The sequence below is a fragment of the Simochromis diagramma genome, unplaced genomic scaffold (genome assembly GCF_900408965.1).
Source record: "Simochromis diagramma unplaced genomic scaffold, fSimDia1.1 OVJJ01000497.1, whole genome shotgun sequence".
Classification (NCBI taxonomy): Eukaryota; Metazoa; Chordata; class Actinopteri; order Cichliformes; family Cichlidae; genus Simochromis; species Simochromis diagramma.
The window spans coordinates 272,256-336,778 of NW_024386912.1; the positions used below are offsets into that span (position 1 = coordinate 272,256).

Consider the following 64,523-nt stretch of genomic DNA (forward strand, 5'->3'; position numbering starts at 1 on the left):
ACAGTAATCAGCAAAGTTTGAGAACAAGTTCCCATGAAGTTCTGAATACTGATTAGATCGTGGCAGTGAGAAACAGCCGAGCTGCAAAGAGTTAAGGACAGAATGAGCGAAGAGACCAAACTGAAATGAGGAGTGCAAAGTGGTTGAAAGTGGAGATGAGCTCAGACATACCAGAGACATTTCTTCTATCTTAGTTTGGCCCGTGGTTGTCGCTGCAGTGACCCATTTATACCTCAACTGTTAATTTTCTTATTCCCGTATTGTAATGAAAAAAACCCTCAACTCAGTTCAGTTTTATTTATATTGCACTGAATCACAACAACAGCTGCCTCGATGCGTTTCAGTTATAAGACTGGAAAACACGCGTTGGACACTTCTTCCACAGAATGAGGCAGAGAGCACATACCGATCCAACAGGTCTTGGTAAAGAAAAAAAAAGGTGTTATTGGAGGTGTTGGGCAGGGAATAGCAGTGAATTAGAGAGGTGACAGTTAATACACTTCTTCTGCTCATTAATCACCCAGATATGACATTCCCCAGCTGGATTGATTTTCCTCTATGAATTTAGTCCAGTGCCAAATTCATCCCAAGCTCTTTCCATGTAAGGACTGTCTAAAGAAGGAAATCGGTTTCCATGATACAGTTACTGAAGGGGAGTGGTGCATGTGTATGTGGGTGTACGAGCGAAAGCTAAAATATTCAACTTAACACTTTAAAGCCTGAACTGTGAAATTAATTGACAGAACATTAAAATGTTTTGGAGAGGGAGTAATTATGGATCCTCGCATTGAAATGACGTATCAGTGTCATCATTTATTCATTTATAGATTACATTTTTGCCAGTCATCTTTATAATTCTTGACCAATAGAAGGAAAATAGGAAAAAAGTGATATTTTTGAAGCAACTGGTATATAATGCGTGTATCTGAAGACCAGCATAGGACACTTCCCTGCAACTGTGCAACTGTCAAAAAATGAGCATTGATTAAAGGAGTGAATAAGTCTGGAGAAATGTGATGTTTATAGACTGCTATCCTCAGAGACTGGCTGAGACATTTTCTTCTCAAAGGTAAAAAACGCCTTAGATGAGACCACCTGCTACGACAAATCTGTGACGGCCCTAGGAAGCCAGGTTCCTCCCTGACATGGCATTTTGTTTAGTTTTGCTGAGTTCATTCTTTGTTTAAGCCATGTGTAGTTTAAAGTTACACATCTACACAGAGAGAAAAGAGAAAGCACAAAGCAGACGATGACGACCCCAGTGTAAACTACATACGTTTCCAGCCCGTTCTCACTCCCGAGGCGTAATATAATGACGATTTGTCACCTAGCTAAAAATGTTACGCTTTGGGAGTGAGAACGTGTTGAGGTTTCTGTTTTGCATTTGTGCACAGAAACATTTCCATTTTCATTCTTGGAGGCACAATGTTGTTTTCTCGCCGGAGAATATGCCGTGTGCTTTTTATTGAATGTTACTTCAAATGCTTCAGAATTCATTAAGTAAACACCTCATTGTGGTATTTGTTTTAAAGTGGGTCTCATCTCAAATTACTCAATGTGTTTTGATACTAAAAGCAATATTTTCAGTCACGTGCTACATGTTTTAAAAGTTTCTCCTTAGCTAGCTAAGAATAGACCTAATGCTAAATCTTTATTTAATGTGCAAGTCTCTTAACATGATGTTGTTCTGTTTTGTTTGGTGTCTTTCTTACTAGTCATTAACTTCACTTTGGTTACTTTTGAACGCAGCACTAGTAAATACATTTTAATTCATGACTGGGTGCTTCACTGAAGTTTTAGCTTCACATTCACTTCTATTTCAGCAGCTTAAAAAATCCCTTAACACATCATTCACTATGGCTTGTAAAACAGCAGGGCTGCTCGTTAACCCAAAAGGCGCTACCAAGTACTTGAAGTGACCAAGAGGCGTGTCGTATGCAGTTTAACACTTGTCCTCTTCGTGAATGTGGACGAGGTGGTAAGCAATGTGAAGATCAAGTTTGTGAACATGGTGGCGTAGTGGATGGGTTCAAAAGCTGAGTTTATTAGTGTCAAAGGATATATATGTTTTTACAGTGATGTCGTTTAGGCCTAGATAATCAATACATCCTTCTTCCCTAAGAAGACGAATTCAGCCTCAACTGGAGAAGAAGATAGCCAAATGATTCCTGCCACGAGAGACTCCCAAATGTAATCTCCAGTGCGGCCAGCATTCAGGTGAGCAAAAGGCAAACTGCAAACGTTGAGTATGATGAATCCGACGAGATACTAGGAGCACAAGGAAAACAAGGTGAGGAAAAAGAAACAAAGCATGGAGAGTTAAGGCGGCCTATACTAACAGAGGTTATTGGACGAACTGGTGAAGAATAGTTGACAACCCTGGCCTTAAATACCGCTGGTTGATTACCAGCGGTATTTAAGGTTACCCACTCACCCAGCCCATGACAGGTGGTGGTGGTGAAGATGAAGCCTGAACCTTGAACAGAGCTCTAGCTAAGGTGCCTGAGGTGGAGATGGGGAGGAGGTAGGTTACATGAAGGACGGAGAGCACAGATTTAAACCATGCAAAGCTGAGGCTGATTGGCTAGAAGAAGCCAAGCAAAAAGATGACTGGACAAGAGTAATGAAGTCAGTACTGAGACTTACAGCGTGGGTAGACATGTGGTAGACATGTTAAACAAAAAAGCAGATGAACACCAAAGAAAGCAGGCAGATGAGTGATTACCGATCTTCCTTACTGAACTTAGGCATAAGCTAAATAGCCCATGCAACAGCTTGGCCTTCCATGACGTTTCCTCTTCCTCATCATCATCTGTCTTCCACTTCTTGAGGCCCTCTTGGAGGAGATCATCTCTGAGATGCCATCTTCCTGATGTTTTCATGGGTGCTACTTCTTTCCTCCTAGATGGGGCCCCAAATGGCTGCCTCAGTACTTCGCTCTCCTCCACACACAGACCATCAGCATCAGCCTACCACAGGGATGTGTTCTCTCCCCACTGCTTTTCTTCCTCTACACTTCCTCCCCACGTCAGGGGAACCATCTATAGAACTCCTGAAGTTCGCAGATGACATCACAGTCATTGGTCTGATCCACGAATAACGACGAGTCCGCACACAGAAACTTTGGATGTAAGGCTCTGTGCTCTGTGAGTAGTTTTCATGTTGTTGCATCACTGGCATCTACACTACCACTTAAAAGTTTAGAACACCCCAGTCAAGTCCAATGAATAGCTGGAAATGGTCCAAAAGTAAGGGAAAAAAAAGGCACATTTCAGAATTATACAAATTTCAGAATTCTGAATTTTGCGAAAGTGTTTGGCATCAACTGTCAAACATGGAGGAGGAAGTGTGATGGTCTGGGGCTGTTTGCTGGATCCAGGGTCGATGACTCGTACACAGAGAGGTAACCTGAACTAAAACAACTATGACAGCATTCTGCAGCACCATGCAGTGCCCTCTGCTTGGTCAGGGGTTCATCCTACAGCAAGATAATGACCCCAAACATAAGTCAGAGTTATGCCAGAACTACCTTGGGAAAAAAGAACAAATGGTGAGCTTGAAAACATGGAGTGTCCAGCACAGTCTCCAGACTTAAACCCCATCGAGCTGGTTTGGGATAAACTGGACAGAAGAGTGAAAGCAAAGCAACCTACTGTTATGTGACGGCTGTGTGCAGGCAGGGAAAGGACCCAAGGTGCAGACTCCGGAGACAAAACTTGAACTCAAAACAGCTTTAATGCTGAACTCAAAAAGGGTAACAAAACTGAGACTACAAAATAACCTTACACAGAACACACAGCAAGATAAGGGTAGATCGCGACAATGACAAACTGAAACACAGGGCTTAAATACATAGAGGGAGCAATCAGGGAATGGACAACAGGAGGGAAACACAGCTGGGGCAAATCAGAACTGACGAGACAAGGAAGCGTAAACTGAACACACTGAGATAAGACAGAGACCTTCAAAGTAAAACAGGAAACACATAACACAGACTGAACAAAGACAGACTCACATGCAGGCACTACAACAGAGGGAACAGAGACGTGGGACCAGGGCAGACACAGACACTGACTGGACACGGGGATATAGCGGACAGGGAAGACAGTAACTAAGGATTACACAGAGACAAACCATAAGACATCACTCTAACAAAAACCCAAAGACTAGAAATTATAAATAATATAATAAACTCAAAAACCCTGGGTCAACGACCCAGGCATCCTAACAGTATCCCCCCCTAAAGGGCTGGCTCCCAGACAGCCCAAACCGACACCAAAACAAAAAACAACCCAACCAGGGTGGGCGGTGGGGGAAACAGGAAGGAGGGCTCGAAACAAACCAAACACAAGGAGCCAGAAACAAAAAAAAGGTGCAAACACTAGAGCCGGGAAAGCAACAGAACAAAAACAGGCTCACGACAGGAGCAGGCGGCCAGGAAAAAACAGGTCACAAAAAGTTCAGGGGGCCGGCCCGGAGGCTGACGGCACAACAGTCCAAACCCGGGCAGTTCAGGGGGGCGGCCCGGAGGCTGACTGCCCAAGAGCCCAGAAAAGAGTTCAGGGGGCCTGCCGGGCGGGAGGCACCGGCGGCGTCGGAGCAGATCAGGAGGCCGGCCGGGCGGAAGGCACCGGTGGCGACCGAGCAGGTCAGGAGGCTGTCCATGACGGCGGCGTAGTCCAGGGGGCCGTCCATGACGGCAACGACGTCCAGTCATCGGCCTGGAAAGCAGACGAGCAGGATGGGCAGGACGAGCAGGACGGGCAGAACGAGCAGGATGAGCAGGCCGGGCAGGACGCGCAGGACCAGACGGCATGGGGACCTCAGGCGCAGACGAAGCTAGACGGAGCGAGGCAGGACCAGGCGACACCGAAGGCGAAGACATGGAGGCTGGACCAGGCAACGCCGAAGGCAAAGACATGGAGGCTGGACCAGGCGACGCCGAAGGCGAAGACATGGAGGCTGGGCCAGGCGAGGGTGAAGACTCGGAGGCTAGACCAGGCGAGGGTGGAGCTGCAGGCAACGGCGTGGGTTGCTGGACGGGCCCCTCGGACCCTCCAGCGGAGACAAACAAAGGCTGGTGCGGTTCTCCAGAACCCCCAGCGGGAACAGAAGGCTGGACGGGCCCCTCGGACCCTCCAGCGGAGGCGCACAAAGGCTGGTGCGGTTCTCCAGAACCCCCAGCGGGAACAGAAGGCTGGACGGGCCCCTCGGACCCTCCAGCAGAGGCAGAAGGCTGAGTAAACGACTGAGGTGAGAACTGAGCAGGTGACTGAGCCGAAAGGTGAGCTAATGTTTGAGCTATGGATAGAAGTTTAAGATGTATTGACTCTTGTAAGAATGGTAGTAATGGTGCGTGAGGTGGTGAATTAGCAGATGGCTGGGCTAGGTGGTCTGAGCCTACAGAGCCTAAAGAAAGCTGCTGGACGGGCTCACCTGAGCCTCCAGCGAGGTCAGAAACAGGTGCAGGTACCTGCCGGACACCAGCCACTCCCACCCGAGGAGAAGGTACGGGTGCACGGTCATCCTCACCCTGGGAGCCGGGACAGGCACCGTCAACGGCTGGGCAGCTGCTGTCCCCACCCGAGGAGCTGGTACGGGTGCAGCGACAGGCAGAGGCTCAGCCAGCCTAGACACCAGAGCAGGGACCAGCTGGACCTCAGCCTCCCTCACCTGAAGCACTGAAACAGGTGCAGGGGAATGCTGGGCCCGAGCTGCCCTGGGAGTAGGAACACAACGGGGTGAAGGAGCAGGCTCAGCAAACACAGACTCCTCTAAAATGTTTTTTAGCTTCCTACCACCACCACGTCTAACAGTCTTAGTCTTAGCAGTGTTCATATGATTGTTTTTTTCCTGCTCAGAGGAACAAAAGCAATCATAACTCACCACTGGGAGTTGCTCCGCAGAAAAAGAGTGGTGACGGTGTGAGCGTCGCCTCCTCCGGGAAGTGGGGGGTGGCAAACTGGGCTGCAAATCCTCCAACAGACCGGGCTGCGATGAGGAATCAGAGAGTTTATGAAGCTCAGAACATTGCAGTCCCAAAAACAGAGCGAAGGACTGCAGTGGAGTGAGTCTAACGTCCGGCGTCACGTAATCTTTCTTCCTCCGCCGCTTAATCTGTCACGGTCTGGCTGGCAGACCGTGGGGATGTGGGGAAAGGAGGACCCAAAACGCAGACTCTGCGATGCAAACAGTGCTCTTTATTTACAGTGAAAAGCTGTAAATACAATAACTCCCCGTTGCTCCCTCGAACCCCGTGTGCGTGCTTCCCTCCGACGTCTGTGCTCGTGCTCCCCGCTGTTGTGTTTCCGCACACCCCGTGCGTGCTGCCTTTCTGGATTCTGGATCACTCTTCCTCCTGCAGGGAAACCATAGAAGCAGCCGTCAACACTAACCCTCGGCGGGCATATACGAACAACACAGACATAAGCTGACACACACTGACTTGGTACGATAACTCAATGATCCCGCGCCGGTGGGAGCTCCAACACTCCTAAGTAGCTCCCCCGACGAGCCCTGATCACCAACAGGTGTGGCAGGAACTTCAGGTGTGGCCAGTCCTCCCGCAGGGCCACACCCATCAGGCCTGCAGGTGGCTGTGCTCCATCCTCCAGCCACACCCACAGACATACACACGTACGCACCCACACCCTGCCTATACATACGAGTGGGACACAGACTAACACAGCATTGTGGAGAAAAACACACATCACCAAATAATAATAATACCAACAACAACAACAGTCAAAACTGCTCACGGACCCCCGAGTCCTCCAGAGCCGGGTCCGTGACATAACCCTCTTGTCGGACTGGTAATCCAGGGGTGGAGGCAGAGGTGTAGCGACTGGAGAGAATGAACACGTGCTCAACCTGATCGCCCGAGGCATAGGCGCTGGCTCGGCCGTAGCCATGGTAGTTTGGAGGCTGCGGGGCCCTCCCCAAGCCAAACGTGACCCATAGAAGGGTGACTCGAGCTCCCGGGCATGCTTAGCCTCCTGCCTCATGCTCTCCTTGAGGAAGGCAGAAACTGCGGGTCGCCGATACCACACGGAGTCTGCTGGGTCCATGTTCTGGTCGCGATCTTCTGTTATGTGACGGCTGTGTGCAGGCAGGAAAAGGACCCAAGGTGCAGACTCCGGAGACAAAACTTGAACTCAAAACAGCTTTAATGCTGAACTCAAAAAGGGTAACAAAACTGAGACTACAAAATAACCTTACACAGAACACACAGCAAGATAAGGGTAGATCGTAGAGCTGGGCGATAGAACGATAACGATATGTATCGCGATATAACTTTTTCTCGATAGAAAAATTAAACTATTGCGATAGACCTCGCCGCTCTTGTCCTCTTAAAAAAAAAAAAGAAAAGAAAAAAAAGAACAGCCAATCCAAATTATGTAGTGCAGAGCCGAACCAATCACAGCCGCAGCGTCACGTCACGTGACTTGTTACGTACAGCACAAGTGCCAAGCCGCACATGTGTATTTGTTTGGGAAGCAGCCAGCCACCGTACCGCCCGGGTAATGGAGGAAATGAGTGTGCCGACTAGAAAAATCAACCGAGCGTGACCGAAGGTTACCGAAGAGAAAACAGATGATGGTTCCAATGCCGGAGAGATTGTCAAACGGAAGAGCCATAGAAGTTCCGTAGTGTGAAGGTATTTCGGCTATTTCAAGTCTGACAAAAAACAGAATAGTGTTCACTGTAAATTGTGCCGAAAGCAAGTCTGGAAATACAATAAACTGGTGCATGCTCAGGCTACGTCCACACGTACCCGGGTATTTTTGAAAACGCAGATTTTTCTATGCGTTTGCACCTTTCGTCCACATGTAAACGACGTTTTTGGTCACTGAAAACAAAGATTTTTAAAAACTCCGGCCAGGGTGGATATTTTTGAAAACTCTGTTTTTGCATTCACGTGTGGACGAGAAAAACGGAGAAAACGCAGCGTCAAAGGTGTGCGCATTTTTTGACGTCACACTGTGCGCCACGTTATTGTTTCGGTGAAATGAATTTCTACAATACTGTTACTGTTAATTCTACTCTCTGCAGTGTTTAAATGCTTACATATACACACAGTTACTGTCCCGTCCACACATACGACTCCGTTCTGCTTCTATGCCCCAGCTTTGTTTACTTTTTCCCACCGAGGCTTCTAGACTTCTGATTGGCCAACATTTCTGCACGGTTAGGAATCTAGCGCCACCTGCTGCTTTGGCATGTTCATAGCAGCGTTTTCCTTCATTTCTGCCTTTATGTGTGGACGGGATTATTTTTTAAAACGAAAACGGAAAATCTCCGTTTTCAAAAATACCCGTGTACGTGTGGACGTAGCGTCAGTCTCTGACTGGAAGCGCTAATTCGTCATTCGGCTTTTGTCAGACTAAAGTAACTGTTAAAACTGTTTGAAAAGCTAAGCTATACAACAAGGAGAGATTGAGAATTTCCTTTTAGTTCTCAGTTTATTTGATATTGACAAAAGTTAGTCAACTTTGTCTGTTCTTCTGTAAAACAAACTAAGATTTATTTTTAGAATTAATACTTTGTTTCCAAGTGGAATTGACAATTTAGTCTGTTTCGTTTGTTCTATTTTGAAACTTAAACGCTTTAGCGGCTGCCTTTTGTGTAGTTTGCAATATTTGCCTTTATTTATCTGAAAAAGTCTCATGTTCCTTAAGTACATCTACCCTGTTGAACTTATTATGGGAAATAAATATTTAAATAAAAACAAGCTGCTGATTATTTCACATTTCACTTGTGAGCAACGGCACATTTAAATCTTACAAATATAGTTATTTGGCTTATATCGTGATAGATATCGTTATCACCTGAAATGAAAAAAACATATCGTGATATGAAAAAATCTTATATCGCCCAGCTCTAGTAGATCACGACAATGACAAACTGAAACACAGGGCTTAAATACATAGAGGGAGCAATCAGGGAATGGACAACAGGAGGGAAACACAGCTGGGGCAAATTAGAACTGACGAGACAAGGAAGCGTAAACTGAACACACTGAGATAAGACAGAGACCTTCAAAGTAAAACAGGAAACACATAACACAGACTGAACAAAGACACAGACTCACATGCAGGCACTACAACAGAGGGAACAGAGACGTGGGACCAGGGCCATAAGACATCACTCTAACAAAAACCCAAAGACTAGAAATTATAAATAATATAATAAACTCAAAAACCCTGGGTCAACGACCCAGGCATCCTAACACCTGCAAGGTCCACATTTATGGAACTTCTGCTACAGATATGGGAGAATATTTGATTTCTATTTTAGAAAGAATGCCACGGGTGTGTTCAGCTGTTATATCTGCCAAAGGGGGCGACTTTGATGGGTCAAAGTTTAGAATACATTTTGGTCCATGATTCCATTAATTCTTTTTTAACTCGAGTTTGTTATTTGTACTATGCTTTCATTTCAGATTGCAATAAAACATTAAACTGCATAGTTTTCAATAAAAAACTGGAAAATTGGGGTGTTCTAAAACTTTTGACCGGTATTGTATGTCCTTCTGTGGCCATTTTATTATCTGTATCTGTATATGACCAGGAGGGCAGATGTATTGATAGCTCATTCCTACTGTTGAGCTGAGTTCTCAGCACCTGTCTTGCCTTCTGGTTATGTGGCTGTGGCTAATGCTTGTGGCCTATGAGAATACCCAGGTAATGGTAGCTATTCTGAGTGGCACCAGATCACCTCCTGGATCACCTTCTCTCACTTTGCAACCAATTGGCTGCATTTTCCAGTCCAAAACTGGAGATAATATCTGAAATTCAGGAAGGAGACCACACCTTCATACACACCCCTTCAAGTTCTCTGTCCATCCCGTCTCTATAGTCTGTTCGTTCTCATCTGTTCGGTCAGGACTTCTGTAAATATTTTTTCCGTTAAGGATTCAGATTGGACTGTAGCCCTCCTACAAAGGGGCACGTAAAAGAGAGTCATTTTATTTCACAGCTATTCTAACTGTATTTAGCTTCTTAAAACTCACATATTCAAACATCGTGCAGAAGCAAAGATAGCACCTGAAACAGCAAAGCTACTGCCTACCTTGGAGGTCCACACACCCACCAGCACCAGGTAGAAGAGCCTCACTCAGGGCAACATAATAAGAAACCTGCCTTCACCCCACAGAGGGTGTGTGTGTGTGTGTGTGTGTGTGTGTGTGTGTGTGTGTGTGTGTGTGTGTGTGTGTGTGTGTGTGTGTGTGTGTGGGCTAGGCCTGGGTCTGGGGCTTACCGGGCCTTGATCCCTCCGGGACATTGTTATTAAGGGGGATTCTTCTCCCTGCTACTCCCCAGTGGTTGTACAGCACAATCCAGTTCGTGTGCTAGTGGGGTTGGGGCAGTCAGTGAAAAGGCAATGGTGGCGGTTCAGAGTTTTGTATGATTGGGGGTGGGGGGTTCAGAGGGTAGAGATGAATACAGGTCTGGAGTTGGTGTGTGTGAGAGCAGGGAGTGAATTCAGCATCCTGACAGCCTGATGGATAAAGCTGTCTCTCAGCCTGCTGGTTCTGGCCCAGGGGCTCGTCAGTCTCCTTCCTGATAGCAGCAAACTGAAGAAGCTGTTGGACGGATGAGTGGAGTCACCTGTAATGCAGAGGGCTTTGGTTAGTGGGGTTTGCAGGGTGTGAGTTCTCCTGAAGTCTGTGATGATCTCCTTTGTCTTCTCTACATTCAGGAACAGGTGGTTGTTGCTGCACTACTTGGTCAGATGTTTAGTCTGAGTCTGCAGAGGGTCCCAGTGCTGTGGAAGACGTCATGCGTCATACCTGTACCAAAGACGCCACGTCCCACGGCCCCCTAGATTACAGGCCTGTGGGACTGATATCCCACGTCATGAAGACTCAGGAAAGACTCATCCTGGACTAGCTCCAACCCATAGTTAGACCACATCAGGTTCTCCTTCAGTTTGCTTACCAGCTCTGCCTCGGAGCTGAGGATGCCACCTGCTCAATCGTGTCTACACCCATCTGGACCAGCCGGCGAGCACTGTGAGGGTCATGTTCTCTTACTTTTCCACTGTATTAAACACCATCAGGCCGACCTTCCTGGGTGATAAGCTAACAGTGATGCAGGTGGATGCGTCTCTGGTGTCCTGGATTGTTGATTACCTGACAGGAAGACCACAATATGTGCATCTTCCACAGTGTGTGTCTGAAAAGGTAATCAGCAACACAGGGGCACCACAAGGGACTGTCCTCTCCCCCTTCCTCTTCACTGTCTACACCACAGACTTCAGCCACCGCACAGAGACCTCCATCTTCAGAAGTTTTCTGTTAACTCTCCGGCATAGCCTTAAAACACAAACACTTAATTTGAAATAACAACTCTCCCTGAGCACAATAAATACAAGAAAACGTTACTATGATGAGGGTAATGAACACGAATAGGGTGAACCACACTACGAGGACAAGATCCTGCACGTTGCGAGCAAAACACACTAAAACTTAACAGTCTGAAACAAGTGAAACAACCAGTTTTACTGAGTACTGGAAGGGGTCCGAGAGGGAGCCTTGGGGCTGTCGCAGTCGGGGAGGAGAACCCGACACTGGGTATGTTCCAGTGCAGGAACTCCGGGGACGAGGGAAAGAGGTAAGGAAGTGTCACTGTGAAGAGCAGGGAGAGAGTACTGATTAGCGGATTGTCCAAGTAAATGTCTACAAACTCACAGGATAATGCCACAGTCTTACTTTAGCATGAGCGGGGCTAAGCCAGAGGGGGGCAGTGGAGTAGCTGGACAGGGAGGCAGGCAGGTGAGCGTGGAAGTGGCAGAAGCGATCCAGCCTAATAATCCAAAAGGTCCTCAGAGAACAAATCCTGCCAGAGAGCTGAGCCAAACCGGCTTCACCTGAGACACATGGGACACCGGATGGACACGTAAGGCAGGCAGCAATGAAAGTTTGAGAGCAGTAGAACTGAGTACCTATGCGATCTTGAATGGCCCGATGTAACGAGGAGATAACTTATGAGAAACCGCCTGAAGGGGAATGTCCTTGGCAGTAAGCCAAGCCTCCTGACCAGCGGTGTACACCGGGGCCGGAGTCCGTCGCTGATTGGCGTGGTACTGCTGGTGAACAGACGTCCTCGTCAATGCCTCCCGAGTCCTACTCCAAGTCCACCGGCAACGTTGGAGATGGTGTTGCACCGAAGGCACCGCCAGCTCTGCCTCCTGCTCAGGGAACAACGGAGGCTGATATCCCAGTGAGGCTTCAAATGGAGACAAACCAGTGGCAGAGGAAGTCAAGGTGTTATGTGCGTACTCAAACCAAGGTAAGTAGGAGGCCCAGGTGGATGGAATGTGGGAGGTAACGCAGCGAAGTGTGGATTCTAACTCTTGGTTTAAACACTCAGTCTGTCCATCAGATTGAGGGTGGTAGCCTGAACTCAATGATGGTTTAGCCCCAAGGGCAGTACAAAAAGCCCTCCAAACTTGTGAAGTAAACTGAGGACCTCTGTCTGACATTATATCCGTGGGAATTCCGTGAAGTCTAAAAACATGTTCCACCAAAAGTTTAAAGGTCTCTGACACTGTGGGAAGCTTTTTCAGTGCCACAAAATGGGATATCTTAGAGAATCTGTCTATAATAGTGAGAATTACCGTGTTCCCCGAGGAATCAGGGAGCCCAGTGACAAAGTCCAAAGCGATGTGGGACCATGGACAGTGAGGTGTTAGTAAAGGATGTAGATACCCTGAAGGTCGCTGATTGCGGGGTTTTTTTTGTGCACAAACTGTGCAGGCTGCCATATACTCCCTCACATTCTTTTCTAAAGTGTCCCACCAAAAATGTCTCTTAAGGAAAGCAGCTGTCCTACTTTGACCCGAGTGGCAAGTGAATCTTGCTGTATGGACACACTCTAAAACCTTGGCCCGGGCAGATTTAATTAAATTCAATTAAATTTTATTTATATAGCGCCTAATCACAACAAAAGTCGCCTTAAGGCGCTTCATAGATACAGAGAAAAACCCAACAATCATATGACCCCCTATGAGCAAGCACTTTGGCGACAGTGGGAAGGAAAAACTCCCTTTTAACAGGAAGAAACCTCCAGCAGAACCAGGATCAGGGAGGGGCGGGGCCATCTGCTGTGATTGGTTGGGGTGAGAGAAGGAAGACAGGATAAAAGACATGCTGTGGAAGAGAGACAGATTAATAACAAGTATGATTCAGTGCAGAGAGGTCTGTTAACACATAGTGAGTGAGAAAGGTGACTGGAAAGGAAAAACTCAATGCATCATGGGAATCCCCCGGCAGCCTACGTCTATTGCAGCATAACTAAGGGAGGATCCAGGGTCACCTGGTCCAGCCCTAACTATATGCTTTAGCAAAAAGGAAAGTTTGAAGCCTAATCTTGAAAGAAGAGATAGTGTCTGTCTCCTGAATCCAAACTGGAAGCTGGTTCCACAGAAGAGGGGCCTGAAAACTGAAGGCTCTCCCTCCCATTCTACTTTTAAATACTCTAGGAACAACAAGTAGGCCTGCAGAGCGAGAGCGAAGTGCTCTAATAGGGTGATATGGTACTACAAGGTCATTAAGATAAGATGGGGCCTGATTATTTAAGACCTTGTATGTGAGGAGCAGGATATTATGGTCGACAGTATCGAACGCTGCACTGAGGTCTAGCAGGACAAGCACAGAGATGAGTCCACTGTCAGAGGCCATAAGAAGATCATTTGTAACCTTCACTAAAGCTGTTTCTGTTCTAGGCATAAAGCGACAACCTGCCGGCCCAGTGCCCGAGTCAGGCTCCTTCCGAAGAGCCCGCTCGATGATGTTTTGTACCTCCCAGTGACTGCTCCAACCTTGCAGGAAGCCGGCAGGATGGCGGGTTTAGCGGATGATTCCTCCTCTATCTCAAACTGTCGAGAAACCACTTGGTAACTGCCTTTACCTTTGCCGGGTCCGTCTTCACCTGCCCCCCTGCCAGCACATATCCCAAGAAGGAAATAGAGGACACGTGAAGCTCACATTTCTCAGCTTTGACATCGGTTTTCCAATAGTCTCTGGAGCACTGCTTGCACTTGCAGCACATGTTCACGAATGTCCTTAGAATAAACCAAAATGTCATCTAAATAAACAAAAACAAAACCATCCAAAAAGTCTTGTAGGTCATCATTTACAAGAGCCTGGAAGACCGTGGGTGCATTTTTCAACCCAAAAGGCATTACCAAATATTCAAAGTGCCCTAAAGGCATGTTAAAGGCGGTCTTCCATTCATTCCCTTCCTTAATGCACACCAAGTGATAGGCATTACGTAAGTCTAATTTAGAAAAGACTGTGGCACCCTGCAGACATTCAAAAGCCGAGCTGATTAGGGGCAAGGGATATTTGTTTTTGACTGTTATTTCATTTAAACCATGAAAAACAATGCAGGGTCGGAGCCCCCCATCCTTTTTCCCCCACAAAGAAAAACCCAGCCCCCACAGGTGACGACGAAGGACGTATTATGCCTGCTGCGAGAGATTCTTGTATGTACCTCTCCATGGATTCACGTTCAGGTTTGGAGAGGTTATGAAGACGGTTTTTAGGGAGGGGAGCTCAAGGAAGCAGATCAACACTACAGTCATAGGGTCTATAGGGAGGTAATGAACAGGCTCTATCCTTTCTAAACACCTCCCGGAGGTCATGATACTCGGCTGGGACCCCAGTAAGGTCCGGAGAAGACTCCTCCTGGCTCTCTGATGATTCTGGGCCAGGAGCAGGGGCGGAAGTGAGGCAGTTAGAGTGGCAAAACAAACTCCAGCTAAGTACCCTTTGGCCCTCCCAATCTAGCCGGGGATTATGGAGTCTTAGCCAGGAATAACCACAAGTTAATGGTGTATCTGGAGAGTGAAGGGCGTAAAAAACAAGACGTTGATGATTACCAGAGGTAATTACTGTGACGGGTTTAGCGTGGTAAAGGATTTGGACAAAAATGTGGTTGTCCACTGTTCAGTTATTTATTTGTAAAAAATGTTTGGAATCATGTATGATTTTCGTTCCAGTTCTCACGTGTGCACTACTTTGTGTTGGTCTTTCATGTGGGATTCCAATAAAATTGATTCATGTTTGTGGCTGTAATGTGACAAAATGTGGGAAAGTTCAAGGGGCCGAATACTTTTGCAAGCCACTGTAAATTGGAAATATTTCCTCTCTTTGTTGTGATCAGTGTTGGGCCATTACTCAAAAAAAAAGTACTGTTACATATTACACAGAACACTTTTATTAAAAGTAATGCAGTGTGTTTCTTAATTACTCACATTACACATGGTTTTTCTCTTAGTATTTAAGTATGAACATGAAGCCAACTGCACAAAACAAAGATGAAAACCAGCACAAAGACAATTCAAAGTGATCGCATCATTGCACACCTGCCTACCGGTTATATATTTACAACAATCTTTAACAGTTATTACTGCTTCTAAGGGGTGCCTTCTTTGTTTATCTGCCCGAGAGCCGCCACCAGTCCCCTCTGAAGCCTTCCCCACACCGTAGTCTCAATTCATGCTCAAACCACCTGACATTATTTACTAGAAATGCTGTCAAACCTAAAATGAAGATGTGGTCCCAGTCTTAGTTATGAGCTGGCTTAGGGGCCTATACAGAGCAGCAATGGACACAGTGCATCACCTTGGTACATACTTGATGGTGACTTGTGTGATTGGCTTGGAGTTGGCCTCCATTGTTGTAATCCACAGTCCCTTTGAGTTCCTGATAAATGCTATTAACATGCTTTTAGCCGTGTACAGTGGACAAGCACTCCACTATCTGTGTCAGGGACATTCAGTCATAGTGGGTTTCTGAGGATGGTCTGCCTGATCTTGGAGTCCCAAACAACATCAGATTTGAATTGATGGTTGCACCAAATGATATACATCAGAGTAACATATGGTTAGATAATATAGGCTTAGGGTATAGGTAAATGACACATCGCCCAATTACCATCCCGGGCTGAAAAGAAGAACACGACTGTGTCACTGCTTACTCACAGCATGCTTGAGCTCGCCCTCAGCCTCCCCCACAGCCCAGACATGTTCCAGGGTAAGCAGGCTCTTTCATTGCTGCTTGGAGCTGTAATTTCTCTTATAATGGATTCCTTGGTTTTTCTCTCAGTTTAGTCTTTGTCCCTTGTGTCTACTCTAACCTCCCTATGTCAAGTGTTCCTGTTATCTTACTTTCTGTTTTATTTCCAGTTTTATCGCTTCTTTGTGTATAGTGATGTATATAACTAACTTCTTTTTGTTATCTCATCTTATTTAAGTCTCCTTTTGAGGATACAACCCTGCATTCAGCTGTTACACCTCCATGCTGTGGAGGAGAAGGGTCTGGCTGCAGCCAGCTGCTCTTGTTGTGGAGAGCCATTTTGGTGTCCTCCGTCATCTGGATTGCTCTTACCTGTGTTAGCCAGTCTGGATGAGTATCTGCTGTTAGCAGCTCACTTATTGTACTGCCTGGCATTCCTGCAATGCCTTATTCAGGAGGTAGAGTAAGTCATCTACTAATCAGGAGGTTGGAGATTCAATCCCTGGCTGCTCCAGTCTCCGGGTTGCATGCCCAAGTATACTTAGGTATGTTCATTGAAGTATGACTCTGGAGCACTTTGCTTTCTTTCACTTTGAAGATGAATCTAATTCAGGAGTCGGATAAATCGGGTGAAATATATCTAAATATAAAGGTGAAATATAAAGTAGTGAAAAACAGTCAATGAAACCCTGGACCCCACAGGGTCAATGCACATATTTGTAATTCATCCATTCATTCTGTACTATATAAACAAATTTAGAAGTGCTCAATAAAGCATTACATGTAAAGACCACAAAGGACCTAACAAAGAGGTTTACACTAGCTCATTTATTTGTTAAACATATTTACCTTAATCAAAAGTCCAAACAAAACAGGGGATAAAAAGTTACAGTTATTTGATACACCAGAGGTCACTAACAGGCGGACTGCGGTCCGGATCCAGACCCACAAGCTGTCCCATATGGACCTGGACCTGCAGCCAAAACACAAGGTTATGGTCTAAGAGCTGAGGGGAGCTTTTAAAGCTGAAATCGATGAATGTGTACGTAAATGATGCCTATTTATTCATAATTGGACATATGGATTTAAAATAGCTTTACTCGTGGTCAGATTTATAATAATGGCAGGATATAAAAATAACATTGAAAGTTTTCATTCAGTTTCATCCCCCAAAAATCTAAGTAAGTCCCAAAGAATGAGTGAAGTAGATGTTTTTGTATGAAGCATTTAGTCAAACTGCTGATCACCAGCCTGTGCTGAGAGCGAATTGGAGACATTTGCTCCCAGCAAACTTCTGAGCAGGCAAGCTTGCTCAACAGCTATCAGTAGACACACCTACCGTTCTTTCACTCCCTTCAACAATAACACAGTCATATTCTTCACCAGGACACAGTGCACAGCTCCTGTCGTGCAGACAGTCTCACGAGTACAACTCTGAACCCTCTTCTACTACCTGACCACACAGACACAGGGTAAGTAATAATATCAGCCCTAATTATTTTGTATCAAATCTAAGCAACTTGTTAAGTTTCAGATTGTTTAAACAGAACAAAAGTAGAAGCTGGAATTTAGGTGATATGTTATTGGGCTTAAAGCCTTTTCAGTGTAGTCTGTTGTTGTGTTTTCAGAAACAAACGCTGACAAGTTTGTCGTTCACCTCCAGATTTGTCTGCATTAGATCTGATAAAGTTGTTATCTCCCAGTCGTTATTCATTCAACTAACTATTAATTACACTAAAGCTATTCAAGTCCCTTCTTGAAACCTGATTTCTAATAAAACCCTCAAACAGAGAAAAGTATAAACAACAAACCATTTCTGCTTTATTTAAGAAAACTGTTCTCTCAAACCAAGTGTACCCTGTTTTTTCTCTCCCTTTCATCCTGGAACATGCAGCAGCCCATCTTTACAACAACTGTGACAGCAGCAGCATTCCAGCAGTCTGTCTTACCTCTGTTCAGACATGTCGCTGTACAGTTTTGGACTGGAGCCGCTGTCCTGCCATACCTGGAACAAAGATAGGACCCGTAGGTGAAATACCAGAAAAAATAGTCATGCTCCATTTCCATATATAGAGTAGCTCACACATAAATGCACATATATGGATTGCATTAATGTGGTTCAGAGAAACGTTGGCAATCTTATTATCAGTACAGGAAATTGACTCAGAGAGCTTTAATGCATACATGTATGTATACACCTGGAGGTGATCTGGGCCTTTGAATAACATTGCACTTCACTACCTTTTTTTTAATGTTATATAGAAAGCACTTGGGTGTAGAAGAAATTGCTTGTATGAATGGGTGTGAACAGGTGAATGAGGCATGTTATACAACCATCAAGTACCTGCAGAGGGTCAGGCAAGTCCTGAAGAGTCAGCTGAACGGCAAGTACAAGATCCAGGCTATCAACACCTACGCCCTGCCCGTGATCAGGTACCCTGCTGGGGTAATAAGCTGGCCAAAGGGGGAGACAGAAACCACTGACATCAAGACCAGGAAGCACCTGACCATGCATGGAGGGTTTCACCCCAAGTCCAGCACCCTGAGGCTGTACGCTAAGCGGAAGGAAGGGGGCCGGGGACTGGTGAGTGTCAGCACCACAGTCCAGAATGAGACAACAAACATCCATGAATACATTGGGAAGATGGCCCCAACTGACCGCGTGCTCAGTGAATACCTCAGGCAGCAGAAACCCAAGAAAGAGGAGGGAGAGGAGGAACCATCATGGAAGGACAGGCCCCTGCACGGTATGTACCACCGGCAGATAGAGGAGGTGGCTGATATCCTGAAATCCTACCAGTGGCTGGACAAAGCTGGACTGAAAGACAGCACAGAGGCACTAATCATGGCAGCACAAGAACAAGCTCTGAGCACAAGATCCATAGAGGCTGGGGTCTATCACACCAGGCAAGACCCCAGGTGCAGGCTGTGTAAAGATGCCCCGAGACAGTCCAGCACATGGAAGAGCACAGGAAGAAGGAACACGAGAAGCTGGAGAGGTCCCAAGGCCTGGAGAACATGTGGAGGGTGAAGGTAACAGTGGTCCCAGGGTAATCGGAGCACTCAGTGCAGTGACTCCCAAGCGAGTGGCTCTAGCAGATCCCGGGAACAACATCGGAGATCTCTGTCCAGAAGAGCGCAGTCCTAGGAACAGCTAAGATACTGTGCGGGACCGTCAAGCTCCCAGGCCTCTGGTAGAGGACCCGAGCTTGAAGGATAAACCGCCCGCAGGGGCGAGAGGGAATTTACAAAAAAGAAAAAGTATATATATATATGTATATATATATATATATGTCAATGTATGTATGTGAAGCAAGAGAGAGGAATTTATATATAATTTATATCTCTCTTAGATGTTTCTTACATAAATGCCTTTCTGTGGTTCATATTTCTTCATTATTGTTTGACTACTGAAACAAAGTGATGACATATTTGCTTCCAGAGATTGCTGTGAGTCCTAACAACAATGCGGTGAACATCTATGAAAAAAATGGTAAAGACTGGGTCAAGATCCATGAGCTGACTGAGCACAGCGGACGAATCACAGGTACCATATCTGCAATGGAAAGATTTAATCTGTTAAAATCCATTATGACTTTCAAAAACGTTCCCATTTTCAAAGTATTAAAGAGGCTGGCTCAGAAGTACATCAGTTAATTATTAATGCCTAACCCCTCGTGTGCCTAAGCATTTTCTTTGCTCTTTATTTCAAGGTTAGCAAACAAAAGTGGAAAAGTCTGCCCATTGAAATTAGATCATTTTTAAAATATCTTCTTATAAAATGATCATCCTTGATAGCCTTTCATAAATATTTGATATGTATAATATTTCTATCCCTTTTTTGTGTTTTTAGTTAATGAGTTTTATTTTTGTTATTTTTATTCCATAATGTTGTTTTTTTTTTTTCCCAATAAGAAAGATGTTCATTGTGTTAGCTTGAACCCTCTGGGCTCTATCCTGGCTATTTATTCACTTTTCTTTTTTCAACCATTTTCGCTCTGTTAATGCAAATGGAATGAAACTTCCCAAAGGTCTATATTTTTTTAATTTTCAACACCAGCTCCTTAATAATGTCAATAATATTCACTATACACCAAATTGTTCCTCTTGACTCTATCGTGGCCATTTGTGGCCAATTGAAACCCATTATAACCACCTTTTTCCTTGTTATTGACAGTACTATATCCTGCGATTTAGGTCAAATTGCTTTCATTCTAAACTCAACACATGAAAATTGTAGTTTTTAATGTTTTTTGCCAAATTACATCATTTACCCATTTTTGGCCAAACAAGCGATTTCATGTAATATTCCTCGTTTGTAGTAGCAGCCTTTGATGGCTTACCTCACTCCAATGGACCAAAATAATGACACAATTTTGACATAGGTTTGATCTTAAGGATCTAATAGTTTGTGTTTGTGCATGACATTGCAGCACAAACATGTATTTGCAAGATAGACTGGAATAAATAATGACGCATCAAACATTACATAGGCTGCAGTGAATTTCTGTGGATGCAGGTTATTGAGCTTTGAGGTTCCCAGTCAAACTCGGCTTTGAAGCACTTTTACTCTTGTATTTTTCATAAAAAGACACCATACCCAAAATATTAACTCTAGAAACAAAAACAAAAAACCCCAATCACAGGACATTTTGCAGAGTTCAAACCTGCAGCTGCAGCACAAACAACAACAAACACTATTTGTAAACGTGTCCTGGAGTTTCTGCAGGTGCAGACAGTGCTACTGCTGTAAGTCAGCCTAACAGCTTCCAGATCATTTATTCTGGCTGTATGGCAAGAAGGTCATCACTGCTTCAAGCACTGCCTGTATGATCTGGTCAGAGAGCTAGGACAGCAGCAGTCCTCTGCCCTTGAAGAAAAGACATCTGCCCAAGATGAAGAAACTTCCTCTCCAGAAGATGAGGGGACAATCTCCAAAGAGGCTGACTGCATCACCACTGATGAAGAGTACTAGCCAGTGCCTGAATCCTCTTCTTTGGGGGAGGATTGGGGTTGGGGGGCATGGAGGTGGAGGCCGAGCAGCTGATGGAAAAGAACATAGGAGCATTTTCTGAGACCGAGGAGCCGGTGACTGAGTGGATCCCTCATGAAAGGAAAACCATGTGGGTCCCACCACTGAAGAGAGACTGCTCTACAATCCAGTACCCACTGGTATCAAACCAGGGGTCACCCTGTATGCAGTTCCCTGCATTAGCAGCCTGAGATCTGCTTTTGACTTTTTTATAACAAAGGAGATCTTTTAGCTGCTGTGCACCCTTACAAACCTGCACGGGAGGCAAAGGTGTGAGGACTGGAGGATTATAGATGAAGTGGAGATAAAGCCTAAACCACAATAAAGCAATACATAGCATGTTGGATGACAACACTGGAAGTTCTCAGGAAGTTAAAAAGGGAAAGGGGTTCAGACTCCAACTGACGGAGGAGCTCCGAGGACAACGTCTTTCCTTTGGTCACCTTGGCAGAGGAACCCCTCAGATGAAAACATGCACAGGGGAAACAACCCAGAGCTTCCTCCCCAGCTCCTCCAGTTGCAACAGAGGAAGATTTTGTTGTCTGTCTTTGGCTTCACCAAAACTACCACAGCGATATCCCACATGCCAAAGCAACAGAGGAATGTGCTTCTTTCTTTAAGCACATTTTCTAAGTGCTTTCTAACTAACATTCACACACATTCATACTCCAATGGAGGCATCGAAAAGCAATTTGGGGTTAGTATCTTGCCCAAGGATATTTGTCATGCAGTCTAGGGGAAGCCAGGAATCGAACCACCAACCTTCCAATCAGTAGATTTGCTCTACCACCTGAGCTACAGCCACCAACAGCTCTAGCGCAGTGTCTTTCACCTAGCAGAGTGGACAAACAAACTGATGTTTAAAGGGTTAAAATTTTAAAAAAGTAATAACTATTTTACATTTATGAAAAGAACTGAAGTTAGTTAAAACCTTTATGCAGAAAAAAATGGCAAAAAAACCATAAAAATAATAAAAATTACAGACCTAATCTATTGGTGGTCACTTTTGGCCACGAACAAGCTGAAAGTGTAGTGATTTTGAGCAAACCCAAAGGGTTAATTATGGGGTTACAGGTTTAATAATCTTCCTCTAAAAATGTTGTACACGCACAAATGTTTGGGTGCTGTGAAGTGTATTATTATAATTAGGTCATGTACTTGTCATGTGTGTAAGTTAGAAGGGCACCCCTTCTAAAACGGCAACAGCAGCAGGGGATGATCACGGGAACAGAAATAAATGTAAAATCTGGTAAAATATATACTTTATTTACAGCATAAAAATGTATCCGGAATCATTCGATCAATCAATTTTCCTGTAGACTCCCGGTGGAGCACAGGTCCGCAACATCACCACGCCAACGGACTCTGTTCTGGGCTGTTCTCTTCAGCTGGGTCCATGTCATTCCGGCACCCGTCACTTCGCTCTCGACAGATCTTCCCCATGTCTGTTTGGGTCTCCCCACTTTCCTTTTTCCTTGTGGGTTCCAGTTCAGTGCTTGCCTTGTGACATTGTTGGATGGTTTTTGGAGTGTGTGGCCTATCCAGCCTGATTTTCTCCTCTTGATGTCTTGACCAACCGGGTTCTGGCTGGTTCTCTTCCACAGGTCTGTGTTCGAGATCTTCTCAGGCCATTTGATGTTAAGGATGTGTCGCAAGCACTTGTTGATGAAAATCTGTATCTTGCTGGTAATGGTGTTGGTCACCTGCCACGTCTCGGACCCATACAGGAGGACTGCTTTCATATTGGTGTTGAAGATGCGGATCTTGCTGCGCTGGGATAGGGGTTTGGAGTTCCAGATGGGTTGCAGGGAGTTGAATGCAAGCCTTGCTTTGTTGATCCGGCTCCTAATGTCTTCATCTGCGCCGCCATCTCTGTTGACTATGCTTCCTAGGTAGACGAAGAGGTCGGTTTCCACCAAGTAGCTGCAGTGGATGTTCTTGTCGGTTGTTCAGCTGCATCACCTCTGTTTTTCTGACGTTGATCTTCAGGCCAGTCTTTTCTGCCTCCTCAGCGAGCCGGGTAACCTTGGACTGTGCATGTTGCTGCTTGTGGGACAGAAGGCTGATGCCGTCTGCAAAATCCAGGTCCTCCAGCTGTTTGGTGAAGGTCCACTGGATACCGGTGTTGCTCTGTGATTCTTCTCATGATCCAGTCCATGATGATCAGGAAGACTGCTGACAGCAATGAGCCTTGCCTCATTGCAGTTTTCACTGCGAAGGAGTTGGTCAGTTTTCCATTGTTCAAATCAATTCAATTCAATTTTATTCAATTCAATTTTATTTATATAGCACCAAATCACAACAAAAGTCGCCTCAAGGCGCTTCATAGATACAGAGAAAAACCCAACAATCATATGACCCCCTATGAGCAAGCACTTTGGCGACAGTGGGGAGGAAAAACTCCCTTTTAACAGGAAGAAACCTCCGGCAGAACCAGGCTCAGGGAGGGGCGGGGCCAACTGCTGTGATTGGTTGGGGTGAGAGAAGGAAGACGGGATAAAAGACATGCTGTGGAAGAGAGACAGAGTTAATAACAGATATGATTCAATGCAGAGAGGTCTGTGAACACATAGTGAGTGAGAAAGGTGACTGGAAAGGAAAAACTCAGTGCATCATGGGAATCCCCCGACAGCCTACGTCTATTGCAGCATAACTAAGGGAGGATTCAGGGTCACCTGGTCCAGCCCTAACTATATGCTTTAGCAAAAAGGAAAGTTTGAAGCCTAATCTTGAAAGTAGAGATAGTGTCTGTCTCCTGAATCCAAACTGGAAGCTGGTTCCACAGAAGAGGGGCCTGAAAACTGAAGGCTCTGCTTCCCATTCTACTTTTAAATACTCTAGGAACAACAAGTAGGCCTGCAGTGTGAGAGCAAAGTGCTCTAATAGGGTGATATGGTACTACAAGGTCATTAAGATAAGATGGGGCCTGATTATTTAAGACCTTGTATGTGAGGAGCAGGATTTTGAATTCTGGATTTAACAGGAAGCCAATGAAGGGAAGCCAAAACAGGATAAATCTGCTCTCTCTTTCTAGTCCCTGTCAGGACTCTTGCTGCAGCATTTTGGATTAGCTGAAGGCTTTTCAGGGAGTTTTTTGGACATCCTGATAATAATGAATTACAGTCGTCCAGCCTGGAAGTAATAAATGCATGAACTAGTTTTTCAGCATCACTCTGAGACAGGATATTTCTAACTTTAGAGATGTTGCACAAATGGAAGAAAGCAGTCTTACATATTTGTTTAACATGTGCGTTGAAGGACATGTCCTGGTCAAAAATGACTCCAAGGTTCCTCACAGTGTTACTGGAGGCCAAGGTAATACCATCCAGAGTAAGAATCTGGTTAGATACCATATTTCTAAGCTTTTCAGGGCCGAGTACAATAACCTCAGTTTTATCTGAATTAAGAAGCAGAAAGTTAGCGGCCATCCAGGTCTTTATGTCTTTAAGACATTCCTGCAGTTTAACTCATTGGTGTGTGTTATCTGGCTTCATGGACAGATAGAGCTGGGTGTCATCTGCATAGCAGTGTAAATGTATGCTATGTCTTCTAATGATGCTGCCTAAGGGAAGCATGTATAATGTAAACAGAATTGGTCCTAGCACTGAACCCTGTGGAACTCCATAATTAACCTCAGTGTGTGAAGAGGACTCTCCATTTACATGTACAAATTGGAGTCTATTAGATAGATATGATACAAACCACTGCAGTGCAGTACCTGTAATACCTACAGCATATTCTAATCGCTCTAATAGGATATTATGGTCAACAGTATCGAACACTGCACTGAGGTCTAGCAGGACAAGCACAGAGATGAGTCCACTGTCAGAGGCCATAAGAAGATCATTTGTAACCTTCACTAAAGCTGTTTCTGTGCTGTGATGAGCTCTGAAACCTGACTGAAACTCTTCAAATAAGCCTCTGCAGATGATCTGTTAGCTGTTTGACAACTACTCTTTCAAGGATGTTTGATATGAAAGGAAGGTTGGAGATTGGCCTATAATTAGCTAAGACTGCTGGGTCTAGAGATGGCTTTTTGAGTAAAGGTTTAACTACAGCCAGCTTGAAGGCCTGTGGTACATAGCCGATTATTAGAGATAGGTTGATCATATTTAAGATCGAAGCATTAATTAATGGCAGGACTTCTTTGAGCAGTTTTGTAGGAATGGGGGTCTAAAAGACACGTTGATGGTTTGGAGGAAGTAATTATTGAAGTTAACTCAGAAAGATCAATTGAAGAAAAAGAGTCTAACTTAACATCAATGGTACTAAAAGTAGCTGTAGATAATATTACATCTGTGGAATGATTATTGGTAATTTTTTCTCTAATGATAAGAATTTTATTTGTGAAGAAGTTCATGAAGTCATTACTAGTTAACGTTAAAGGGATGGTTGGCTCAACAGAGCTCTGACCGTTTGTCAGCCTGGCTACAGTGCTGAAGAGAAACCTGGGGTTGTTCTTATTTTCTTCAATCGGTGACAAATAGTAAGATGTTCTGGCTTTGCGGAGGGCTTTCTTATAAAGCAGCAAACTATTTCTCCAGGCGAAATGATGATCCTCTAAATTTGTGACACGCCATTTCCTCTCCAGCTTACGAGTCATCTGCTTTAGGCTACGTGTTTGAGAATTATACCACGGAGTCACGTACTTCTGATTAGAGACCTTAGTTTTCACTGGAGCTACAGTATCCAGAGTCGTACGTAGTGAGGAGGTAAAATTATTAACAAGATAATCGACCTCTGTTGGAGTAGCGTTCAGATAGCTGCTCTGCTCTATGTTGGTACAGGGCATTGAAGATGATAACAGTGGGTGGATTATATTCTTAAACTTAGTTACAGCGCTTTCAGAAAGACATCTACTGTGATAAAGTCTACTCCCCACTGCTGTGTAATCAATTATTGTAAATGTAAATGTTATCAGGAAATGATCAGACAGGAGAGGGTTTTCAGGAAACACTGTTAAATGTTCAGTTTCTATGCCATATGTTAAAACAAGATCTAGAGTGTGATTAAAGTGGTGGGTGGGTTCTTTTACATTTTGAGAGAAGCCAATTGAGTCTAATAACAGATTAAATGCCATGTTGAGGCTGTCATTTTTAGCATCTACATGGATGTTAAAATCACCCACAATAATTATTTTATCTGAGCTCAGAACTAAATCAGATAAAAAGTCTGAGAAATCAGACAGAAACTCTGTGTAAGGCCCAGGTGGACGATAGGTGATAACAAGTAAGACTGGTTTTTGAGTTTTACAGCTGGGGTGGACGAGGCTAAGCATCAGGCTTTCAAATGAATTAAAAGTCTGTCTGGGTCTTTGGTTGATTAATAGGCTGGTGTGAAAAATTGCTGCCACACCGCCCCCTCGGCCTGTGCTTCGAGGTTTCTGGTAGTTAGAATGACTCGGGGGTGTTGATTCATTTAAACTAACATAATCATCCTGCTGCAACCAGGTTTCTGTAAGGTAGAGTAAATCGATTTGTTGATCAATTATTAAGTCATGTACTAACAGAGACTTGGAGGAGAGAGACCTAATATTTAATAATCCACATTTCACTGTTTTACTCTTTGGTTCTGATGTGGATACTGTATTGTTGTCAAAGGAGCTTGCAAAGAAAAGCATCTGGACTTCTTTAAGTTGCTTGAAGACGTTTCACCTCTCATCCGAGAAGCTTCTTCAGTTCTAAGGTCAAATGGTGGAGAGTCCCAGATATAAACCTAGTGGGAGTATCCCCCCACAGAGCGACAAAAGGACCCCCTGATGATCCTCTAATTGCCTGAGCCAAGGTGTGAAACTGGGTGTGGGTCACAATCAGCCAGAGTTTCGGGTGAGTTCATTGTGAAACCTGGCCCCACCTTATCATGCGTATTCCTGAGATCAGATGGCCCAGGATGTGAGTGGGCGTTAAGGCGTCTGGGAAGGGATCTCAAAACTGGATTATAGATGGAAGACAGTTGGTGTCGTAAACCACCGCCTCTGTTCAAAGATGGTCGCTCACAGTGGACATAGATGGCTTCTTTCACTCCTCTTTCAAACCATCTGTCCTCTCTGTCCAAAATGTGAACACTGGCATCCTCGATACTGTATTGTTCTTTCTTTGTGACTGTTTATGTTTAAGTTGTTTATTGCTGGTTTTTAGTTTGTTTTTTGTCTGGTTGGAAGCTGACACAGTCTCTGTGGAGATGGGTTTTTGGGGGGGTAGCAGGAGGAGAGAAGCTGCAGAGAGGCGTGTAAGACTGCAACTCTGCTTCCTGGTCCCAACTCTGGATAGTCATATTTTGGGGGGTTTAATAAATTTGTCCATATTTCTAGAAATGAGAGCTGCTCCATCCAAAGTGGGATGGATGCCGTCTCTCCTAACAAGACCAGGTTATCTCCAGAAGGTTTGCCAATTATCTATGAAGCCCACATCGTTTCTGGGACACCACTCAGACAGCCAGCAATTTAAGGAGAACATGTGGCTAAACATGTCACTCCTGGTCTGATTGGGGAGGGGACCAGAGAAAACTACAGAGTCCCACATTTTTTTGGCAAAGTTACACATCGATTCAATATTGATTTTAGTGACCTCCGATTGGCGTAACCGGGTATCATTACTGCCGACGTGAATTATGATTTTACTGAATTTACGTTTACCCTTAGCCAGCAGTTTTAAATTTCCTTCAATGTCGCCTGCTCTGGCCCCTGGAAGACAATTGACTATGGTTGCCGGTGTCTCTAGCTTCACATGTCTGAGAACAGAATCACCAATTACCAGAGTTTGACCCCTGGCGGGTGTGTCGCCGAGTGGGGAAAAACGTTTATCAGAATCAGAATACTTTATTGACCCCTGGGGGAAATTATTTAAGTTTAGACACATGAACAGGTTGGTGGTGTACCTGGTGCTTCTGTTTAGGACTATGCTTCCTCCTCACTGTCACCCAGCCGCCCTCTTTCCCCAGCTGCTTGGGGTCTGCTGGGGAACAGCTAGCGGGGCCTACGCTATCTTCGGCTGCACCAGCTACAGGGGCCTGGCTAGCTACGGGTGAATGAAGGGTGCGAAGCCGAGTCTCCAATTCAGTAATCCTGGCCTCCAGAGCTGCAAACATGCTACATTTGTTACAGATATCATTACTGCTAAAGGAGGCCGAGGAGTAGCTAAACATCTGACACAACGAGCAGGAAAGTGCAGGAGGGACAACTGAAGTAGCCATGGTCATTGATAGGTCGCCTTTCTTAGGGAGCTTCATCAGGTACCCATGCTTCCAGTTCGCAGGCACTTGCTCCTGTTCACATATCTTCACTAGGAGAGGATGCAGCATCTCCCCTGCTGCTGCCGCGTCTGTCTTGAGAGCTTCTGGAGGGATGCCATCAGGCCCTGTGTCGGGAACTGTTTGCGGTGGTGGTGGATTCAGGATCTCTTTAAAATGTTCCACCTATCTTTCCTGACAAGGTCCGGGTGATCTCACACACTCTCTTCATGTTGTTCTGCTTGGCTACTGTTTCTGCCTCTTCTGTTATACTGTGCACAAATTGTCCTTTGTCCCGTCTGGCACTCTTCTTCACTTCTCGGTTCACCTCCCAATATTGTGCTCTGAGGTCTGTTTTCTCATGTTGATCCTGACATCTGTTAATTTTCTGCCTCACCTCCTTCCTCTTCCCTACCTTCTCCCATGTCTCTTTTGTCATCCACTCTTTCTGCTCCCTCTCCTTCTTCCCCAGGACTTTGGTGCAAACGGCCTTCCAGGTCTTCTGTATTTCTGTCCAGGAGTTCTCTATTGTGTCTTCGACCAGATCCCCAAGGGCTTCAAACCTGTTCCTGACTTCACAGTTGAACTCTTTTGCTTGCTTGCCGTCTTTCAAAAACTGTATGTTGAATTTCAGTTCAATTCAATTCAATTCAATTTTATTTATATTATATATATAATTTGTGGGGTGGTCTTCCTGAAGAGTTGCATAAGGATCTCAATTTGGTCTTCAGTGTTGCCACTAGCAACTGATGGTCTGAGGCTGCATCAGCACCGCGCCTTGCTCTGACGTCCAGCATACTTCGTCTCCACTTATGGTCGATGGTGAAGTGGTCGATCTGGTTGTCAGTCTTCCCATTTGGTGAAGTCGGAGTGGTCTTTTGGATCTTCCTGTGTGGGTAGATGGTGCCACCCATGGCTAGGTCATTAAAGGAACAGAAGTCAGTGAACAGCTCATTCTTGTTGCAGATGCCTATGCCGTGTCTACCCATGATGAGTTCTCTGTCTGTGTTGTCGCCTCCCACCTTGGCGTTCAAGTCACCCATGACGATGCACCCACTAACGCGCTGCATTAGTGGATGCATAACATTGGATGATAGTGGGTTCAACTGCCCTTGCAGACTTGCCAGCGAGCTGGCTTCCCAATGGCTTTCACTGGCACGTGTCATGGGCCCCACTGAAGAGGAGTCTACCTGTCCAGGCAGTTGTTGGGATGTATTTGTTGTTGCAGTTTCTGTAGCATGACTTTTTTTTTTTTTAAGAGGATGGGGTTGCTAGACCCACGCCCAACCCTCCTCCTTTCTCATCCTGGACTTGACACCAGGCAATGGCTGAGTTGGAAAGAATCATTAAAAGAACATAAAACTAAAGACAATAAAGATCTGCAGTCTGGGAGCTGAAGCCCCCCTAAGGGTCTTGTAGCATCCAGTCGAACTGAGAAGGCCAGAACTGATGGTTGTTGAATGACCTTTATTATTCCTTGCCGTGTATCAGACAACGAACCAACGTAAGAGCTAGACAAACAAATACAACAATTACCATGTTAGTTATGTAACACCATTTTAACCGCTCATTACGCTGGTCTAACCGTTTTCTATTAAACTATATAATACATATTATGCATTTCAGATTGCTCAAATTAAATCATGGTAAATGGCCTGTATTTATATAGCGCTTTACTAGTCCCTAAGGACCCCAAAGCGCTTTACATATCCAGTCATCCACCCATTCACACACACATTCACACACTGGTGATGGCAAGCTACATTGTAGCCACAGCCACCCTGGGGCGCACTGACAGAGGCGAGGCTGCCGGACACTGGCGCCACCGGGCCCTCTGACCACCACCAGTAGGCAACGGGTGAAGTGTCTTGCCCAAGGACACAACGACCGAGACTGTCCGAGCAGGGGCTCGAACCGGCAACCTTCCGATTACAAGGCGAACTCCCAACTCTTGAGCCACGATCGCCCCAATCATGTACATTACAAACCCTGTTCCCCTGTCGACTGTAGCTAGAACCATTCATTTTTGTACAATTTAACCATGTTTTTCTCTCCCTTTTCTCCGTTAGCATTAGTTTTCCGTTTTCTTCCGTCTTTTTTGTACATCAAGTTGGTTACAGTTACATCATTCGCTTCCGGTTACACAGGACGTTACCAAAATAAAAGCACAAGCATTATATTACGTGTATATGAGCTAGCTTTACATATCCGCCGTTACAGGTCCCAATCAGTCTCAGTCCACTGAACTCCACCAATGGGGCCAGGCCGTCAGCGTCCTCCAGTAGTGTCCTGCGCCACTCCGCTCTGCTTCCGCTAAACACAGTGAAGCAGGAGCACCCATCCTAACGTACCAGGGATGTCTCTATACATTTTTACAATGGGACTTACCCCACAAGGGCAGAGCTCTAAACCCCGCCCGCCGCTGCTCTGTGCCTAAAGCGTTTTAGCTGGCGTCTTGCTGCCACCTGGACAAAGTCTGCCATCCATGAACCGAAGGCCCTCTCTCCTTCTCCTGCGACTGCGGCCCTGCCCTGCCGCCAGTTACTGTTCCACGGCTCGTGCTGCCTATGGCTGCGTCCTTTCGCACAGTCACCTCCTGTGGCTGCGCCTCCCGCCACGCTCCTCCGTGGCTCTCTCCTTCTCCTCTGCGTCTGGCCACACCTCTCTTCTCTGACCTGCCAGGCCCTCCTATTGGCTGCTGCCAACAAGGGAGGCCTGATTGATTTCTGTCCCCTGTGCCCTCCAGGTGTGTCTAATTAGGGAAAGCAGGGGGCGGAGTCTCTCTGAAAGAAGATCCAATTAATACAATAAAAGCATGCAACACTAAAATACACTCAACATTAAAACACAACAAAGCATGCAACACTAGAAAAGAAATCCTTCTTCCCCCAATGACATACTTCTCTCAGTACATAGACCCTTTAACAGCAGTGAACTTCTTTGTGTAGGACATAAAGTTGAAGACAACATTTATTTACCAAATTAAAGCTGAAACATTTTGTTAGAATTCTAAGTGTGTTTACTGAAAATCAAAGTGTCAGTGAGTACAGTCTCCACCAATACGCACTCAGAAACTGGGGAAACTCACACAGGAAGTGGTCTGGTAGACCCAAAGCCACAACAGAATCAGAATACAGGTTTGTGAGAGTCAACAGCAGGTGTGATAGCTGGAGATTGCAGCTCAATAGTAGTTAAAGGGTGCAAGTCTTTGCTTCAGTTATACAGAGAAGACTGCAACATGTAGGTCTGACACGTTGAATTGCTAAGATGTCAGAAAGGGTGATTGTTTGGGCCATGAACCAAGGCTAGTGGACTAAAGAATACCTATAAGACCTCTAATAAGTCCATAAGAAGGGTTTATAGACCAATGAAACAAAATCTAATTGACTGCAGATGAATTACACCAAAAGTATGTGCTCCATGAGATGTATGATTTCTATTTTATATTAGAGCTTTAAATGGAGTTCACTGCAAAGGTATAATTTGTGTTTTTAAATAAATCAAAAAATCCTTATGAAAGTAATTGGATAAATTCTAATGCACATTTTAAAGCTCTTATCCAGTCATGGTATGTTAGTTTCATGTGTTTGCAACAGATGTAGCACCTTTTGGGAGGTTTAAATGTCTGTATTTTGGCCAAGTATAACTGACTGTCAGTGGGTAGCTAAGTTCAAGTATCTGGTACCTCTGCTAGACCATAAATTCCAACACATGAATACCATTACAGACGGCGTCACTGACTATATAAATATCTGCAAGTATACCATCATATCAAGCAATGACCTGAAGGCGTACTGAATGATAAGAAGAGGGTCATTAGGTCAGGGAACAAAGGGGAGTTGCAAAAAATGAAGGTGGAGTATTAAGGGAGGAGTAAGGAGATGGAGTCCAGGGAGCTGGTGAGGAGGTCTGTGAAGCAATCAGTCAGAAATCACCTCCTTCTGAATGTCAGCAACATAAAAGAGATGGTAAAGAGAGGGCAAAAGAATGTGACTAGGCCCATTAGAATCATAGGTGAGGAGGTGGACAGCTACAGGTACCTGAGGTACAGCTACAGGTACCTGAGGTACACCTCATTTTATTTTCTCAGGAAGCTCAGATCCTTTAATGCAGCAACATCTTGGAGATCTTTTAGCAGTCTGTCGCAAATGCCATTTACTTTTCTGATCAATTCACAATGCTGGAACCATCACTGGCCAGAATCATTTTAGTCAGTGATGGACAAACTGCTTCCTATCATGTACAGCCCATCTCACATGATCCATTCCACACTACTGACATAGTAGAGAGCCGTCTTCCTCAGACTTACTGAACTCCTCTGCCATAAAGAATGCTTCAGGAAATTATTTCTACCATTATCTATAAATCGATTCAATAAATCTGTTTTGTGTGTGATGGGTGAGGATACCTATCAACTATAAGATTCCATGCACATATTTCTGTGTTATACCTTCTTGCAGCTGTTTCTCAGATATATAGTGTCCATATCTGTCGTCCATAGGCATAGACTGGGCCCCGCAGTCTAATCGCATAGTGACATGTGCCTCCGACCGCAATGCCTATGTGTGGACCCTGAAGGATGGTGTCTGGAAACCTACCTTAGTCTTGGTACGCATCAATCGTGCAGCCACATGTGTGAAGTGGTCCCCACTGGAGAACAAGTTTGCCCTGGGCAGTGGAGCCCGTCTTATCTCTATCTGCTACTTCGAGCAGGAAAATGACTGGTGAGCAATATAAGATCTCATTTAAAAGACTTGTGTTTGGTACATAAGACGTGATGATGTTGATTTTTTGTTAGTATGATAGGAATGGTTCTAACATTCCTCCTCCACTTTAGGTGGCTGAGTAAGCACATCAAGAAGTCAATTTGCTCTACAGTGCTGAGTCTGGACTGGCATCCCAACAACATTCTCCTGGCAGCAGGGTCTGCAGACCTTCACTGCAGGTGAAACTACAACGAAACCTGTGGTCGATCTTTGCATGATGAAGACACACAATGACTGCATCTTTCTCACATATTTGCACTTCTTATTTCAGTATAAATTTGTTTTAGACAAATCTTCAAGCCACACTGTTGCACTGGATCTTGCTCCTTGATTAACACATACTAATACAGTGGAATTTATTTTGACTTAATCACACTTACAGTCTTCTGTTGCCCTCATCAATGAGGGTTAGGATTTCCTTTGTGTAAATCCTAAGGGGTGGCTGTAGTATGGGCTCAAAATGTGGTCATAAATATTTTGTACTTGTAAAAAAGATTTGTGTGTGCGTAAAAAAGATTTGTATGTGTAAAAAAGATTTGTGTGTGCGTAAAAAAGATTTGTGTGTGCGTAAAAAAGATTTGTATGTGTAAAAAAGATTTGTGTGTGCGTAAAAAAGATTTGTATGTGTAAAAAAGATTTGTGTGTGGACTTAGAAAAAAACCCCCTGCAAGTTACAAGTACGGATTTTGACCCTATTTTTCTTCCTTTCATCTGATTGGTCAATGTCATGTCAATCACAAATGTAACAATCCAATCAGAGAACAGATGGGTTTGGCTGTCGGAGGGGCGCTTTTTTGAACTGCAGGTCCTTGAAGGGAATAAATGCCCTTTTACATGCCAACCCAGCGTTTTCCTTCATCACCACGAAGGAAAACAGTCTGTGGTCGTCCGAGTTTGGTGATTTTTGTGTCACAGGTCTACGTGTTTAATACAGGGACTTCCACAGCCTTTTCAACAGCGCTGCGGAACGCGGGGGGGGGGGGGCAGTGTTTTGGAAATGACAGTCTTCATTACAAAGCTTTCTTCGTTATGAATTAGCATACATGTTTTTATTGAACATTTGAAGAACTAGCAAAAAAAACAAACTCTTGTAGAGGACATAAAGTCAGAGATAGAAAAGACAAGGAGCAGGTGCATCTAGTACAGGTAGAGCTGCTGCAAAAACCCACAGAGCCCAGCAGCCAGCGCAACAAATTCTGGATCCTTTGCTTTTAGTTAGCAGTTAGCATTAGCAGCACATCCTGCGTCCGATGTGAAAGGACCTTTATGCTGCGCACTGTGACTCACAGCAATGGTCCCGGGTCAGCCCTGACTTTGTGTTAAACTAATCCTAAAGTAATAATGGTATTTCTAACCACTGACATACCACAACTTTATCCTTTCAACAGCTGCTGAAAGTAAGGGGACCTAGCTGCTATCGGATATTTATATAGACATCCTCCAGCTTCAAACTGTATTACCCTTCAAGGACCTGCAGTTCAAAAAGGCGCCCCTCCGACAGCCAAACCCATCTGTTCTCTGATTGGATTGTTACATTTGTGATTGACATGACATTGACCAATCAGATGAAAGGAAGAAAAATAGGGTCAAAATCCGTACTTGTAACTTGCAGGTTTTTTTTTTCTAAGTCCACACACAAATCTTTTTTACACATACACAAATCTTTTTTACACATACAAATCTTTTTTACACATACACAAATCTTTTTTACGCACACACAAATCTTTTTTACACATACAAATCTTTTTTACAAGTACAAAATATTTATGACCACATTTTGAGCCCATACTGTAGCTCAGGAGGTAGTGCACATCATCTGCCAATCGGAAGGTTGGTGGGTCAATTACTGGCTCCCCCAGTCTGCATGCCAAATATCCTTGGGCAAGATACTAACCCCCATGCAACCATTGGAGTATGAATGTGCATGAGTGTGAGAGGCATAGAGTACTTGTGTGAATGGGTGAGTATGGGTGAATGCGGCGTGTTGTATAGAGCGCTTTGAGTACTCCAGGACAGTAGAAAAGCGCTATATAAGAATCAGTCCATTTACACAAAGTTTGACTAAGTCTAGAGTTAGCAGGTGTTGGGAATTTCAGTTTAAAGCCATGATCAGGATAAAGAAGACACATTACTTTCATAGGAAAGTGTGCCAAATCATCTCTGGCAGTGCCAGTTTGACTGTTGTTTGGTGTCATTCATTGAACTGGATCATTGAAGTCTGAATTACCATACATAGCCACAACAGCCTGTTACCTCCTCCTAATGCTGGTCACTGGCTTGGTCACACACTGCTGTGGATCGGCATCCCATTCTTCAACCAGCATTTGTCACTCTTGCGCAAACATCGCATCCAAACTGATCCCGCAAATGTTCAATGTGGTTGTGGTCAGGACTGCAGGTAGGCCAATTGACCCACTCTCCTCCCGAGTTCTGGAGGTTTCTGGTAAACTGCGCTCTGTGGGGACGAGCACTGTCATCTTGGAGAATAGAGTTTGGTCCCGGACTGTGGAGATATGGGATTGCCTGGTTGCACAACCTCATCTCGATATCTCTCAGCATTGAAACTGCCTCCAGTGAGGAGAAGCCTCGCCACCACCATCGCACTGCCTCAACCAAAATCTCTGGCTGGTGAAGAAATCAGCTCAGTGTTCTTTGCGTCTTCACACTACCCAACAATCCAACTGCTGTAGGCAGAATCTGGACTCATCGCTAATGTTCCTCCACATGTTCAAGTCCAGTGCATGTGTCGCCAGCACCACTGCAACTGGTCCTGACAGTGAAGGGCAGCCATAGCAGACCTCCTGGCTCGCCTGGCTGACAGGGTGAGGAAATGGTCTTCTTGTCGTGTCATCTTCTTGGCATGCCCACTTCACAGCCTATCTTCGACATCCTGCATTACATGGAGCTTGACCATCAGTTTATAGATGGTACTAGGGATCACGCAAAATAATGTTGCAGCTCTGTTTTGCAGAACACCAGCTTGAATTTGCCTGATCAGTCAAACATGGCATACTTGGATGAGAAGCAAACTGACTGTTGTAGCCGGTGTTGCTAGTCTGGTGTCGATTAATCACCTTATTGTCACCAGAAGCTCAAAACAAAAGTCAGTAGCAGAATAAGTTTTCAACGGCACAGCCCAAATACTCAACTCTGCTGCATAATTCACACATTCTCCTTAAAGATGTAGCACCATTTAAGGAGAAATAAACAACTGCCATCAAGCATCAATCTGCTTTTTGTGCTAAGTTTAATTTTATACTATATTTGCTTTAACCTAATATTGTTTTGTGTAAAAATGTTTAAATAATAAAAGTAAAAAGTCAGATATGTCAAGCATGAAAGGCAACCACAAGGTTTTATGTTATAAAATAATGTCAGTACACTTGAACCAAAGATGTCTTATTCATTTTGGTTATGGGCCATACAGGCTTTATGGGTAATGAAAAAGTAGACAAAACACACTGATTTACTATTTAAGAACTAACAAAGAGATATTTGTGTTTCCCAGGATTTTCTCAACCTACATCAAGGACATTGAGGAAAAGCCCGGGCCCACTGCCTGGGGGGCCAAGATGCCTTTTGGGGAGATGATGCTGGAGCATAAAGACTGTGGTGGGTGGGTACACAGTGTTTCTTTCTCTCCCAGTGGAGACCAGTTGGCCTGGGTGGCCCACAACAGCAGCATCAGTGTCGCTGATGCCACACAGGGGAAGGAGTAAGTATTGCTACCGAACCACATACTTCATTAATATGAGGAGTATTACTTTATTCACTTAAACATATAGCCATTACTGTAAACCTTTCCTTGTATATAGGAGTGCCACAGGTGCATGACCTTATATCATTTCACCTGTTCGTCTGTTAGGGTAATCCAGCTGACCAGTGACAGCCTGCCACTGCTGAGCGTCCTCTATATCAGCCCTACTGAGATTGTTGCTGCGGTAACTATGCCCCGCTCCATGTGTTTGTCTGTGTAAATCAAAATTATTCAACTGTGTAAAGATGTAAAATCTCCATATTATCAATAGATTAAATGACTCTGAGTCATGTGAAAGGCATGTTCAAGACAGAAAGACAAAACTGAAGCCTTGATAAATAAAAGAAAAAAATTATACTAAATTGTGTCTGACCTTTGCTGCTCCATGGCCATTGGTCACACAATATCACATTGAAATACCGAATATCCAAAATGATCAGATATTCTTTTGTGCTTTTTCTGCACCCAGGGACATGACTGTTGCCCCTACCAGTACACGTATAAGGGTCCACGCTCTCTGGAGTTTGTGAAGAAGCTTGATATCCCAAAGCAGACCTCCAAAGGGAATATGTCAGCAATGCAACACTTTCGCAACCTGGACAAAAAGGCCACTGACGAGGAAACCGGTGACCTGGACGCACTTCATCAAAACAGCATCACGTGAGGAATACTGCTTTTTAATTTGAAAAGGCACAATAACCTTTGCTGAGGAGGTTCTGTTCTTAAACAACTGAGTGAAGGAAGCATGTTTTAAATATTTTATACTATTTGTCATCCTACAGCTCTCACCCACTTTATTTTCTGCCAACATTTCCAAAGCTGAGTGTTTCTTCTTCACTCACTATGTGTTAAAAGACCTCTCTCTGTTTAATCATTAGTTATTATTAATCTCTGGCTCCCAAACCAATCACAGCAGATGGCCCCGCCCCTCCCTGAGCCTGGTTCTGCTGGAGGTTTCTTCCTGTTAAAAGGGAGTTTTTCCTTCCCACTGTCGCCAAAGTGCTTGCTCACAGGGGGTCACATGATTGTTGTTGTGGTTTTTCTCTGTTATTTACAAAGTAAAGTGTGCTGAGGTGACTGTTGTTGTGATTTGGTGCTATGTAAATACAATTCAAGTGAACTGACAAATTAAAATGGAAACTGATTTTAAAACCATCATTAATACCCGTTGATCTCACTTTGCTCACAGAAGAGCATCTGTTAGTACGTGTCAGACATTTTGTCTGTCCAAATATTTTCACCTTTGTTGTCATTTCCTTTCTTAGCTGTTACTTTGTGCTCTGCAGGCAGCTGCGTATTGTATCACTGGACAAAGCCAAAGTTGTGCAGTACAGCAGCGTGGGTCTGGATGGAGCTATGGTGATCTGGGATTTTAAGGTACTGTCTTTGTTACACTGTTGAAATGATGGGCCAACTCATCTCCCGTGCAACATATTTATTTTTACAGAAAACTGTAAAAACAGAAAAATAAGACAATCAGTTATCTTTGGCGCGCAGGCCGTATGCTGCCTCTTCATCACTGACACTACTTCTTCTAGTGTAGCTGACATTACTTTATACAAGTAACTTATACAGTTTCATATTCACATGCACCACCTTTGTAAACTGGTTAAATCACACAAATACATTTTACTATACACATGAATAACATAGTGAACTCTTTACAGTTTTATCTTGTTTTTACTACTGTTTTAATCTATTTATGAACCTGTCTTCTTAACTGTATTTAATAAACTAGATCTCTTTCAAATAAATGTTTTTCTTAACATATTTCTATAGCATTCACTCTTCATGAACTAAACATAAAACAATTCACACTTTCTCTTATTGTGCAAAATATATATCTTGTGGCTTTAACCCAAAAAATACACCTGCACCGAGCTCACAGAGTTTCGGTACAGTCTAACACTTGGATCGGCACAGGCTAACAACTAGACCGACTTGGAAATTAGCTCTTTAGCTTAACATTCGCCACAAACAAGACATTTATCATTAATCGCCACTGCTGTCTGTCACTTTTATAACATCTGTTTATATTATCAACCACCCAGCTTACCTGTAAAAACAGAAAAATAAGACAATCAGTTATCTTTGGCGCGCAGGCCGTATGCTGCCTCTTCATCACTGACACTACTTCTTCTAGTGTAGCGTCAGCTACCGATGCGTACAGGACCGAGCGCCCTCTGCTGGCGGAACTTATGCAACAGTAAAACTTACATTGCAGTGGCCTTACTAAAAGAAAATGTCTCTGAGCATCAAATAAAATGGGGGGCTACTATTTTCATGTCTCTGCCTTTAACATAGTGCCACACTCTCCCCCACAAAATTAAATGTCACCTGACATTTCTGTGTGCGTCATCTATTCAACCATAGCTTTAACACACTCCCACAGCCCATGGTCTCCAGAAGCCATTACAGTCAATAACCTGAGCCATAGTCACTGTACAGTTCCTCTGAACCAAAGTTGGCTGACCTAAAGTGTCATAGCTCAGTACCGTTGGTTGCCGTCTTTGTCTTTGAGGTCGCTGCCTCACAGAGTCAGTCTCACCACCAGTTGCAGCTAGAATGTCAGTCATAGCATCACCACTCAGTGGCCTGTCATTGTCAGGGTCAGGGCCTTGGATCTGCCCAGGCCCAGTCTCTTCAGTTTGTAGTGGCAAATCCTCTTCGCTCTGTAGTGGCAATATCAAATCCTCTTCGTCTGTAGTGGCAAATCCTCTTCTTGACAGTGGAGACTCAGATGAGGCTGGAAGGACTCTGCCAAAGGGTTAAGCGGAGTCTGCCTCTGTCGTCTCCCTGGAACCGGCCTGAGGTACCACTGGAAGGTGCCACTGTCGTCATCATCCGATGTGTCGCCATTCCCTGGCTGCTGCTGTCTACGCGGAGGTCTGAACTTCTTCCTTGTCACAGTCGGCGAGTCTTTTTGGGGCTGAACAGTCTGTGTTGATGGCTTCTCACTTGGTAGGAAGTCACAGGGCAGTAGGAGATTTCTGTGCACCACTTTATCTCTGCCTTGGCCATTTTCAGGGCTGATCACATACACTGGACTGTTATCTGCTTTCCTCTCCTTCACTTTGTAGACTTGGTTCTCCCAAAAGGACTGGATCTTCGCGGGACCACCACGAGGAGTGAGATTTCGGAGGAGCACTCTATCCCCAGGCTGAAGATCTCTCCCTTTAACTTTCTTGTCGTAGTACGCTTTGCCTCGAGCAGCTTCCTTGGTAGCAGTTTGAGAAGCCACTGTGTATGCCTCCTGCATTCTCTTTTTCCAGCAGCTAACATAGTCATCATAGTCCACATGAGCTTCATCCCTTTTCAGGTTGAAGAGCAAGTCGATGGGCAGGCGTGGGGAACGTCCGAAGATGAGGTAATATGGGGCGTAGCCTGTTGCCTCATTCTTCGTACAGTTGTACGCGTGGACGACTTTAGCTAGCGACTCTTTCCAATCATCCTTCTCCTTGTCCTCCAGGGTCCGCAACATGGACAGCAGGGTGCGGTTGAATCTCTCCACCTGTCCATTACCCTGTGGGTGGTAGGGTGTCGTGTGGGAGCCCTGGATACCAGAGAGTTCTTTCAGTCTTGCCATGAGTTTGTTTTCAAACTCCTTGCCCATGTCGTGGTGTAGTCTGGTCGGGAAGCCAAACTTGAGTGCAAAATCATTGAAGAGCTTGTCAGCGACTGTTTTAGCTGCTTTGTTCTTCGTTGCATAGGCTTGGGCAAACCTCGTGAAGTGATCCATGATAACAAGTATATACTCGTAGCCCTGCTTACACTTTTCCAGGTGAAGGAAGTCTATGGACACCAGCTGGAATGGGTAAGTGGACTGGATCGAGGACAGAGGTGCACGGGTCTGCTTACTCGGTTTCTTCCTCTTAAGACACTCACATTCTTCTGTAACAAAGTGTTCAACCTCTTTCGCCATCTGCGGCCAGTAGAACCTGTCTCGAATCAGGTCGAGCGTCCTTTCCACCCCTAAGTGGCCCATGTCTTGGTGGAGTTCTTTAAAAACCAGGGAACGATAGGCTTTAGGGACCAGTAGCTGCTCTCGCCGTGATGTTTGGCGACGCAGGACACCATTCTGGTCGACGTGAAGCTTCAACCACTGCTTGAGTAGTGCAGCTACTGCAGGATGCTCTGACTTCACCTCAGTTCTACTTGGTCTTCTACCCAGCGACTTATACCAGAGCACTCTTGCCAGAACTACATCTGCCTCCTGGGCTCTGCGTATCTGGTCTGGTGTAAAAGACTGGGTAGTGTCAGAATCTTTGATTAATTTCAGAGCACTCACCTGGATAACTCCAACGCCTTGGCAAGGGTCTCTCTCCTCCACCGTTACAGACTCCATTGATGCGCTTATGGCTTCCTGTCCAACTTCAGCTGTACAGCTCTTCATGTAGCTGTCAATGTCCAGCGGCATTCGCGACAGCCCATCAGCATCTGCGTTGGTCTTGCCTGGACGGTAGCGGATGGTGAAGTTGTAGCTGGCCAGCTCCGCGACCCATCTGTGACCTGTGGCGTTAAGCTTCGCAGTAGTGAGCACATATGTTAGTGGGTTATTATCAGTGTACACCACGAACGATGGGGCATGGTACAGATAATCCCGGAAACGTTCACAAATCGCCCACTTCATAGCCAAAAACTCTAATTTGCCAGAGTGCAGGTGGTACTTTTTCTCTGCTGGACTCAGGGTGCGGGAGCCATATGCTATGACTCTCATCTTGCCTTGCTGCCGCTGATACAAAACAGCACCTAGCCCAACCTGTGATGCATCACAATGTAACACAAAAGGCTCTGTGAAGTCGGGGTACCCGAGAATGGGGGGTCGTGTAAGTGCATCTACAAGCTGGTTCAATGTCTCTTGGTGGGAGGTCGTCCACTGAATGGGCGCCCGTGATGGTAAGTGGCCTTTACTTTTCTTCACTTCCTTTTTGCACTTGTCGGCTGAGACTGGACCAGAGTTCTCAGAAGATGGAGGGCTGAGCAGGCTGTAGAGTGGATGGGCTACACGGGAGAAGTTGGGGATGAAAGGCCTGTAATAAGAGAGGAAACCAAGCATTTGACGTACCTCTCCGACGGTTGCAGGTGTCTTTTCCTTTAACGCCATTACCGGGGCCAACTCTGCTGGGTCCATTGTGTAGCCTTCACCTGTTACCAGCTTTCCCAGAAACTTCACACTTCGCCTGAACAGTTCACATTTCTTTGGGGTCAGCTTAACACCATGCTCTCTGTAACGCTGGAGGACAAGGCGGATATGTTCCAAGTGTTCATCAAAGCTGCTGCTGTGCACCAGGTTGTCGTCCAGGTATGGGAGGCAGATAGTGTCTCTGAGGCCTGTCATACAGTGCTCCATGCTTCTCTGGAACTCAGCGGGTGCGGAGCTCAGGCCAAAGGGAATGCGTACCCACTGATAGAGCCCCCAGGGTGTGATGAAGGCGGTTAAGGGGCGGCTTTCTTCATCCAAGAAACCCTGGTGGTACGCCTTACCCTGGTCTAACACAGAAAACCAGGAGCTCCCGCCCAGAGCATCCAACATGTCTTGGATCCTTGGGATTGGATGGCGGTCTGGGACTGACTTGCGGTTGAGCTCCCTAAAGTCACAACAAAGGCGGAGAGTGCCGTCTTTCTTGCGGACACACACCACAGGTGATGAGTAGGGGGACCGTGATGGTGTGATCCAGCCTTTGTTAAGCAGGTCTTGCAAATACTCTTTCACTTCGTTGTGCAGGGGTTTTGGGATGGACATGTAAGTCTTTTTCACAGGATTTGTGTCATGGAGGCTTATGTGCATCCTCAGGGATGGTATGCAGCCAACATCGTCACTGTCATATGCAAACGCCTCACATTCCTCTCGCAACACCTTCCTCGCAGCCGCTCGCTGATTTTCATCCAGATGCTGGAGATCCACTGGTGGGTCCCATGACTTTGGTCTCTGTTGGTTCTCTCGTGTCTGTGTGTTACTCGGGTTGTGTGACTTTAGCTCTGTACCATTTTTGTTCTCTTGTGTCAGCTCATTTACTTTAGTCTGGATGCCAGCTGTGTATACAGTCTTTACTGGTTCAAGGTATCCAATCACTTTACGGCTCTCCAGATAAACGGTGTGGTCTGTGGTGTTAGTCACAGGGATGGGCACATATGGTACTTTTCTGTCTGGGATTTTCACCAGTACATCACTGAATATTATGCCCTCTGGTGGTGGGTCAGCTCCATCAGGTAGAAAGAGCATGTCTTGGCCCCGGGCATGTGAACTAACGTGTGCCCGTACATAAACTGTGGTGACTTGGTTCGCTGACAAAGGCACTCTTCTTACACCAGTCCTTACCACACCTGTCTCTGGGCCTTCACTGCTGTTCTGTACAAGTTTGACAACATTATGTGCAGTGCGTACAGTTATTTCAAACGCTTTACTCACATAGTGTGCTAGCTGTTTTCTTCCTCCTTTGGTCTTTACTTCTTCCTGGTTCACGATAGCTTCAATGACATTGTAGCCAATGATGGGATCACTGGCCACAGCCGGGTCACTGGATACCAATATTGGAACTTGCAGCTCACTGGTTGGAGACAAATCACTGCCTAGTCTGAAGCTGACTTCTATCCAACCAATGTAGGGAATGGGTGTGTCATTTGCAGCAAACACTGTGAGCGTCTCATTGTCTAACAGTTCTGAAACAGGTCTGACGACTGTGTGAGGGAGGTGGTTTTGCCGCCAGTTTTCATTTACTATGCTGGACTGTGCCCCTGAATCCCACAACACCTTAGCTGGGTGATTGTCCATAAAACAGTTCACCGTACATCTGTTTCCCACTAGGCTTACTAACCGTGACTTTCGTTGAGGGGGTAGATAGTGAACCTCAGTTACCGCTGATGGGACACTAGCTGCAGTTTCTTTGGAGGATGTTGGTGGGCTTGACTGTTCATTATGGGACCGTGGGCTTTGGACTACTGTTGGTCCCATCTCAGTAGTCCCTCCCCGTTTCCCGATGGCAGTCTCGGTGCTCGGCATCCACGGGAGTAGTGGCCCTCTCGCCCACATTTGAAACAGTGCAGGCAGTTCTCTCCTTTCCCCTCTTCTTTGCACTTTTTACAGCCTTTTTCTCGTTGCTTTGGTGCCATGGGGCGGGGACTGGTTTCCATAGCAGCCATAAACATTTGTTTCATCTCTTTACGTAGTTCTTCTATAATCTGCTGCGTGTCTGACTTAGTCTCTTTATTTTTCACTGTTGTCATGGCCACTGTAGCGGGGGATTCTCTGGGTTTGGAGGGGCTCTGAGCAGATGTCAGGGCTGTTTGGCATTCTGTTTGGAGCTCTTGGACCCTGGGAATCTTGGCTGCAGTGGACCTTTTCCGTTTCTCAAATCTTTCATTTTCTAGCTTTGAAGCTTCATTGACTTTCTCAATCAGTTCTTCATCTGTTATGGTTATGTCGTTTAGGGGGGGCAGAAGCTGATACTTGATAGAGTCACTGAGCAGCCCAGTTTCAATGGAGCGGAGGAATTTGCGCTGGATGGTGGCTCTGCTATACAGTTCATCTGTCTCCTCATTTGCCGCTTTCCATAACAACTTCTCTTTAAGTTCAATGGCACGAAATACAAAGTTTAAAGCAGTTTCTTTGGGCTCTTGGGAGATATTGAGGAGCTGATGGTAAAGCTCAGTGGGGCTGTCTACCCTATAGTGTCCCTTTAATATGGTGAGCAGTTTGCTAAGTGTTAACCCACGTTTAATCTCCAACATGTCTCTTAGGGGCGTTCCTGGACTAATGGCCCTAATTACCGCTTCCACAATTTCAGTCTCCGAGTATCCTTTTTCACTCCCATTCTCAATCTGGCGAATCAAGCTGAGATAGGATAGCTTGTCCTTCTGCCCATGCTCTCCAATCTGCCCACAGATTTTAAACTCCCTCTTCAGTGTTACCTCTTGAAGAGTTCGCATTGCCTCTGGTCGGGCTCTGGGTGAGTAATCTGCAATATGTACTGGAGTAGCACATGCGGTGTTCTCAAGATCTTTCTTTTGCATAGACTCTATGCCTTGGGGTTCCCTTTCTGACTGACTCTCCCCTTTGCTTAGTCTCTGGATGTATACAGCAATGTCTTTATAAAACTGTTTCACTTGATCCTCTTCCTCACTTTTCTCCACATCATCAAACATGCCCTCTGCCAACCTGATGAGTGTCCTCTTGGTCTTGCTGTGAGACTCTGCGCTGTCCAGGCCGGAACATTTCAGTCGCCTGCAGACATCCACAAGATGCTCTCTCTCCAACTGCCACAAGGCTGCACTCACTTCGTCACGCAGAGGTTGCAGAGATTCCATTTCTTTTGGTTGAAGGTTCGTCTCTTGGGAAAGAAGGTGGTTGGTGATGGTGTTGACTCACTAGCGCCACCTCCTGGCTGGCTCGCCAAAATATGTTACACTGTTGAAATGATGGGCCAACTCATCTCCCGTGCAACATATTTATTTTTACAGAAAACTGTAAAAACAGAAAAATAAGACAATCAGTTATCTTTGGCGCGCAGGCCGTATGCTGCCTCTTCATCACTGACACTACTTCTTCTAGTGTAGCTGACATTACTTTATACAAGTAACTTATACAGTTTCATATTCACATGCACCACCTTTGTAAACTGGTTAAATCACACAAATACATTTTACTATACACATGAATAACATAGTGAACTCTTTACAGTTTTATCTTGTTTTTACTACTGTTTTAATCTATTTATGAACCTGTCTTCTTAACTGTATTTAATAAACTAGATCTCTTTCAAATAAATGTTTTTCTTAACATATTTCTATAGCATTCACTCTTCATGAACTAAACATAAAACAATTCACACTTTCTCTTATTGTGCAAAATATATATCTTGTGGCTTTAACCCAAAAATACACCTGCACCGAGCTCACAGAGTTTCGGTACAGTCTAACACTTGGATCGGCACAGGCTAACAACTAGACCGACTTGGAAATTAGCTCTTTAGCTTAACATTCGCCACAAACAAGACATTTATCATTAATCGCCACTGCTGTCTGTCACTTTTATAACATCTGTTTATATTATCAACCACCCAGCTTACCTGTAAAAACAGAAAAATAAGACAATCAGTTATCTTTGGCGCGCAGGCCGTATGCTGCCTCTTCATCACTGACACTACTTCTTCTAGTGTAGCGTCAGCTACCGATGCGTACAGGACCGAGCGCCCTCTGCTGGCGGAACTTATGCAACAGTAAAACTTACATTGCAGTGGCCTTACTAAAAGAAAATGTCTCTGAGCATCAAATAAAATGGGGGGCTACTATTTTCATGTCTCTGCCTTTAACATAGTGCCACATCTTCAGTAAAAATACAAAAAGATGAAGTGGATGTAGTAATTATTTTTGAAACAATCTTTTTTGAATCGCTCTGATGATGAGAAACTGCAAGCTCAGCTTACTGAAGTCGGGCTTCTCGATGAAGTAAAAGTAGGATGCACACATTTAGTGCAAATTTACCAATGTTTCTTAAATATCTCACATTACAGGCTCAGACCAGTTTTCTGATTTCAGATCTCCAAAACACTCAAAGTGATTTGTCGCTGCACTTGAATGTAAATTTGAATTGTTAAATTTGTTACTAAGAGTTATATAAACCTTAGAAGGCTGGGAAATATGAATTTCATGCCTGAGAGTATTAATGGAGATCCACACTGATAATACACTCAGGTGTATTGGATCTCTGTGCTCAGTGTTAGCCATCAGCTATAATGGAACAAGAAACACATAATTTGATGATCCTTGTGTGTCATTCAGATCTTAAAGGCTCATATGTTCTAATATGCTTTTGTTTTTGCTCTCCTTTGCAGCCCTGACTCCACATTTGTCCTTGAGCTGAGTCAGAGATCAAACACATCCTTGGTTCATTCATTCATCTGTGTTTTCCAGTAACTGGGAAATGCTGTTAGCACATGTGATTTGTGATATTTGACAAAAAACTAATTGTTTACTAAAATAAATGGGTAATGTATTGCCTGTTGTGGATCCACTGTGCTTTACATAACTTACTCTGCCAGTACATATGGAGGCCAGTGTAGCTAATCCTGTGTTATGGCTGGTTTCCTTGACTTTGGGGTTTTAGACCTGCGGTCATGTATTTGGCGCAAACTGGACTTTAAATTCAGACCCAGCACACCAGAAGTTTAAAAGCTTTATTTACAGACTAAGTGTAACTTACTGAGAACAAACAGGAGACTGGTATGGCAAAACTGACTGTGGGAACTAAAGCAGAAGCTCATTTGAGTGAGGAGAAACAATGGTAGCTGGGACTGGGAAAAGTGTGGAAGACTTGCTAAACTGTTTTGGGTACATCTGGTTATCTCACTCGAGGGAGTTCCAGAACAGAAACTTCGGAGGGATCTGAGGAGAGCCCACAGGTTTCCAGACAGGGAGAGTGAATAAGCTGTTGAGTTATAGGTAATACGGTTATTAAGGCCCCATAATACTGGCTGGACTCTCGTTGCATGGCACCATCAAGCTTGCTGTGTTGCGGGTGTCTCACACCAAAGTTGACATCACATCATGTGTCGCGTGATTAGAAAATTACCTTCACTCTAGTTGGATACCTTCAAGTGGGGATGTTCTGGTGACTAATTTCTAACCATGGAAAAGAATGAGACTAAATGACAGGTCTATGGTAAAAGGCCTGTATTTATATAGCGCTTTACTAGTCCCTAAGGACCCCAAAGCGCTTTACACATCCAGTCATTCCCATTCACACACTGGTGATGGCAGCTACAGTGTAGCCACAGCCACCCTGGGGCGCACTGACAGAGGCGAGGCTGCCGGACACTGGCGCCACCGGGCCCTCTGACCACCACCAGTAGGCAACGGGTGAAGTGTCTTACCCAAGGACACAACGACCGAGACTGTCCAAGCCGGGGCTCGAACTGGCAACCTTCCGATCACAAGGCGAACTCCCAACTCTTGAGCCACGATCGCCCAGGTCTATAACTAAGAGACACTCAGATATGAAGTTAAATTTGAGAACTGTTTAATTGGAGATAAATTATCTGAATTTCAGGAGTGGGACCACGCCTCCAAACATGCCCCTTCCGTGTCTTATCTATATATGGTTGATTTCATTAGTTTAGATGTCCGCTTGGTCAAAAAATAAACAATGGTCTTAGTCTCACTATCAGCCAATAGTAAGAGGCAGATAAACCTTTGACCTTAGCCCCGAGCTGTTCTTATTTTACGTCTTTGTGGGAGGGTTTTTCTTCTCCATGGTCTGGATGACCGACCTCTGAAATACCTGCAATAAAACTGAAATTAAAGTTATTTCTAATGGAGAAAGCCATCGCCTTTGATTTGGGTACTCATCCACACATTAACAGCTCCATATTTCTTCCAAATTGGAGCATTCTTCTACCCTACCAACATCTGGTGACAAATGACCAGGCCTCCAGTCCAAGTCCAAGGAAGAGAAGGAGGTCTCTGGACATCAGGATGGAGACCACTGTTCCCCTGGAGTTCTTCAAATTCTTATAACCAAAGGACAAACCAGCTTTTCCAACACTTCTTAACATGTCATAAGGCTGTGTTACACTGAGTCACACTTTGAGGACCATTTACAGTGCATGGAAAAGACTTCTGTCTTTTCCATGCACTGTCTTGGAGTCTTAGTCCTTCCCTGCAGTGGTGTGAGGAGAAGCATGAGGACACTCCAGGTGAGAGGAGTTAATGCAACAGGTATTTAAAAGAAATGAGACATTCTTGACGAGTCATTGTAATGTAATGTTAAACAGGTCACCTTGTTGTATTTTATGATGTTAGGTGGTCAAATTCTCTAAGAGGCAGAATAACAACAGTACAACGCAGTAAAAGAGACATATGAGTTGTAATTTGTACCTTGAAAGAATGTGATGTACAAGAGAGCTACAGTAAATTCAACAGAGTTCAACAAGCTATGGAGACATTAGACACCTTTATTATTGGACTGTATGCCTTGGCTGAAAACAGCAACTATAGTGCTTTGCATGACAAATTTATCAGACATCATACAGTGGTAGGACTGAAGTAAACCTGCCTATCTGAGCTGCTGGATAAAGACTTAACTCTGCAGTCCAAAGCAGTCAACACAGCAAGGCAGTCTGAAGCCATTAAAAGTCAGCAAACTGACCTCACGGTGGATAATAACTGGGACAGTGACCATTACGCAGAAGATGTAAAAGCAATCACCACACAAAACCCTACATCAAACACCTGCTGAATGACGGCATGCTACAGATGTGCCAGCTTCCCCAACTATTGGAAATCAAGTAATGAGGTGACAAGATATAACTGCAGCAAGAGAGGACGCTACAGGAAAGTGTGTCCATGCTAAATGGACTGGTTCTTATAGAACTCTTTTCTACTCTGAGCTTTACATTTTACACAATGCCTCAGTCGCCTATTCCCTCAAGCACTTTTTTTTCTATGCTCTTTCTATGTAGGTGCTTCTATGTACCATTCACACACATGCATACTCCGATAGAAGCATCAGAGAGCATGTTGGGGTTAGTATCTTGCCCACTGAGACTGGTGCACGCAGACAAATCGAACCACCTGCTCTACCATCTGAGCTACAGTCACCACAGAGCCAAATCTTCTGCTTCATCGCAAAAACAAGAATGTTCTCCCCCCCCCCTCCTCTCTGGACATACAATCACTTGATGTCCAGCCACACCTTATCACCTTCTCCTTCTCCCACTTTTTCACATAAACACTTTAAGAAAAGTTTTAACATATCATTCCATTTCCGTCTTTTCTATGCTGTACTTAAATATGACTGGCAGGGCGTGGTCTGCGGCGCCGCTGCATGGCATCTACAGTCACGCCTCACCGGCATAAAAAGTTTTGCTTTTTGTCTGTCGTGGTTGTTGTTGGTATGTTGAGCTGGCAGGGGGTTGGCTGCAGCTGTGGTGTGAACAGCAACTGTGTGAGATTTAATAAACGATGCATAAAAGCATAAAAATGTCACCGGGTCTGCCGTGGTTTGTTACAATGACATGTCAATAATTCCAGTACATATGAGTATATCGTATGTTTCATTCAGTTTATGCAATTTCACTTCAATTAGATTTATTATTAGCTCACATGACCATTTCAGCATAACCTCTTTTTAAAACAGTGAAATACTTCATCTCACATTTTTGTTCAACACTCTGTGTTTTGTCATTTACAATATACCGAATCCATTTTCTTCTATTGAATCATACATGTTAGCCGTTCTTGAAATCAAATGCAACAGGTGTGAATTTATGAAAATGGTGAGGAAATCAAAAAGCACAAGCGTAGATCAAAAAATTAAATGTCTTAACCAGATGGATGGTGGCAGAAGTGTCCCTAGCGGGACTGTCTATTGAGGACATCACAGACATCTACCTATTCTGAACCATGATAACTGGGTTCGTGCTGATTGGAACTGGCTTGGCCCTGGCTAATCGGAAATTGAAGAAAGCAGTTACAGCTGTTCAAAACCCCACAAGGCTAGCTGCAATGACCGAAGGGCTGGGACGAGCTGTGAGTACTAACACTGTTCTTATGCAATGCAATGTGGGAAAGATCCTGGCGTAGCTCACGGCTCTTCAACAGGAAATTGATACACCTGCGAACCAGTGATGGATATTCTGTTCGTCCTAAACAACATGACCACCATGATCATCTCACTGTGGTAGGCAACTGCAAGTGACAAATAAAGGGTTTAATCAATCAATCAATCATGCTGCTTGCAAAAATTAAGTCTTGAAAATGAACAAACTCCATGCTCGGATTTCCAAGCTAAAAGACATTCAGGAGTGCTCCATACTGTGTTTCTGTGAAACCCGGCCGGGGGAGAGGACACCTGATACGGCAATATCACCAGATGGCTATATGGTGTTCAGAGCAGACCAAAGCTGTACGGGCACCGGCAAGAGCCGCAGCGGAGGAATTGCCGCCCTCGTCAAGCAATCATGGTGTACTGACTGTAAGATAACTTCAAAATCCTGCTCTGAAAATGTGGAATTTCTGACTGTGAGGTTAAGGCCTTTTTACTTGCCTGGAGAACTGGAGTGCATCATTGTGAGTGTTGGATATAAGGAGGAGGCTGAGATGAGGGGGCTGCACAACATGATAAATGAGCATGAAAATTAACATGTTGACTTGGCCCTGGCTGAATTGTTCTGGGAGACTTTTATCGTTGTCATTTCCAGATAAATATGCCTGAACTGCATCAGTTTGTAACCTTCCCACCAGGGGAAATAAATCACATCTACAACAAAAAGCTCAAGACAAAGCCCGTCACAGTCAGGACTATTAACAACTGGACTGACAGTGCAAAAGCCAGCCTGCAGGGCTGCTTAGAGGCTACAGGTTGGAGCATCTTCAAAGGAACAGCTAACGACATCCACGAGTACACAGAGACTGTGAGCGACTACACAAACTGGTGTACGTCTGTGCGTAGGGTCCCCAACCAAAACCCTGGTTTAATGGAGAATTTAAACTGAAAATCAGGGAGAGGAGGGAGGGCTTCAAGGCAGGAAATCAGGTGGAGTAAAAGAGAGCCTGCTACTAACTGCAAAAACCATCAGAGCAGCAAAGAGGCCCACTCAGAAAAGCTTAAAGGCTAATACCTCAACAACAACATACGCAGCATGTGGCAGGGAATTCAAGCTGTCACAACCTACAGGGGAACCACAACAACCACAGACCCCTGAGACACCACCCTTCCAGACAGCCTCAACACCTTCTGTGCCAAGTTTGACAGAGTGAACACAGACACTCCATCAAAGACCTCCTGTGACCCCACAGATGGCGTCTTTCAGGTGACACACACACAGGTCCTGAAAGCTCTGAATAAGGGGAATCCCTGCAAGGCTGTGGGACCCTGGGAGTTCCTCCCAGAGTACTGAAGGCCTGTGGGGAACAACTAGCTGGTGTGTACTCTGACATCTTCAACCTGTCACTTTCCCACGTATTTTTAAATCCTCTATCATCATACCAGTTCCCAAAAGACCAGACACCTCCACTCTGAATGACTTCAGGCCAGTGGCACTCACACCAGTCGTCACATCAATCACATGGTCCCAGACACTATACACCCCCTCCAGTTTGCATACTGTCCCCATCGATCAGTGGATGATGCAACAGCAATAGCCCTGAAACACGTTTGGCTCTCGGCGAAGGCGGTCGCACTTTTCTCCTCTCGTCCTTCCCCTTAGCTTCCCTGCTTAGCCTCTTGTGTCCTTGTCTTGTCTCGTGTTTTTACTTTCCCTGGAACAATCTCTCACAGTCTGTTTCTAAAACCTAAAAGAGAATTATGGATTTGATCAGCTGGTCTCTGAATGCTATTGACACCCTTTTCTCAACAAGAAGTCTGGGCTCAGGAGAGCTTTATAAGAAAGCCCTCCGCAAAGCCAGAACATCTTACTATTCATCACTGATTGAAGTAAATAAGAACAACCCCAGGTTTCTCTTCAGCTCTGTAGCCAGGCTGACAAACAGTCAGAGCTCTTTTGAGCCAACCATCCCTTTAACGTTAACTAGTAATGACTTCATGAACTTCTTCACAAATAAAATTTTAATCATTAGAGAAAAAATTACCAGTAATCATCCCACAGATGTAATATTATCTACAGCTACTCTTAGTACCATTGATGTTAAGTTAGACTCTTTTTCTCCAGTTGATCTTTCTGAGTTAACTTCAATAATTACTTCCTCCAAACCATCAACGTGTCTTTTAGACCCCATTCCTACAAAACTGCTCAAAGAAGTCCTGCCATTAATTAATGCTTTAATCTTAAATATGATCAACCTATCTCTAATAATCGGCTATGTACCACAGGCCTTCAAGCTGGCTGTAGTTAAACCTTTACTCAAAAAGCATCTCTAGACCCAGCAGTCTTAGCTAATTATAGGCCAATCTCCAACCTTCCTTTCATATCAAACATCCTTGAAAGAGTAGTTGTCAAACAGCTAACAGATCATCTGCAGAGGTTTATTTGAAGAGTTTCAGTCTTGGTCTCGTCATGTTTGATTACTCCCTGCTATGTTTCCCTATTGTTTCCCATCCCCCCATTATCCCTCTGTGTCTATTTGTAGGTGCTCCCAGTTTAGGTTTAGTTTAGTTTTTGCCATGTTCTGTTTTTGTTTTCTGTCCCCGCCGCAGATGAAAGCTTATTCACAGTTAAGTTTGTTGTCAGTGTCTGCACTTGGGTCCTATTTCTCTCCACACCTTTCCCTTACAGCCTCTTGATGTGATTTGGTGGTATATAAATAAAACTGAACTGAATTAAAACATTTATTTTCCTTCTTCCTTTCTTCAGTGACCATTGGTCTTCAATTACTTACTGTCACCCGGTTGCAAGGAAACTTTGTTGTAATTGGGGTAATTCATTCTTTTGTTACCGCTCGCAGAGACTATTGTAATTCTTTATATGTTGGCTCTGTTCAGTCATTACTTTGTTGAATGCAGGTCATACAAAGAGAAGCAGCTCGACTTTTCACAGGAAGGAAATGTTAAACTGTATCTTATAATGAACTGGAAGCCAGTGTAAAAAGTCAAATTTACACGTGATGTGAACACACAGTTTAACATTTTATTCCTTGTTTTTAAGAATCTGAGAGGTTTAGGCTTAGGAGATTTAACAGACCTCTCTGCATTGAATCACACTTGTTATTAATCTCTGGCTCTCTTCCACAGCATGTCTTTATCCTGTTTTCCTTCTCTCACCCCAACCAATCACAGCAGATGGCCCCGCCCCTCCCTGAGCCTGGTTCTGCTGGAGGTTTCTTCCTGTTAAAAGGGAGTTTTTCCTTCCCACTGTCGCCAAAGTGCTGCTCATAGGGTGTCATATGATTGTTGGGTTTTGCTCTGTATCTATTATTGTAGGATCTACTGTACAGTATAAAGTGCCTTGAGGCGACTGTTGTTGTGATTTGGTGCTGTGTATATAAAATTGAATTGAATTAAATTGAATTGAATTTAGGCTCCACCTTACTTTACTGAATTTTTGCAACCCTGCACTCCAACCAGTGAACCTAGGTCTATGAACCAACTTCTATCCTAGATATCTCCTCCAGCTTATCTGGGAGAACACAAGGCGTTTACAGATGAGCTGAGAGATATAACCTCTCCAGTATGTCCTGGGTCTGCCCCAGGGCCTCCTTTCAGTGGGATATGTCCGGAAATGTAGAGAAGTGTGGGGATCGGTCTGCTAGGGACTCCACCCTTGGCGGCCACCAGACACAGCAGTAGGCCGCCCTTCTGTAGGCCTACTGCACCTGTGGGCCTACAGAAGGGCAGGACCATGTCTACTCTTCAGGCTGACAGGTCAAACAATGTAAAGCATCTCAAAGGTCAGGAAAAAACACACACATTGAAACAAATGCTTAAGTATTTCTTAAACTCTTGCAAATTAATAATCCACACAAATCAGGCAACCACACATTCTGTATAAGCAAAATGTACTTATTTGTTATGTATGTTGTATTTTCATAATTAATTGATTGCAACAGATTTTTTTTCTCACAACATTTTTAAAGGAGTGGTGCTGTAGCGCCCTCTATTGATGAGCCAGCACCAGTAAAGTAGCTTAACTGCACATTTAATCCCCAGATAGCTCAATATGAGAATAAGAAATGCAATGACAACACTATATGTAAATGGCCTGTATTTATATAGCGCTTTACTTGTCCCTAAGGACCCCAAAGTGCTTTACATATCCAGTCATCCACCCATTCACACACACATTCACACACTGGTGATGGCAGCTACAGTGTAGCCACAGCCACCCTGGGGCGCACTGACAGAGGCGAGGCTGCCGAACACTGGCGCCACCAGGCCCTCTGACCACCACCAGTAGGCAACGGGTGAAGTGTCTTACCCAAGGACACAACGACCGAGACTGTCCAAGCCGGGGCTCGAACTGGCAACCTTCCGATTACAAGGTGAACTCCCAACTCTTGAGCCACGATCGCCTCATGTCTCAGTTTATCTGCATGATAAAGAAATGCTGCTGTGGTTAATGAAAGAAATCTGTTTGCTCTTTGAACTTAAAATATAAGAAATTAATATATAAAATCACTGATAATTCTGGTAGCTCATTACCCAGACTGCCCCATAAATATAAAGTGGAACGTTTGTTTTTAATTCACAGAGAATGTCCTATTATATGTTTTTATTTTGATGTGGATACATTGTAAAAAAAATCCTGACATTTCTAAATTTAAAAAGATTACATGTCGTTCATGCAACGTCCTTAAGTGTAAGAGGAGTCATATGGGGATGCTGTGATCCTGTGGTCCTTGTCTGCATTTTGTAGGACATTCACCTAAACTGAACTTGCTACCAGAACAAAGGCCACCTGAGCAAAGGCATCAATATTGTTTTCTCTAATAATCTCTAAGTTCTGAGAATTTGCTCCTTCTTCTTTCTGTGTTTGTTTTTCTGACACTTTTCAGAAATAATACTGACTGAGGTCTCAGAGTGTCCTGAAATATATTATAACAGTATACTATTACAGGCCATTGTTAATGGGTCTAGGGTGAGCTGTTAATAAAAATAAAGATTGTGTTGTAACTTAGGTACAGTGTAGTATATAGTATTCTAACAGGTATGACTAAGCAGTTGTGATACTGTAAGATAAGCCACATGATACTGTGATAATAATCCACTGTTGCAGAGTACACTGTGCACTCACAGAAGTGAACTCTATGGTTTCCTCTGGTAGCTATAACTCTGCCTCTGGTTTCGTTGAAACTATAGTATGTCAGCTGAGATCGCTATTATGTGGACTCAAACAAAGAAGGTCTCTTTCTCTGGATTTTCTTACAGCACAGCCAGTTCCAGCAAAACTCATTTAAACAGCATTTCATGACTCAGATTTTCATGCACAAAAAAAGTGCAGATATTTTTAAGGGGTCTTTGAAACATGGATGATCTTCTATTGTCAATATGTAGATTCACTGCTTTTATCGAATATTCCTTGTGTCATTTCAAATGACTGTGACAGTGACCCCAACTCCTGACAGTCCTCTGGCAGCTCTCGCTGTCGTATAACGCTGTGGCAGGCAGGAGTAGGACCCAAATACAGGACTCACGAGCAACAAAGGGATGAACTCAGGGAGGCAGCTTTAATGCTATATCAAAACTCAAATAATACGAACAGGGGAAAAGAAAAGAAAACCTAAACAGCTAGAAACTGGCAAACTAAGAACCTAGCAGGGTGCGCTGACTTCTGGTGGAGATGGAGCTGGACCACACGATGTGGACACCTCTGGCACAGACAGAGCTAGCTGTACAGCCGGCTCAGGATACTTCTCAGGCACTGACAGTAATGAGGAGTCTGTAGCTGGCTGGATGAGCTCGCCCGAGCTCCCAGCAGATGATGCAGGAGGCTAGGTTGGCTCACCTGAGCTCCCAGTGGAGACAGGTGGCTGGGACGGCTCTGCTGAGCTCTCAGCAGTGGCAGATGATGACTGGACAGGCTGCAAAACCTGCGGGGGTCCAGAGGCCCCAGGTTCAGCCTCTGGGTAGGCTGCTTCTCCGAAACACTGTTTACACCGTCCGAGCTGGACTAATCAGTCCCTGTAGTGATAACTCGCTCAGAAGGAGCAGGACCTCCGTTGGTCTTCCTTGGTCTCTTGTGCTCTGAGGGCCTCTGCATGTCTGGAGTCTTGTTCTCCTCCATACCAGCTTCATGCCCTGGAGGACGGGGCTGTGGCCCCCCCACACCCTTTTTGGCTCCTACCTCAAAGCACACTGTGCGCTGTCGATCTTATGTGCTGCACAATAATGTTTAATATTTAGTATTTACTGTTATATTCCCATAGATCATCGCGATTATGTTGTTTATTGTATTGCTCTCATTTTCTGCTTGTTTTCTCTTTTTTCTTTCTCAACAGGTGATCCAGGTGATTGATAGATGTATTTTTTGTCTGTTTGTTTTTGTTTTTTGCTCTTTATCACCGTTCCTCTTCCCCGCTGTTTTTCTTTCCCCCAGTCATGTCTGTCCCGTGTGTAGCAAGTGAAAATAAAATAAAATAAACAATAAAAGCAAAGGTCAATCAAATGGACCATTACGGCAAGGCTGGGATGGTCCGTTTGGTAAAGTAAATCTGTTGGGCATCTTTCTTTGCCTTTAGACAATAATTCTGATGGCAAAAGAACCAAACGGGACAGGCAGGAAAAGAAAAAGAAAAGAGAAAGAAGAAGGAGCAGGATGAAAACAGTCTATAATGTCATTAAACGTGGTATAAACAGTCTCTGTAGAAATAATTCCAAGCTTGGAAACAGCAGGAAGAAAGGTGTCTTTTATTTAGGCTGAAGAGCAGAATACAAAAGCTTACGCAAAGGAAAAACACAACTTACTGAAAACCAGAACAATAGTATATAAACTAGGGGTATGAAACACTGGACCAGGAGAAGTGACTTAACGCTGTGACAAAGAGAGACTGAGATAATGAGAGAGCTGGGAACACAGCAGGGACGAATCAGGATTAACAAGACAGGGGATTTTCGGCAGGGCACTGAAATTTGGAATTCTCCCGGAAAAAATCGGGAGGGTTGGCATGTATGGTCTGCTCTGACACCTGGGACTGCACAGGGCTGGAAGAGTACACCAACAGAGACTGTTAGGATCATACATGCCAACCCTCCCAATTTCAGTGCCCCTCCCAAAAATCCCCCGGCGCCACCATTCTCCTGAATTTCTCCCGATTTTCCACCCGGACAACAAAATTGAAACACAATATCCCAGAATTCATAGCACAGCTCAGCCAATTCCAGTTTCCAATAATGGCGTCAGCTACTTAGTTTTAACATTAGTCTTATTTCTCTTTCTGGGTCGCAAAATAAACTTTTAACATATTTTCAGGCGAGAATGTAGCTGTTAGAACAGCCAACTCCCGGCACATCGTTTTCAAACCCCCCAAGGTTAAACATGATAAGTCATTTAGATAAAAATGTTTTGTTTGGTTTTTTTTTTAGCTTTTTTCAGTGTTTTATTTGTTTGTGAATAAATCGGTTTGGCTCAGATTAAAGTTATTAGATTAGATTAAATAAAACTTTATTAATCCCTCGGGAGGGTTCCTCCGGGGTTTTCACACAGCTGAATAAACTGGTCATATTTTAGATAGCCAGGAGCAGACGGCAGAGTTTCACTCCAAAGACAGCTCGTGACGTAATTCCTAAGGCTAGACCGCCCAATTTCACAGTCGCTCACTTCCGGCTTTCGGAGGACCCGGCCCACTACATTGTGGAGGCCGGGTCCTCAGGAGGATGCAGCCTCTGAATTTGGACATCCCCGCTGTTTCCGGCCAGACAATAATAACGGTGAAATTTAATTTATTTTATCCGATAAATAAACACTGTAAAACTCAAGTTTTTTGTATATGTATGTATATGTATACCCCCCCCCCCCCCAACAGTCCTTTTGAATGTCTCCCTAATTCTGAGGTCTCAAGGTTTTCAAATATTGTTGCATTGGATGAAACTTTATTAATCCCTCAGGTGGCTTCTTCCGGGAAATTCAGTTTCCAGTAGCACAGCACCGACAGAAGTTGCATGTTACAGATACAATAAGGGGAATGAGAGTAAGGATGTGCGCACAAATACACCATATATACACACATATACACATATATAAACACAGAATATATAATATGGATGAATAGGATTGCACATTCGAGTGAGTATATTGCACAGTGATTATTGCACAGTCGAATATAAGAAAAAACTAATCTTGCACAGTGTAGAAAAGCACTACAACTCAGTTGTTCCCGCCCTCCCTTGTCCCCCTGTCTCCCCTCCCCCTCCCCTCCAGTGAGGAGTTAAACAGTCTGATGGCGTGTGGGACAAAGGAGTTTTTAAGTCTGTTGGTTTTTGACTTTGGTAGAAGCAGCCTGTCGCTGAACAGACTCCTCTGATTGTTTACGACCGTGTGCAGAGGATGCCCAGCATTGTCCATAACGTCCAGCAGTTTCTTTAGTGTCCTTTTCTCTGCCACTGTTACCAGAGTGTCCAGCTTCATGGCGACCACAGAGCCCGCCTTCCTGATTAGTTTCTCCAGCCTGCATGAGTCCTTCCTGTTACGATTTTATGAATAATTAATACAAAGTACATACATGTAATTATAAGTTCATTGATTGTGTTTGCCCGCAACTCGTCACATATTTGATTTCCTTTGTCTGAGAACTGCAAGTGTCCAGGACAGACTGATAAACCCACTGCTGTAAATCATCTGTGGGAGGGCTGATGGGACAGGAACAGGACTAGAAAGAGACAGCAAGCAGCAGCTGAGACATGGAGAACAGGGGGAGAATGGGCTGATCTCCCTTTCTCTTTCCATCTAAAACAACTTGATCAGCAAAGTGGGACTTTTTCCAATGTTGGAGAAAGTACTCAGATCTTTATAGTAAAAAGTATGAAGGGCGGTGTGTACGTGTCAGATCCAGAATGTAAATAAATGAAGTAAATGTCAGGATTTGTTTTCTGCAGTTATATGAAACATGGTGTGTTTTGGATTAAAATTACTGCTACATCTGACTTAAGACAGTTATGAAAATATTTTCTCACTTCATAAAAGGAATATTTAATTTATTATTCTACTTTTTATTTTCTTAGAAACACTAATGCACTTCCTGCTATCTCCACTTCCTCTTTTGGGAGGAAATGGAGGCAGCTTATTCTACTAGTCACTACCCAGAGCTCATAACCACAGGTGATGGTAGGAACGAGTAAATCCACTTCCATGTTCAGCACTCTCTCACAAAAATTAGGTACAGGATCCACATCACTCTGGATTTACGTGTTTCTTACATTTTTCACCCCATCAGTCAATCTCACATTTCACTCTACGCCCACTCATGAACAAGACCCAGAGACACTTGAAGTCCCAGGCTTGGAGTGGTTACTCATCTCTGACCTGGAGTGGGCACCCCTCCCTTTTCTGGCTGAGAACTGTGGTCTCTGACGGGGAGACTTCCTGACACTTCACACTTACTACAAACCAAAAATAAAATGAGTCTGAGTTACTGCCGGCAGTACTACGGGTGGGGACTGAATGGCCTATAACAATGGGCAAGAACCCCATACTTCTTAAGCACCTCCCCACAGGACATAGTTAAATGCCTTCTCCAAATCCACGCTGGAAAACCACAATGTTCCTCATAAATCTGAGGTTCGACTAAAGGACTCTCTCTCCTCTCTAGTATTCTGGCATAGACTTTTCTGGGGAGGCTGGGAAGTGTGATCCCCCTATAGTTGGAGCACACCCTTGAAACCAACAGGGAAACAGGGAAACATACATTTGGGTACACCCGTTCTGCCCAACATCTACTCCTACCATCTAAACCAAGTCACCACCAGAAGGTGGCAGACAGTTTTGGAAACTGTGGCTCGGCATGTCAGGGCCTCTACCCCCCCTCAAGAAATACACTGAGCAAATAAATGTTAGGTAGCTAAAAAGGTGGACTCAGATAGCAGAACACACAGACGCACCACTGCACGGGAGTTGCAGTGAAGTGTATTTACAGATCCGGGGCATGCTGGAAAGACTGGCAGCGAACTTGATCAATCTAAGTGAGGAGGACAGAACAGTGAAAACATTTGCATAAATGAGAGTTGGAAAGCTTACTTGGCATAAACTGAAATACGGGTGGAGGTTTCCCGTAATCGGAGGTGGAGGCACGTAACGCGAAGGCGGAGTGTGAATCAGAATCAGAATCAGAATCAGAAAGGGTTTTATTGCCAAATGTTGAGCGGGTTTACAACATTAGGAAATTGCTGTGGTGCTTCAGTGCAAACATACTGTTATAAATTACGCTTAAATAGACATGAAAATAAAAATGAGAATAAGAATTAAAAGTGCTAAGTAGATAGATATATACATGACATATACATGAGTGCAGGTGGTGATCAGTGCCAACATGGAATGATGCAGTGAACACAGCGTAGGGTCATGTGTTAGTGGTGGGAACAGTCATACGGTTATTGTTCATGTGTTCAACAGCAGAGGGGAAGAAACTGTTCTTATGGCGAGAGGTTCTGGTGCGAATGGACCGGAGCCTCCTGCCTGAGGGGAGCAGGTCAAACAGACTGTGTCCAGGGTGAGAAGGGTCAGCTGAGATCCGAGCTGCACGCCCCAGTGTCCTGGAGGTGTACAGGTCCTGCAGAGATGGGAGTCTGCAGCCAATCACCTTCTCAGCAGAGCGCACAACACGCTGCAGTCTCTGTTTGTCCCTGATAGTGGCTCCAGCGTACCACACGGTGATGGAGGAGGTGAGGATGGACTCGATGACTGCAGTGTAGAATTGCATCATCGTCCGTGTTGGCAGGTTGAATTTCTTCAGCTGCCTCAGGAAGTACATCCTCTGCTGGGCTTTCTTGATGACGGAGGTGATGGTGGGCTCCCACTTCAGGTCCTGGGTGATGGTGGTACCCAGGAAGCGGAATGAGTCCACAGAGGTGATGGGGGTGTCAGTCAGGATGATGGGGGGGAGTGGGGCTGTGTGCTTCCTGAAGTCCACAATAATCTCCACTGTCTTCTGGGCATTCAGCACCAGGTTGTTGTGGCTGCACCAGGACACCAGACGTTCAACCTCCCTCCTGTAGGCAGACTCATCCCCGTCCGAGATGAGCCCAATAACGGTGGTGTCATCTGCAAACTTGATTAGCTTGACAGACTGGTGGGTGGAGGTGCAGCAGTTAGTATACAGGGAGAAGAGCAGAGGAGAAAGAACACAGCCCTGAGGGGAGCCGGTGCTGATGGTCCGGGAGTCCGAGACATTCTTTCCCAGCCTCACGTGCTGCTTCCTGTCCGTCAGGAAGTCAGTGATCCACCGGCAGATGGGATCAGGCACATTCATCTGGGAAAGCTTGCCTCGGAGATGGTCTGGAAGGATGGTGTTGAAGGCAGAGCTGAAGTCCACAAACAGGATCCTGGTGTAGGTTCCTGGGGAGTCCAGATGCTGCAGGATGAAGTGTAGGGCCATGTTGATGGCGTCATCTACAGACCTGTTGGCTCTGTATGCAAACTGCAGGGGATCCAGGAGGGGGGCCGTGAGGGTCTTGGCACAGGTGGGTGAGACAGATCTCCGTTCTGACCGAGGACGGGGACTCTCCAGGGGCTCAGACAGGGGGGCGGGCAGCATGGCAGGTTGATGGAAAGGAAATCAGGCAAGGAAATGAATCATGAATAATGGGCAGGTCGTTGGCTCCAAGCTTGAGAGTTTACAAACACTTAACCACTCGTGGAAGTGACAATACTCTGACGCCAGGCGTCGGCCACGCAGCTCCTTAAACACTCCTGATGATGACACCTGATTCACCGCAGGTGTGCCGGGATCCTGTGAATCATCACCCCACCGGACTGTGCCGAAAAAGGAAAGCAAACACAAAACACCACACATACACACCCCAGCTCCTAATAACATAACACGAGGGCTAGAGGAACATGCACAGGAACTTAAACAGATGAACTGAAAAAAGGACATGATGAGATAGTGACACAATTTATACACAGAGTAGATAGAGAGAAAGGGTATTTAGGCGAAGTGGAGATAGCTGTGGAGAACAAGACACAGGTGAACCAAGTCAGAGCTGATGAGACGAGTGAAGCAAAACTAAGAGCAAAGTGCAAAGTACACATCAACAAAATAAAGAAGGACTTGTGAACACTGGGGGGTAATCCAGAAGGCAGGTTTAGCTAACAACGCCAAATTTGTTGACCGTGAGATGTGGGAGAGACCGGTGAGTACACAGCTGAACATAATCTGGCTAATGACACAAGACGAGCTGACACAGGAAAAGCAGGAAGTGAGAACATGGAAGTGGAAAAATAAACTGAACATGAACAAAACTGAAAACACTGGGTCACCGACCCAGGAACCCTGACACATGTATGTATGCATGTATAGATGTATGTATGTATGCATGCATGTATGTATGTATGTATGTATGTATGCATGTATGTATGTATGTATGTATGCATGTATGTATGCATGCATGTATGCATGTGTGCATGTGTGTATGTGTGCATGTATGTATGCATGTATGTATGCATGTATGTGTGCATGTATGCATGCATGTATGTATGCATGTATGTATGTATGCATGCATGTATGCATGCATGTATGTATGCATGCATGTATGCATGTATGCATGCATGTATGTATGCGCCTCTTCACCCGATTCCAGCGCTGGGTGAGCCGTTTGAGAGAGTTCTGTTGGACTGTGTGGGCCCGTTGCCAAAAACAAAATCAGGCCACCAGTACATGTTAACGGTAATGTGCGCTGCCACTCGTTTTCCAGAGGCAATTACATTACGTACATTAAAGGCAAAGAACGTTGTGAAAGCCCTCACAAAATTCTTTTCAACTTTTGGGTTACCCAGAGTTGTTCAAACTGATCAGAGAACAAACTTTATGTCAAAGGTGTTTGCCCAGGGTTTGAAGGAGTTAAAAATTAAACATCAAACGTCCAGCCTTTATCACCCAGAGAGTCAAGGTGCACTGGAACGATTTCATCAAACCCTAAACACCATGTTGCGCAAATACTGCCTTGAATCCAGTAAAGAATGGGATGAGGGACTTCCACTTTTGCTTTTTGCTGTTAGAGAAACCACTCAGGAATCCCTTGGATTTAGTCCGGCTGACTTAGTTTTTGGACACACTGTGCGCGGTCCCCTGCGACTACTTAAAGAAAAGTGATTATCCGAGTCGCAGCAAGCCGAACATAACGTGTTAGATTATGTTTGCAGTTTTAGAGAGCGTCTTTTCCGTGCATGTCAGTTGACAATTTGGAACAAACTCAAGGCAACATGAAAGCCCAGTATGACAAAAAGATAAAAAGATGGTGGTCCGACATTTTGCTCCTGGTGAAAAAGTTCTGGTGTTTCTTCCTTTAGTTGGGTCTAACCTCCATGCTCAGTTTTCCGGTCCTTATGAGGTGGACAAAAAGATAAGTGACACTAGCTATGCAATAAAAACTCCTGATGAAAGAGAAAACTGAGGGTTTGCCACGTTAACATGCTTAAACGCCATGTTTCCAGAGAGGACGCGGCAGCTGAAAAAACCTCTCCCATTGCGCCTGTCTCTGTGTGTTCGGCACCACCATTGTATGTTTTGCAAGATGATGACTTGATTGACAAGAGCAGTTGTATGCCGTTGGCCCATTTGCGAAACTCAGAAGTGTTAGAGAACTTAGAATCTTTTCTGTCACATCTGTCAGATTCCGCCCGTGAAGATATCCTTGATCTGATTGAAGCTAATTTGCTGCTTTTCTCTGACCATCCTCAGCAGACATCTGCGCTCTTTCATGATGTCGTTGTGGAAGTTGATAAGCCAATAAAACAACATGCTTATCGAGTAAATCCAACCAAGCAGATTTTAATGCAACAGGAAGTCGAATACCTGGTTAAACATGGGTTAGCTGAGCCCAGTAACAGTGCGTGGAGTTCGCCCTGTATTTTCGTGCCTAAACCAGATAACACCCCATGTTTCTGTACCGATTTCAGAAAGGTTAATGCAGTCACAAAACCTGATTCTTTCCCTCTCCCCAGAATGGAGGACTGCATTGATCGTGTCGGCTCAGCTACATACGTCACTACATTAGACCTGTTAAAAGGGTATTGGCAAGTCCCGTTAACCCCCAGAGCTTCTGAAGTCTCCGCGTTTGTAACTCCAGATCATTTCCTCCAATACACTGTAATGCCCTTCGGGTTGTGAAACGCACCT

At 44.7% G+C, this 64,523-nt stretch overlaps 1 protein-coding gene across 1 annotated transcript; it reads left to right on the forward strand.

Moving 5' to 3' along the window:
- The first annotated feature begins 17,362 nt into the window (after positions 1-17,362).
- zgc:86896 (uncharacterized protein LOC415190 homolog) lies at positions 17,363-46,802 on the forward strand. The gene is made up of 10 exons (XM_040036281.1): positions 17,363-17,496; positions 17,919-18,049; positions 19,467-19,571; positions 32,785-33,007; positions 33,121-33,228; positions 36,558-36,764; positions 36,915-36,990; positions 37,276-37,466; positions 38,093-38,183; positions 46,637-46,802. Exons 2-10 carry the CDS (start codon positions 17,986-17,988, stop codon positions 46,640-46,642), a joined length of 1,071 nt encoding a protein of 356 aa, XP_039892215.1. The 5' UTR covers positions 17,363-17,496; positions 17,919-17,985; the 3' UTR covers positions 46,643-46,802.
- Positions 46,803-64,523: the final 17,721 nt, after the last annotated feature.

What these genes read in the sequence shown, in the direction of transcription:
- zgc:86896 (XM_040036281.1), top strand. Translation starts at nt 17,986, where the DNA reads ATGTCGCTGTACAGTTTTGGACTGGAGCCGCTGTCCTGCCATACCTGG. An exon ending in CTGGAACAAAGATAGGACCC is followed by an intron (nt 18,050 to 19,466) that starts GTAGGTGAAATA and finishes ATTTGCTTCCAG; the next exon opens with AGATTGCTGTGAGTCCTAAC. An exon ending in CTACTGAGATTGTTGCTGCG is followed by an intron (nt 36,991 to 37,275) that starts GTAACTATGCCC and finishes TTCTGCACCCAG; the next exon opens with GGACATGACTGTTGCCCCTA.